Raw genomic sequence first — 71,899 nt, 5'->3', positions numbered from 1 at the left:
TCTTCACATGTCTCCTCGAGATGAATTCATTCCTCGAGTCGAGCTCCGAGTCCGCGAGTCGACCGATACTCCTCGCGCCGACTCTTCACGAAATTCCTCGTGCAGGCTCTACGTGAGTCCTCGAGTCTAGTTCGAGTCCATGAGTCGACTGATACTCCTCGTGCCAACTCTTCACATGTCTCATCGAGATGAATTCATTCCTCTAGTCGAGCTCCGAGTCCGCGAGTCGACCGATACTCCTCGCGCCGACTCTTCACGAAATTCCTCGTGCAGGCTCTATGTGAGTCCTTGAGTCGAGTTCGAGTCCACGAGTCGACTGATACTCTTCGTTCTGACTCTTCACATGTCTCCTTGAGATCAATTCATTCCTCGAGTCGAGCTCTGATTCCGCGAGTCGACCGATACTCCTCGCGCCGACTCTTCACGAAATTCCTCGTGCACGCTCTACGTGAGTCCTCGAGTCGAGTTCGAGTTCACGAGTCGACTGATACTCCTCGTGCCAACTCTTCACATGTCTCCTCGAGATGAATTCATTCCTCGAGTCGAGCTCCGAGTCCGCGAGTCGACCGATACTCCTCGCGCCGACTCTTCACAAAATTCCTCGTGCAGGCTCTACGTAAGTCCCCGAGTCGAGTTCGAGTCCACGAGTCAACTGATACTCCTCGTGCCGACTCTTCACATGTCTCCTCGAGATGAATTCATTCCTCGAGTCGAGCTCCGAGTCCGCGAGTCGACCGATACTCCTCGCGCCGACTCTTCACGAAATTCCTCGTGCAGGCTCTACGTGAGTCCTCGAGTCTAGTTCGAGTCCATGAGTCGACTGATACTCCTCGTGCCAACTCTTCACATGTCTCCTCGAGATGAATTCATTCCTCTAGTCGAGCTCCGAGTCCGCGAGTCGACCGATACTCCTCGCGCCGACTCTTCACGAAATTCCTCGTGCAGGCTCTATGTGAGTCCTTGAGTCGAGTTCGAGTCCACGAGTCGACTGATACTCTTCGTTCTGACTCTTCACATGTCTCCTTGAGATCAATTCATTCCTCGAGTCGAGCTCTGATTCCGCGAGTCGACCGATACTCCTCGCGCCGACTCTTCACGAAATTCCTCGTGCACGCTCTACGTGAGTCCTCGAGTCGAGTTCGAGTTCACGAGTCGACTGATACTCCTCGTGCCAACTCTTCACATGTCTCCTCGAGATGAATTCATTCCTCGAGTCGAGCTCCGAGTCCGCGAGTCGACCGATACTCCTCGCGCCGACTCTTCACAAAATTCCTCGTGCAGGCTCTACGTAAGTCCCCGAGTCGAGTTCGAGTCCAGGAGTCAACTGATACTCCTCGTGCCGACTCTTCACATGTCTCCTCGAGATGAATTCATTCCTCGAGTCGAGCTTCGAGTCCGCGAGTCGACCGATACTCCTCGCGCCGACTCTTCACGAAATTCCTCGTGCAGGCTCTACGTGAGTCCTCGAGTCGAGTTCGAGTCCACGAGTCGACTGATACTCCTCGTGCCGACTCTTCACATGTCTCCTCGAGATGAATTCATTCCTCGAGTTGAGCTCCGAGTCCGCGAGTCGACCGATACTCATCGCGCCGACTCTTCACGAAATTCCTCGTGCAGGCTCTACGTGAGTCCTCGAGTCGAGTTCGAGTCCACGAGTCGACTGATACTCCTCGTGCCGACTCTTCACATGTCTCCTCGAGATGAATTCATTCCTCGAGTTGAGCTCCGAGTCCGCGAATCGACCGAAACTCATCGCGCCGACTCTTCACGAAATTCCTCGTGCAGGCTCTACGTGAGTCCTCGAGTCGAGTTCGAGTCCAGGAGTCGACTGATACTCTACGTTCTGACTCTTCACATGTCTCCTCGAGATGAATTCATTCCTCGAGTCGAGCTCCGAGTCCGCGAGTCGACCGATACTCCTCGCGCCGACTCTTCACGAAATTCCTCGTGCAGGCTCTACGTGAGTTCTCGAGTCGAGTTCGAGTTCACGAGTCGACTGATACTCCTCGTGCCAACTCTTCACATGTCTCCTCGAGATGAATTCATTCCTCGAGTCGAGCTCCGAGTCCGCGAGTCGACCGATACTCCTCGCGCCGACTCTTCACGAAATTCCTCGTGCAGGCTCTACGTGAGTCCTCGAGTCTAGTTCGAGTCCATGAGTCGACTGATACTCCTCGTGCCAACTCTTCACATGTCTCATCGAGATGAATTCATTCCTCTAGTCGAGCTCCGAGTCCGCGAGTCGACCGATACTCCTCGCGCCGACTCTTCACGAAATTCCTCGTGCAGGCTCTATGTGAGTCCTTGAGTCGAGTTCGAGGCCACGAGTCGACTGATACTCTTCGTTCTGACTCTTCACATGTCTCCTTGAGATCAATTCATTCCTCGAGTCGAGTTCTGATTCCGCGAGTCGACCGATACTCCTCGCGCCGACTCTTCACGAAATTCCTCGTGCACGCTCTACGTGAGTCCTCGAGTCGAGTTCGAGTTCACGAGTCGACTGATACTCCTCGTGCCAACTCTTCACATGTCTCCTAGAGATGAATTCATTCCTCGAGTCGAGCTCCGAGTCCGCGAGTCGACCGATACTCCTCGCGCCGACTCTTCACAAAATTCCTCGTGCAGGCTCTACGTAAGTCCCCGAGTCGAGTTCGAGTCCACGAGTAAACTGATACTCCTCGTGCCGACTCTTCACATGTCTCCTCGAGATGAATTCATTCCTCGAGTCGAGCTCCGAGTCCGCGAGTCGACCGATACTCCTCGCGCCGACTCTTCACGAAATTCCTCGTGCAGGCTCTACGTGAGTCCTCGAGTCTAGTTCGACTCCATGAGTCGACTGATACTCCTCGTGCCAACTCTTCACATGTCTCATCGAGATGAATTCATTCCTCGAGTCGAGCTCCGAGTCCGCGAGTCGACCGATACTCCTCGCGCCGACTCTTCACGAAATTCCTCGTGCAGGCTCTACGTGAGTCCTTGAGTCGAGTTCGAGTCCACGAGTCGACTGATACTCTTCGTTCTGACTCTTCACATGTCTCCTCGAGATCAATTCATTCCTCGAGTCGAGCTCTGATTCCGCGAGTCGACCGATACTCCTCGCGCCGACTCTTCACGAAATTCCTCGTGCAGGCTCTACGTGAGTCCTCGAGTCGAGTTCGAGTTCACGAGTCGACTGATACTCCTCGTGCCAACTCTTCACATGTCTCCTCGAGATGAATTCATTCCTCGAGTCGAGCTCCGAGTCCGCGAGTCGACCGATACTCCTCGCGCCGACTCTTCACAAAATTCCTCGTGCAGGCTCTACGTGAGTCCTCGAGTCGAGTTCGAGTCCACGAGTCGACTGATACTCCTGGTGCCGACTCTTCACATGTCTCCTCGAGATGAATTCATTCCTCGAGTCGAGCTCCGAGTCCGCGAGTCGACCGATACTCCTCGCGCCGACTCTTCACGAAATTCCTCGTGCAGGCTCTACGTGAGTCCTCGAGTCGAGTTCGAGTCCACGAGTCGACTGATACTCCTCGTGCCGACTCTTCACATGTCTCCTCGAGATGAATTCATTCCTCGAGTTGAGCTCCGAGTCCGCGAGTCGACCGATACTCATCGCGCCGACTCTTCACGAAATTCCTCGTGCAGGCTCTACGTGAGTCCTCGAGTCGAGTTCGAGTCCACGAGTCGACTGATACTCCTCGTGCCGACTCTTCACATGTCTCCTCGAGATGAATTCATTCCTCGAGTTGAGCTCCGAGTCCGCGAGTCGACCGATACTCATCGCGCCGACTCTTCACGAAATTCCTCGTGCAGGCTCTACGTGAGTCCTCGAGTCGAGTTCGAGTCCAGGAGTCGACTGATACTCTACGTTCTGACTCTTCACATGTCTCCTCGAGATGAATTCATTCCTCGAGTCGAGCTCCGAGTCCGCGAGTCGACCGATACTCCTCGCGCCGACTCTTCACGAAATTCCTCGTGCAGGCTCTACGTGAGTCCTCGAGTCGAGTTCGAGTCCACGAGTCGACTGATACTCCTCGTGCCGACTCTTCACATGTCTCCTCGAGATGAATTCATTCCTCGAGTCGAGCTCCGAGTCCGCGAGTCGACCGATAGTCATCGGGCCGACTCTTCACGAAATTCCTCGTGCAGGCTCTACGTGAGTCCTCGAGTCGAGTTCGAGTCCACGAGTCGACTGATACTCCTCGTGCCGACTCTTCACATGTCTCCTCGAGATGAATTCATTCCTCGAGTTGAGCTCCGAGTCCGCGAGTCGACCGATACTCATCGCGCCGACTCTTCACGAAATTCCTCGTGCAGGCTCTACGTGAGTCCTCGAGTCGAGTTCGAGTCCACGAGTCGACTGATACTCCTCGTGCCGACTCTTCACATGTCTCCTCGAGATGAATTCATTCCTCGAGTTGAGCTCCGAGTCCGCGAGTCGACCGATACTCATCGCGCCGACTCTTCACGAAATTCCTCGTGCAGGCTCTACGTGAGTCCTCGAGTCGAGTTCGAGTCCACGAGTCGACTGATACTCCTCGTGCCGACTCTTCACATGTCTCCTCGAGATGAATTCATTCCTCGAGTCGAGCTCCGAGTCCGCGAGTCGACCGATAGTCATCGGGCCGACTCTTCACGAAATTCCTCGTGCAGGCTCTACGTGAGTCCTCGAGTCGAGTTCGAGTCCACGAGTCGACTGATACTCCTCGTGCCGACTCTTCACATGTCTCCTCGAGATGAATTCATTCCTCGAGTTGAGCTCCGAGTCCGCGAGTCGACCGATACTCATCGCGCCGACTCTTCACGAAATTCCTCGTGCAGGCTCTACGTGAGTCCTCGAGTCGAGTTCGAGTCCACGAGTCGACTGATACTCCTCGTGCCGACTCTTCACATGTCTCCTCGAGATGAATTCATTCCTCGAGTTGAGCTCCGAGTCCGCGAGTCGACCGATACTCCTCGCGCCGACTCTTCACGAAATTCCTCGTGCAGGCTCTACGTGAGTCCTCGAGTCGAGTTCGAGTCCAGGAGTCGACTGATACTCTACGTTCTGACTCTTCACATGTCTCCTCGAGATGAATTCATTCCTCGAGTCGAGCTCCGAGTCCGCGAGTCGACCGATACTCCTCGCGCCGACTCTTCACGAAATTCCTCGTGCAGGCTCTACGTGAGTCCTCGAGTCGAGTTCGAGTCCACGAGTCGACTGATACTCCTCGTGCCGACTCTTCACATGTCTCCTCGAGATGAATTCATTCCTCGAGTCGAGCTCCGAGTCCGCGAGTCGACCGATAGTCATCGGGCCGACTCTTCACGAAATTCCTCGTGCAGGCTCTACGTGAGTCCTCGAGTCGAGTTCGAGTCCACGAGTCGACTGATACTCCTCGTGCCAACTCTTTACATGTCTCCTCGAGATGAATTCATTCCTCGAGTCGAGCTCCGAGTCCGCGAGTCGACCGATACTCCTCGCGCCGACTCTTCACGAAATTCCTCGTGCAGGCTCTACGTGAGTCCTCGAGTCGAGTTCGAGTCCACGAGTCGACTGATACTCTTCGTTCTGACTCTTCACATGTCTCCTTAAGATCAATTCATTCCTCGAGTCGAGCTCTGAGTCCGCGAGTCGACCGATACTCCTCGCGCCGACTCTTCACGAAATTCCTCGTGTAGGCTCTACGTGAGTCCTCGAGTCGAGTTCGAGTTCACGAGTTGACTGATACGCCTCGTGCCAACTCTTCACATGTCTCCTCGAGATGAATTCATTCCTCGAGTCGAGCCCCGAGTCCGCGAGTCGACCGATACTCCTCGCGCCGACTCTTCACGAAATTCCTCGTGCAGGCTCTACGTGAGTCCTCGAGTCGAGTTCGAGTCCACGAGTCGACTGATACTCCTCGTGCCGACTCTTCACATGTTTCCTCGAGATGAATTCATTCCTCGAGTCGAGCTCCGAGTCCGCGAGTCGACCGATACTCCTCGCGCCGACTCTTCACGAAATTCCTCGTGCAGGCTCTACGTGAGTCCTCGAGTCGAGTTCGAGTCCATGAGTCGACTGATACTCCTCGTGCCAACTCTTCACATGTCTCCTCCAGATGAATTCATTCCTCGAGTCGAGCTCCGAGTCCGCGAGTCGACCGATACTCCTCGCGCCGACTCTTCACGAAATTCCTCGTGCAGGCTCTACGTGAGTCCTCGAGTCGAGTTCGAGTCCACGAGTCGACTGATACTCCTCGTGCCGACTCTTCACATGTCTCCTCGAGATGAATTCATTCCTCGAGTCGAGCTCCTAGTCCGCGAGTCGACCGATACTCCTCGCGCCGACTCTTCACGAAATTCCTCGTGCAGGCTCTACGTGAGTCCTCGAGTCGAGTTCGAGTCCACGAGTCGACTGATACTCCTCGTGCCGACTCTTCAAATGTCTCCTCGAGATGAATTCATTCCTCGAGTCGAGCTCCGAGTCCGCGAGTCGACCGATACTCCTCGCGCCGACTCTTCACGAAATTCCTCGTGCAGGCTCTACGTGAGTCCTCGAGTCGAGTTCGAGTCCACGAGTCGACTGATACTCCTCGTGCCGACTCTTCACATGTCTCCTCGAGATGAATTCATTCCTCAAGTTGAGCTCCGAGTCCGCGAGTCGACCGATACTCATCGCGCCGACTCTTCACGAAATTCCTCGTGCAGGCTCTACGTGAGTCCTCGAGTCGAGTTCGAGTCCACGAGTCGACTGATACTCCTCGTGCCAACTCTTCACATGTCTCCTCGACATGAATTCATTCCTCAAGTCGAGCTCCGAGTCCGCGAGTCGACCGATACTCCTTGCGCCGACTCTTCACGAAATTCCTCGTGCAGGCTCTACGTGAGTCCTCGAGTCGAGTTCGAGTCCATGAGTCGACTGATACTCCTCGTGCCAACTCTTCACATGTCTCCTCGAGATGAATTCATTCCTCGAGTCGAGCTCCGAGTCCGCGAGTCGACCGATACTCCTCGCGCCGACTCTTCACGAAATTCCTCATGCAGGCTCTACGTGAGTCCTCGAGTCGAGTTCGAGTCCACGAGTCGACTGATACTCCTCGTGCCGACTCTTCACATGTCTCCTCGAGATGAATTCATTCCTCGAGTCGAGCTCCGAGTCCGCGAGTTGACCGATACTCCTCGAGCCGAATCTTCACGAAATTCCTCGTGCAGGCTCTACGTGAGTCCTCGAGTCGAGTTCGAGTCCATGAGTCGACTGATACTCCTCGTGCCAACTCTTCACATGTCTCCTCGAGATGAATTCATTCCTCAAGTCGAGCTCCGAGTCCGCGAGTCGACCGATACTCCTCGCGCCGACTCTTCACGAAATTCCTCGTGCAGGCTCTACGTGAGTCCTCGAGTCTAGTTCGAGTCCATGAGTTGACTGATACTCCTCGTGCCAACTCTTCACATGTCTCATCGAGATGAATTCATTCCTCGAGTCGAGCTCCGAGTCAGCGAGTCGACCGATACTCCTCGCGCCGACTCTTCATGAAATTCCTCGTGCAGGCTCTACGTGAGTCCTCGAGTCGAGCTCCGAGTCCGCGAGTCGACCGATACTCCTCGTGCCAACTCTTCACATGTCTCCTCGAGAGGAATTCATTCCTCGAGTCGAGCTCCGAGTCCGCGAGTCGACCGATACTCCTCGCGCCGACTCTTCACGAAATTCCTCGTGCAGGCTCTACGTGAGTCCTCGAGTCGAGTTCGAGTCCATGAATCGACTGATACTCCTCGTGCCAACTCTTCACATGTCTCCTCGAGAGGAATTCATTCCTCGAGTCGAGCTCCGAGTCCGCGAGTCAACCGATACTCCTCGCGCCGACTCTTCACGAAATTCCTCGTGCAGGCTCTACGTGAGTCCTCGAGTCGAGTTCGAGTCCATGAGTCGACTGATACTCCTCGTGCCAACTCTTCACATGTCTCCTCGAGATGAATTCATTCCTCGAGACGAGCTCCGAGTCCGCGAGTCGACCGATACTCCTCGCACCGACTCTTCACGAAATTCCTTGTGCAAGCTCTACGTGAGTCCTCGAGTCGAGTTCGAGTCCACGAGTCGACTGATACTCCTCGTGCCGACTCTTCACATGTCTCCTCGAGATGAATTCATTCCTCGAGTCGAGCTCCGAGTCCGCGAGTCGACCGATACTCCTCGAGCCGACTCTTCACGAAATTCCTCGTGCAGGCTCTACGTGAGTCCTCGAGTCGAGTTCGAGTCCATGAGTCGACTGATACTCCTCGTGCCAACTCTTCACATGTCTCCTCGACATGAATTCATTCCTCAAGTCGAGCTCCGAGTCCGCGAGTCAACCGATACTCCTTGCGCCGACTCTTCACGAAATTCCTCGTGCAGGCTCTACGTGAGTCCTCGAGTCGAGTTCGAGTCCACGAGTCGACTGATACTCCTCGTGCCAATTCTTCACATGTCTCCTCGAGATCAATTCATTCCTCGAGTCGAACTCTGAGTCCGCGAGTCGACCGATACTCCTCGCGCCGACTCTTCATGAAATTCCTCGTGCAGGCTCTACGTGAGTCCTCGAGTCGAGTTCGAGTTCACGAGTCGACTGATACTCCTCGTGCCAATTCTTCACATGTCTCCTCGAGATGAATTCATTCCTCGAGTCGAGCTCCGAGTCCGCGAGTCGACCGATACTCCTCGCGCCGATTCTTCACGAAATTCCTCGTGCAGGCTCTACGTGAGTCCTCGAGTCGAGTTCGAGTACACGAGTCGACTGATACTCTTCGTTCTGACTCTTCACATGTCTCCTCGAGATGAATTCATTCCTCGAGTCGAGCTCCGATTCCGCGAGTCGACCGATACTCCTCGCGCCGACTCTTCACGAAATTCCTCGTGCAGGCTCTACGTGACTCCTCGAGTCTAGTTCGAGTCCATGAGTCGACTGATACTCCTCGTGCCAACTCTTCACATGTCTCATCGAGATGAATTCATTCCTCGAGTCGAGCTCCGAGTCCGCGAGTCGACCGATACTCCTCGCGCCGACTCTTCACCAAATTCCTCGTGCAGGCTCTACGTGAGTCCTCGAGTCGAGTTCGAGTCCACGAGTCGACTGATACTCTTCGTTCTGACACTTCACATGTCTCCTCGAGATCAATTCATTCCTTGAGTCGAGCTCTGATTCCGCGAGTCGACCGATACTCCTCGCGCCGACTCTTCACGAAATTCCTCGTGCAGGCTCTACGTGAGTCCTCGAGTCGAGTTCGAGTTCACGAGTCGACTGATACTCCTCTTGCCAACTCTTCACATGTCTCCTCGAGATGAATTCATTCCTCGAGTCGAGCTCCGAGTCCGCGAGTCGACCGATACTCCTCGCGCCGACTCTTCACGAAATTCCTCGTGCAGGCTCTACGTGAGTCCTCGAGTCGAGTTCGAGTCCACGAGTCGACTGATACTCCTCGTGCCGACTCTTCACATGTCTCCTCGAGATGAATTCATTCCTCGAGTCGAGCTCCGAGTCCGCGAGTCGACCGATACTCCTCGCGCCGACTCTTCACGAAATTCCTCGTGCAGGCTCTACGTGAGTCCTCGAGTCGAGTTCGAGTCCACGAGTCGACTGATACTCCTCGTGCCGACTCTTCACATGTCTCCTCGAGATGAATTCATTCCTCAAGTTGAGCTCCGAGTCCGCGAGTCGACCGATACTCATCGCGCCGACTCTCCACGAAATTCCTCGTGCAGGCTCTACGTGAGTCCTCGAGTCGAGTTCGAGTCCACGAGTCGACTGATACTCCTCGTGCCAACTCTTCACATGTCTCCTCGAGATGAATTCATTCCTCGAGTCGAGCTCCGAGTCCGCGAGTCGACCGATACTCCTCGCGCCGACTCTTCACGAAATTCCTCGTGCAGGCTCTACGTGAGTCCTCGAGTCTAGTTCGAGTCCATGAGTCGACTGATACTCCTCGTGCCAACTCTTCACATGTCTCATCGAGATGAATTCATTCCTCTAGTCGAGCTCCGAGTCCGCGAGTCGACCGATACTCCTCGCGCCGACTCTTCACGAAATTCCTCGTGCAGGCTCTACGTGAGTCCTCGAGTCGAGTTCGAGTCCACGAGTCGACTGATACTCTTCGTTCTGACTCTTCACATGTCTCCTCGAGATGAATTCATTCCTCGAGTCGAGCTCCGAGTCCGCGAGTCGACCGATACTCCTCGCGCCGACTCTTCACGAAATTCCTCGTGCAGGCTCTACGTGAGTCCTCGAGTCGAGTTCAAGTCCATGAGTCGACTGATACTCCTTGTGCCAACTCTTCACATGTCTCATCGAGATGAATTCATTCCTCGACTCGAGCTCCGAGTCCGCGAGTCGACCGATACTCCTCGCGCCGACTGTTCACGAAATTCCTCGTGCAGGCTCTACGTGAGTCCTTGAGTCGAGTTCGAGTCCACGAGTCGACGGATACTCTTCGTTCTGACTCTTCACATGTCTCCTCAAGATCAATTCATTCCTCGAGTCGAGCTCTGATTCCGCGAGTCGACCGATACTCCTCGCGCCGACTCTTCACGAAATTCGTCGTGCAGGCTCTACGTGAGTCCTCGAGTCGAGTTCGAGTCCACGAGTCGACTGATACTCTTCGTTCTGACTCTTCACATGTCTCCTCGAGATCAATTCATTCCTAGAGTCGAGCTCTGAGTCCGCGAGTCGACCGATACTCCTCACGCCGACTCTTCATGAAATTCCTCGTGCAGGCTCTACGTGAGTCCTCGAGTCGAGTTCGAGTTCACGAGTCGACTGATACTCCTCGTGCCAATTCTTCACATGTCTCATCGAGATGAATTCATTCCTCGAGTCGAGCTCCGAGTCCGCGAGTCGACCGATACTCCTCGCGCCGACTCTTCACGAAATTCCTCGTGCAGGCTCTACGTGAGTCCTCGAGTCGAGTTCGAGTCCACGAGTCGACTGATACTCTTCGTTCTGACTCTTCACATGTCTCCTCGAGATGAATTCATTCCTCGAGTCGAGCTCCGAGTCCGCGAGTCGACCGATACTCCTCGCGCCGACTCTTCACGAAATTCCTCGTGCAGGCTCTACGTGAGTCCTCGAGACGAGTTCGAGTCCATGAGTCGACTGATACTCCTCGTGCCAACTCTTCACATGTCTCATCGAGATGAATTCATTCCTCGACTCGAGCTCCGAGTCCGCGAGTCGACCGATACTCCTCGCGCCGACTGTTCACGAAATTCCTCGTGCAGGCTCTACGTGAGTCCTTGAGTCGAGTTCGAGTCCACGAGTCGACTGATACTCTTCGTTCTGACTCTTCACATGTCTCCTCGAGATCAATTCATTCCTCGAGTCGAGCTCTGATTCCGCGAGTCGACCGATACTCCTCGCGCCGACTCTTCACGAAATTCCTCGTGCAGGCTCTACGTGAGTCCTCGAGTCGAGTTCGAGTTCACGAGTCGACTGATACTCCTCGTGCCAACTCTTCACATGTCTCCTCGAGATGAATTCATTCCTCGAGTCGAGCTCCGAGTCCGCGAGTTGACCGATACTCCTCGAGCCGAATCTTCACGAAATTCCTCGTGCAGGCTCTACGTGAGTCCTCGAGTCGAGTTCGAGTCCATGAGTCGACTGATACTCCTCGTGCCAACTCTTCACATGTCTCCTCGAGATGAATTCATTCCTCGAGTCGAGCTCCGAGTCCGCGAGTCGACCGATACTCCTCGCGCCGACTCTTCACGAAATTCCTCGTGCAGGCTCTACGTGAGTCCTCGAGTCTAGTTCGAGTCCATGAGTCGACTGATACTCCTCGTGCCAACTCTTCACATGTCTCATCGAGATGAATTCATTCCTCTAGTCGAGCTCCGAGTCCGCGAGTCGACCGATACTCCTCGCGCCGACTCTTCACGAAATTCCTCGTGCAGGCTCTATGTGAGTCCTTGAGTCGAGTTCGAGTCCACGAGTCGACTGATACTCTTCGTTCTGACTCTTCACATGTCTCCTCGAGATCAATTCATTCCTCGAGTCGAGCTCTGATTCCGCGAGTCGACCGATACTCCTCGCGCCGACTCTTCACGAAATTCCTCGTGCAGGCACTACGTGAGTCCTCGAGTCGAGTTTGAGTTCACGAGTCGACTGATACTCCTCGTGCCAACTCTTCACATGTCTCCTCGAGATGAATTCATTCCTCGAGTCGAGCTCCGAGTCCGCGAGTCGACCGATACTCCTCGCGCCGACTCTTCACAAAATTCCTCGTGCAGGCTCTACGTAAGTCCCCGAGTCGAGTTCGAGTCCACGAGTCAACTGATACTCCTCGTGCCGACTCTTCACATGTCTCCTCGAGATGAATTCATTCCTCGAGTCGAGCTCCGAGTCCGCGAGTCGACCGATACTCCTCGCGCCGACTCTTCACGAAATTCCTCGTGCAGGCTCTACGTGAGAATTCGAGTCGAGTTCGAGTCCACGAGTCGACTGATACTCTTCGTTCTGACTCTTCACATGTCTCCTCGAGATGAATTCATTCCTCGAGTCGAGCTCCGAGTCCGCGAGTCGACCGATACTCCTCGCGCCGACTCTTCACGAAATTCCTCGTGCAGGCTCTACGTGAGTCCTCGAGTCTAGTTCGAGTCCATGAGTCGACTGATACTCCTCGTGCCAACTCTTCACATGTCTCATCGAGATGAATTCATTCCTCGAGTCGAGCTCCGAGTCCGCGAGTCGACCGATACTCCTCGCGCCGACTCTTCACGAAATTCCTCGTGCAGGCTCTACGTGAGTCCTCGAGTCGAGTTCGAGTCCACGAGTCGACTGATACTCTTCGTTCTGACACTTCACATGTCTCCTCGAGATCAATTCATTCCTTGAGTCGAGCTCTGATTCCGCGAGTCGACCGATACTCCTCGCGCCGACTCTTCACGAAATTCCTCGTGCAGGCTCTACGTGAGTCCTCGAGTCGAGTTCGAGTTCACGAGTCGACTGATACTCCTCTTGCCAACTCTTCACATGTCTCCTCGAGATGAATTCATTCCTCGAGTCGAGCTCCGAGTCCGCGAGTCGACCGATACTCCTCGCGCCGACTCTTCACGAAATTCCTCGTGCAGGCTCTACGTGAGTCCTCGAGTCGAGTTCGAGTCCACGAGTCGACTGATACTCCTCGTGCCGACTCTTCACATGTCTCCTCGAGATCAATTCATTCCTCGAGTCGAGCTCCGAGTCCGCGAGTCGACCGATACTCCTCGCGCCGACTCTTCACGAAATTCCTCGTGCAGGCTCTACGTGAGTCCTCGAGTCGAGTTCGAGTCCACGAGTCGACTGATACTCCTCGTGCCGACTCTTCACATGTCTCCTCGAGATGAATTCATTCCTCAAGTTGAGCTCCGAGTCCGCGAGTCGACCGATACTCATCGCGCCGACTCTTCACGAAATTCCTCGTGCAGGCTCTACGTGAGTCCTCGAGTCGAGTTCGAGTCCACGAGTCGACTGATACTCCTCGTGCCAACTCTTCACATGTCTCCTCGAGATGAATTCATTCCTCGAGTCGAGCTCCGAGTCCGCGAGTCGACCGATACTCCTCGCGCCGACTCTTCACGAAATTCCTCGTGCAGGCTCTACGTGAGTCCTCGAGTCGAGTTCGAGTCCACGAGTCGACTGATTCTCTTCGTTCTGACTCTTCACATGTCTCCTCGAGATCAATTCATTCCTCGAGTCGAGCTCTGAGTCCGCGAGTCGACCGATACTCCTCGCGCCGACTCTTCATGAAATTCCTCGTGCAGGCTCTACGTGAGTCCTCGAGTCGAGTTCGAGTTCACGAGTCGACTGATACTCCTCGTGCCAATTCTTCACATGTCTCCTCGAGATGAATTCATTCCTCGAGTCGAGCTCCGAGTCCGCGAGTCGACCGATACTCCTCGCGCCGACTCTTCACGAAATTCCTCGTCCAGGCTCTACGTGAGTCCTCGAGTCGAGTTCGAGTCCACGAGTCGACTGATACTCTTCGTTCTGACTCTTCACATGTCTCCTCGAGATGAATTCATTCCTCGAGTCGAGCTCCGAGTCCACGAGTCGACCGATACTCCTCGCGCCGACTCTTCACGAAATTCCTCGTGCAGGCTCTACGTGAGTCCTCGAGTCGAGTTCGAGTCCATGAGTCGACTGATACTCCTCGTGCCAACTCTTCACATGTCTCATCGAGATGAATTCATTCCTCGAGTCGAGCTCCGAGTCCGCGAGTCGACCGATACTCCTCGCGCCGACTGTTCACGAAATTCTTCGTGCAGGCTCTACGTGAGTCCTTGAGTCGAGTTCGAGTCCACGAGTCGACTGATACTCTTCGTTCTGACTCTTCACATGTCTCCTCGAGATCAATTCATTCCTCGAGTCGAGCTCTGATTCCGCGAGTCGACCGATACTCCTCGCGCCGACTCTTCACGAAATTCCTCGTGCAGGCTCTACGTGAGTCCTCGAGTCGAGTTCGAGTTCACGAGTCGACTGATACTCCTCGTGCCAACTCTTCACATGTCTCCTCGAGATGAATTCATTCCTCGAGTCGAGCTCCGAGTCCGCGAGTTGACCGATACTCCTCGAGCCGACTCTTCACGAAATTCCTCGTGCAGGCTCTACGTGAGTCCTCGAGTCGAGTTCGAGTCCATGAGTCGACTGATACTCCTCGTGCCAACTCTTCACATGTCTCCTCGAGATGAATTCATTCCTCGAGTCGAGCTCCGAGTCCGCGAGTCGACCGATACTCCTCGCGCCGACTCTTCACGAAATTCCTCGTGCAGGCTCTACGTGAGTCCTCGAGTCTAGTTCGAGTCCATGAGTCGACTGATACTCCTCGTGCCAACTCTTCACATGTCTCATCGAGATGAATTCATTCCTCTAGTCGAGCTCCGAGTCCGTGAGTCGACCGATACTCCTCGCGCCGACTCTTCACGAAATTCCTCGTGCAGGCTCTATGTGAGTCCTTGAGTCGAGTTCGAGTCCACGAGTCGACTGATACTCTTCGTTCTGACTCTTCACATGTCTCCTCGAGATCAATTCATTCCTCGAGTCGAGCTCTGATTCCGCGAGTCGACCGATACTCCTCGCGCCGACTCTTCACGAAATTCCTCGTGCAGGCTCTACGTGAGTCCTCGAGTCGAGTTCGAGTTCACGAGTCTACTGATACTCCTCGTGCGAACTCTTCACATGTCTCCTCGAGATGAATTCATTCCTCGAGTCGAGCTCCGAGTCCGCGAGTCGACCGATACTCCTCGCGCCGACTCTTCACAAAATTCCTCGTGCAGGCTCTACGTAAGTCCCCGAGTCGAGTTCGAGTCCACGAGTCAACTGATACTCCTCGTGCCGACTCTTCACATGTCTCCTCGAGATGAATTCATTCCTCGAGTCGAGCTCCGAGTCCGCGAGTCGACCGATACTCCTCGCGCCGACTCTTCACGAAATTCCTCGTGCAGGCTCTACGTGAGTCCTCGAGTCTAGTTCGAGTCCATGAGTCGACTGATACTCCTTGTGCCAACTCTTCACATGTCTCATCGAGATGAATTCATTCCTCGAGTCGAGCTCCGAGTCCGCGAGTCGACCGATACTCCTCGCGCCGACTCTTCACGAAATTCCTCGTGCAGGCTCTACGTGAGTCCTTGAGTCGAGTTCGAGTCCACGAGTCGACTGATACTCTTCGTTCTGACTCTTCACATGTCTCCTCGAGATCAATTCATTCCTCGAGTCGAGCTCTGATTCCGCGAGTCGACCGATACTCCTCGCGCCGACTCTTCACGAAATTCCTCGTGCAGGCTCTACCTGAGTCCTCGAGTCGAGTTCGAGTTCACGAGTCGACTGATACTCCTCGTGCCAACTCTTCACATGTCTCCTCGAGATGAATTCATTCCTCGAGTCGAGCTCTGACTCCGCGAGTCGACCGATACTCCTCGCGCCGACTCTTCACAAAATTCCTCGTGCAGGCTCTACGTGAGTCCTCGAGTCGAGTTCGAGTCCACGAGTCGACTGATACTCCTCGTGCCGACTCTTCACATGTCTCCTCGAGATGAATTCATTCCTCGAGTCGAGCTCCGAGTCCGCGAGTCGACCGATACTCCTCGCGCCGACTCTTCACGAAATTCCTCGTGCAGGCTCTACGTGAGTTTTCGAGTCGAGTTCGAGTCCACGAGTCGACTGATACTCCTCGTGCCGACTCTTCACATGTCTCCTCGAGATGAATTCATTCCTCGAGTTGCTCCGAGTCCGCGAGTCGACCGATACTCATCGCGCCGACTCTTCACGAAATTCCTCGTGCAGGCTCTACGTGAGTCCTCGAGTCGAGTTCGAGTCCACGAGTCGACTGATACTCCTCGTGCCGACTCTTCACATGTCTCCTCGAGATGAATTCATTCCTCGAGTTGAGCTCCGAGTCCGCGAGTCGACCGATACTCATCGCGCCGACTCTTCACGAAATTCCTCGTGCAGGCTCTACGTGAGTCGTCGAGTCGAGTTCGAGTCCAGGAGTCGACTGATACTCTACGTTCTAACTCTTCACATGTCTCCTCGAGATGAATTCATTCCTCGAGTCGAGCTCCGAGTCCGCGAGTCGACCGATACTCCTCGCGCCGAGTCTTCACGAAATTCCTCGTGCAGGCTCTACGTGAGTCCTCGAGTCGAGTTCGAGTCCACGAGTCGACTGATACTCCTCGTGCTGACTCTTCACATGTCTCCTCGAGATGAATTCATTCCTCGAGTCGAGCTCCGAGTCCGCGAGTCGACCGATACTCCTCGCGCCGACTCTTCACGAAATTCCTCGTGCAGGCTCTACGTGAGTCCTCGAGTCGAGTTCGAGTCCACGAGTCGACTGATACTCCTCGTGCCGACTCTTCACATGTCTCCTCAAGATGAATTCATTCCTCGAGTTGAGCTCCGAGTCCGCGAGTCGACCGATACTCATCGCGCCGACTCTTCACGAAATTCCTCGTGCAGGCTCTACGTGAGTCCTCGAGTCGAGTTCGAGTCCACGAGTCGACTGATACTCCTCGTGCCGACTCTTCACATGTCTCCTCGAGATGAATTCATTCCTCGAGTTGAGCTCCGAGTTCGCGAGTCGAGCGATACTCATCGCGCCGACTCTTCACGAAATTCCTCGTGCAGGCTCTACGTGAGTCCTCGAGTCGAGTTCGAGTCCAGGAGTCGACTGATACTCTACGTTCTGACTCTTCACATGTCTCCTCGAGATGAATTCATTCCTCGAGTCGAGCTCCGAGTCCGCGAGTCGACCGATACTCCTCGCGCCGATTCTTCACGAAATTCCTCGTGCAGGCTCTACGTGAGTCCTCGAGTCGAGTTCGAGTCCACGAGTCGACTGATACTCCTCGTGCCGACTCTTCACATGTCTCCTCGAGATGAATTCATTCCTCGAGTCGAGCTCCGAGTCCGCGAGTCGACCGATAGTCATCGGGCCGACTCTTCACGAAATTCCTCGTGCAGGCTCTACGTGAGTCCTCGAGTCGAGTTCGAGTCCACGAGTCGACTGATACTCCTCGTGCCAACTCTTCACATGTCTCCTCGAGATGAATTCATTCCTCGAGTCGAGCTCCGAGTCCGCGAGTCGACCGATACTCCTCACGCCGACTCTTCACGAAATTCCTCGTGCAGGCTCTACGTGAGTCCTCGAGTCGAGTTCGAGTCCACGAGTCGACTGATACTCTTCGTTCTGACTCTTCACATGTCTCCTCAAGATCAATTCATTCCTCGAGTCGAGCTCTGAGTCCGCGAGTCGACCGATACTCCTCGCGCCGACTCTTCACGAAATTCCTCGTGTAGGCTCTACGTGAGTCCTCGAGTCGAGTTCGAGTTCACGAGTTGACTGATACACCTCGTGCCAACTCTTCACATGTCTCCTCGAGATGAATTCATTCCTCGAGTCGAGCCCCGAGTCCGCGAGTCGACCGATACTCCTCGCGCCGACTCTTCACGAAATTCCTCGTGCAGGCTCTACGTGAGTCCTCGAGTCGAGTTCGAGTCCACGAGTCGACTGATACTCCTCGTGCCGACTCTTCACATGTTTCCTCGAGATGAATTCATTCCTCGAGTCGAGCTCCGAGTCCGCGAGTCGACCGATACTCCTCGCGCCGACTCTTCACGAAATTCCTCGTGCAGGCTCTACGTGAGTCCTCGAGTCGAGTTCGAGTCCATGAGTCGACTGATACTCCTCGTGCCAACTCTTCACATGTCTCCTCCAGATGAATTCATTCCTCGAGTCGAGCTCCGAGTCCGCGAGTCGACCGATACTCCTCGCGCCGACTCTTCACGAAATTCCTCGTGCAGGCTCTACGTGAGTCCTCGAGTCGAGTTCGAGTCCACGAGTCGACTGATACTCCTCGTGCCGACTCTTCACATGTCTCCTCGAGATGAATTCATTCCTCGAGTCGAGCTCCGAGTCCGCGAGTTGACCGATACTCCTCGAGCCGAATCTTCACGAAATTCCTCGTGCAGGCTCTACGTGAGTCCTCGAGTCGAGTTCGAGTCCATGAGTCGACTGATACTACTCGTGCCAACTCTTCACATGTCTCCTCGAGATGAATTCATTCCTCAAGTCGAGCTCCGAGTCCGCGAGTCGACCGATACTCCTCGCGCCGACTCTTCACGAAATTCCTCGTGCTGGCTCTACGTGAGTCCTCGAGTCTAGTTCGAGTCCATGAGTCGACTGATACTCCTCGTGCCAACTCTTCACATGTCTCATCGAGATGAATTCATTCCTCGAGTCGAGCTCCGAGTCCGCGAGTCGACCGATACTCCTCGCGCCGACTCTTCATGAAATTCCTCGTGCAGGCTCTACGTGAGTCCTCGAGTCGAGCTCCGAGTCCGCGAGTCGACCGATACTCCTCGTGCCAACTCTTCACATGTCTCCTCGAGAGGAATTCATTCCTCGAGTTGAGCTCCGAGTCCGCGAGTCGACCGATACTCCTCGCACCGACTCTTCACGAAATTCCTTGTGCAAGCTCTACGTGAGTCCTCGAGTCGAGTTCGAGTCCACGAGTCGACTGATACTCCTCGTGCCGACTCTTCACATGTCTCCTCGAGATGAATTCATTCCTCGAGTCGAGCTCCGAGTCCGCGAGTCGACCGATACTCCTCGAGCCGACTCTTCACGAAATTCCTCGTGCAGGCTCTATGTGAGTCCTTGAGTCGAGTTCGAGTCCACGAATCGACTGATACTCTTCGTTCTGACTCTTCACATGTCTCCTCGAGATCAATTCATTCCTCGAGTCGAGCTCTGATTCCGCGAGTCGACCGATACTCCTCGCGCCGACTCTTCACGAAATTCCTCGTGCAGGCTCTACGTGAGTCCTCGAGTCGAGTTCGAGTTCACGAGTCGACTGATACTCCTCGTGCCAACTCTTCACATGTCTCCTCGAGATGAATTCATTCCTCGAGTCGAGCTCCGAGTCCGCGAGTCGACCGATACTCCTCGCGCCGACTCTTCACGAAATTCCTCGTGCAGGCTCTACGTGAGTCGTCGAGTCGAGTTCGAGTCCAGGAGTCGACTGATACTCTACGTTCTAACTCTTCACATGTCTCCTCGAGATGAATTCATTCCTCGAGTCGAGCTCCGAGTCCGCGAGTCGACCGATACTCCTCGCGCCGACTCTTCACGAAATTCCTCGTGCAGGCTCTACGTGAGTCCTCGAGTCGAGTTCGAGTCCACGAGTCGACTGATACTCCTCGTGCTGACTCTTCACATGTCTCCTCGAGATGAATTCATTCCTCGAGTCGAGCTCCGAGTCCGCGAGTCGACCGATACTCCTCGCGCCGACTCTTCACGAAATTCCTCGTGCAGGCTCTACGTGAGTCCTCGAGTCGAGTTCGAGTCCACGAGTCGACTGATACTCCTCGTGCCGACTCTTCACATGTCTCCTCAAGATGAATTCATTCCTCGAGTTGAGCTCCGAGTCCGCGAGTCGACCGATACTCATCGCGCCGACTCTTCACGAAATTCCTCGTGCAGGCTCTACGTGAGTCCTCGAGTCGAGTTCGAGTCCACGAGTCGACTGATACTCCTCGTGCCGACTCTTCACATGTCTCCTCGAGATGAATTCATTCCTCGAGTTGAGCTCCGAGTTCGCGAGTCGAGCGATACTCATCGCGCCGACTCTTCACGAAATTCCTCGTGCAGGCTCTACGTGAGTCCTCGAGTCGAGTTCGAGTCCAGGAGTCGACTGATACTGTACGTTCTGACTCTTCACATGTCTCCTCGAGATGAATTCATTCCTCGAGTCGAGCTCCGAGTCCGCGAGTCGACCGATACTCCTCGCGCCGATTCTTCACGAAATTCCTCGTGCAGGCTCTACGTGAGTCCTCGAGTCGAGTTCGAGTCCACGAGTCGACTGATACTCCTCGTGCCGACTCTTCACATGTCTCCTCGAGATGAATTCATTCCTCGAGTCGAGCTCCGAGTCCGCGAGTCGACCGATAGTCATCGGGCCGACTCTTCACGAAATTCCTCGTGCAGGCTCTACGTGAGTCCTCGAGTCGAGTTCGAGTCCACGAGTCGACTGATACTCCTCGTGCCAACTCTTCACATGTCTCCTCGAGATGAATTCATTCCTCGAGTCGAGCTCCGAGTCCGCGAGTCGACCGATACTCCTCGCGCCGACTCTTCACGAAATTCCTCGTGCAGGCTCTACGTGAGTCCTCGAGTCGAGTTCGAGTCCACGAGTCGACTGATACTCTTCGTTCTGACTCTTCACATGTCTCCTCAAGATCAATTCATTCCTCGAGTCGAGCTCTGAGTCCGCGAGTCGACCGATACTCCTCGCGCCGACTCTTCACGAAATTCCTCGTGTAGGCTCTACGTGAGTCCTCGAGTCGAGTTCGAGTTCACGAGTTGACTGATACACCTCGTGCCAACTCTTCACATGTCTCCTCGAGATGAATTCATTCCTCGAGTCGAGCCCCGAGTCCGCGAGTCGACCGATACTCCTCGCGCCGACTCTTCACGAAATTCCTCGTGCAGGCTCTACGTGAGTCCTCGAGTCGAGTTCGAGTCCACGAGTCGACTGATACTCCTCGTGCCGACTCTTCACATGTTTCCTCGAGATGAATTCATTCCTCGAGTCGAGCTCCGAGTCCGCGAGTCGACCGATACTCCTCGCGCCGACTCTTCACGAAATTCCTCGTGCAGGCTCTACGTGAGTCCTCGAGTCGAGTTCGAGTCCATGAGTCGACTGATACTCCTCGTGCCAACTCTTCACATGTCTCCTCCAGATGAATTCATTCCTCGAGTCGAGCTCCGAGTCCGCGAGTCGACCGATACTCCTCGCGCCGACTCTTCACGAAATTCCTCGTGCAGGCTCTACGTGAGTCCTCGAGTCGAGTTCGAGTCCACGAGTCGACTGATACTCCTCGTGCCGACTCTTCACATGTCTCCTCGAGATGAATTCATTCCTCGAGTCGAGCTCCGAGTCCGCGAGTTGACCGATACTCCTCGAGCCGAATCTTCACGAAATTCCTCGTGCAGGCTCTACGTGAGTCCTCGAGTCGAGTTCGAGTCCATGAGTCGACTGATACTACTCGTGCCAACTCTTCACATGTCTCCTCGAGATGAATTCATTCCTCAAGTCGAGCTCCGAGTCCGCGAGTCGACCGATACTCCTCGCGCCGACTCTTCACGAAATTCCTCGTGCTGGCTCTACGTGAGTCCTCGAGTCTAGTTCGAGTCCATGAGTCGACTGATACTCCTCGTGCCAACTCTTCACATGTCTCATCGAGATGAATTCATTCCTCGAGTCGAGCTCCGAGTCCGCGAGTCGACCGATACTCCTCGCGCCGACTCTTCATGAAATTCCTCGTGCAGGCTCTACGTGAGTCCTCGAGTCGAGCTCCGAGTCCGCGAGTCGACCGATACTCCTCGTGCCAACTCTTCACATGTCTCCTCGAGAGGAATTCATTCCTCGAGTTGAGCTCCGAGTCCGCGAGTCGACCGATACTCCTCGCGCCGACTCTTCACGAAATTCCTCGTGCAGGCTCTACGTGAGTCCTCGAGTCGAGTTCGAGTCCATGAATCGACTGATACTCCTCGTGCCAACTCTTCACATGTCTCCTCGAGAGGAATTCATTCCTCGAGTCGAGCTCCGAGTCCGCGAGTCGACCGATACTCCTCGCGCCGACTCTTCACGAAATTCCTCGTGCAGGCTCTACGTGAGTCCTCGAGTCGAGTTCGAGTCCATGAGTCGACTGATACTCCTCGTGCCAACTCTTCAAATGTCTCCTCGAGATGAATTCATTCCTCGAGACGAGCTCCGAGTCCGCGAGTCGACCGATACTCCTCGCACCGACTCTTCACGAAATTCCTTGTGCAAGCTCTACGTGAGTCCTCGAGTCGAGTTCGAGTCCACGAGTCGACTGATACTCCTCGTGCCGACTCTTCACATGTCTCCTCGAGATGAATTCATTCCTCGAGTCGAGCTCCGAGTCCGCGAGTCGACCGATACTCCTCGAGCCGACTCTTCACGAAATTCCTCGTGCAGGCTCTATGTGAGTCCTTGAGTCGAGTTCGAGTCCACGAATCGACTGATACTCTTCGTTCTGACTCTTCACATGTCTCCTCGAGATCAATTCATTCCTCGAGTCGAGCTCTGATTCCGCGAGTCGACCGATACTCCTCGCGCCGACTCTTCACGAAATTCCTCGTGCAGGCTCTACGTGAGTCCTCGAGTCGAGTTCGAGTCCACGAGTCGACTGATACTCCTCGTGCCGACTCTTCACATGTCTCCTCAAGATGAATTCATTCCTCGAGTTGAGCTCCGAGTCCGCGAGTCGACCGATACTCATCGCGCCGACTCTTCACGAAATTCCTCGTGCAGGCTCTACGTGAGTCCTCGAGTCGAGTTCGAGTCCACGAGTCGACTGATACTCCTCGTGCCGACTCTTCACATGTCTCCTCGAGATGAATTCATTCCTCGAGTTGAGCTCCGAGTTCGCGAGTCGAGCGATACTCATCGCGCCGACTCTTCACGAAATTCCTCGTGCAGGCTCTACGTGAGTCCTCGAGTCGAGTTCGAGTCCAGGAGTCGACTGATACTCTACGTTCTGACTCTTCACATGTCTCCTCGAGATGAATTCATTCCTCGAGTCGAGCTCCGAGTCCGCGAGTCGACCGATACTCCTCGCGCCGATTCTTCACGAAATTCCTCGTGCAGGCTCTACGTGAGTCCTCGAGTCGAGTTCGAGTCCACGAGTCGACTGATACTCCTCGTGCCGACTCTTCACATGTCTCCTCGAGATGAATTCATTCCTCGAGTCGAGCTCCGAGTCCGCGAGTCGACCGATAGTCATCGGGCCGACTCTTCACGAAATTCCTCGTGCAGGCTCTACGTGAGTCCTCGAGTCGAGTTCGAGTCCACGAGTCGACTGATACTCCTCGTGCCAACTCTTCACATGTCTCCTCGAGATGAATTCATTCCTCGAGTCGAGCTCCGAGTCCGCGAGTCGACCGATACTCCTCGCGCCGACTCTTCACGAAATTCCTCGTGCAGGCTCTACGTGAGTCCTCGAGTCGAGTTCGAGTCCACGAGTCGACTGATACTCTTCGTTCTGACTCTTCACATGTCTCCTCAAGATCAATTCATTCCTCGAGTCGAGCTCTGAGTCCGCGAGTCGACCGATACTCCTCGCGCCGACTCTTCACGAAATTCCTCGTGTAGGCTCTACGTGAGTCCTCGAGTCGAGTTCGAGTTCACGAGTTGACTGATACACCTCGTGCCAACTCTTCACATGTCTCCTCGAGATGAATTCATTCCTCGAGTCGAGCCCCGAGTCCGCGAGTCGACCGATACTCCTCGCGCCGACTCTTCACGAAATTCCTCGTGCAGGCTCTACGTGAGTCCTCGAGTCGAGTTCGAGTCCACGAGTCGACTGATACTCCTCGTGCCGACTCTTCACATGTTTCCTCGAGATGAATTCATTCCTCGAGTCGAGCTCCGAGTCCGCGAGTCGACCGATACTCCTCGCGCCGACTCTTCACGAAATTCCTCGTGCAGGCTCTACGTGAGTCCTCGAGTCGAGTTCGAGTCCATGAGTCGACTGATACTCCTCGTGCCAACTCTTCACATGTCTCCTCCAGATGAATTCATTCCTCGAGTCGAGCTCCGAGTCCGCGAGTCGACCGATACTCCTCGCGCCGACTCTTCACGAAATTCCTCGTGCAGGCTCTACGTGAGTCCTCGAGTCGAGTTCGAGTCCACGAGTCGACTGATACTCCTCGTGCCGACTCTTCACATGTCTCCTCGAGATGAATTCATTCCTCGAGTCGAGCTCCGAGTCCGCGAGTTGACCGATACTCCTCGAGCCGAATCTTCACGAAATTCCTCGTGCAGGCTCTACGTGAGTCCTCGAGTCGAGTTCGAGTCCATGAGTCGACTGATACTACTCGTGCCAACTCTTCACATGTCTCCTCGAGATGAATTCATTCCTCAAGTCGAGCTCCGAGTCCGCGAGTCGACCGATACTCCTCGCGCCGACTCTTCACGAAATTCCTCGTGCTGGCTCTACGTGAGTCCTCGAGTCTAGTTCGAGTCCATGAGTCGACTGATACTCCTCGTGCCAACTCTTCACATGTCTCATCGAGATGAATTCATTCCTCGAGTCGAGCTCCGAGTCCGCGAGTCGACCGATACTCCTCGCGCCGACTCTTCATGAAATTCCTCGTGCAGGCTCTACGTGAGTCCTCGAGTCGAGCTCCGAGTCCGCGAGTCGACCGATACTCCTCGTGCCAACTCTTCACATGTCTCCTCGAGAGGAATTCATTCCTCGAGTTGAGCTCCGAGTCCGCGAGTCGACCGATACTCCTCGCGCCGACTCTTCACGAAATTCCTCGTGCAGGCTCTACGTGAGTCCTCGAGTCGAGTTCGAGTCCATGAATCGACTGATACTCCTCGTGCCAACTCTTCACATGTCTCCTCGAGAGGAATTCATTCCTCGAGTCGAGCTCCGAGTCCGCGAGTCGACCGATACTCCTCGCGCCGACTCTTCACGAAATTCCTCGTGCAGGCTCTACGTGAGTCCTCGAGTCGAGTTCGAGTCCATGAGTCGACTGATACTCCTCGTGCCAACTCTTCAAATGTCTCCTCGAGATGAATTCATTCCTCGAGACGAGCTCCGAGTCCGCGAGTCGACCGATACTCCTCGCACCGACTCTTCACGAAATTCCTTGTGCAAGCTCTACGTGAGTCCTCGAGTCGAGTTCGAGTCCACGAGTCGACTGATACTCCTCGTGCCGACTCTTCACATGTCTCCTCGAGATGAATTCATTCCTCGAGTCGAGCTCCGAGTCCGCGAGTCGACCGATACTCCTCGAGCCGACTCTTCACGAAATTCCTCGTGCAGGCTCTATGTGAGTCCTTGAGTCGAGTTCGAGTCCACGAATCGACTGATACTCTTCGTTCTGACTCTTCACATGTCTCCTCGAGATCAATTCATTCCTCGAGTCGAGCTCTGATTCCGCGAGTCGACCGATACTCCTCGCGCCGACTCTTCACGAAATTCCTCGTGCAGGCTCTACGTGAGTCCTCGAGTCGAGTTCGAGTTCACGAGTCGACTGATACTCCTCGTGCCAACTCTTCACATGTCTCCTCGAGATGAATTCATTCCTCGAGTCGAGCTCCGAGTCCGCGAGTCGACCGATACTCCTCGCGCCGACTCTTCACGAAATTCCTCGTGCAGGCTCTACGTGAGTCCTCGAGTCTAGTTCGAGTCCATGAGTCGACTGATACTCCGTGTGCCAACTCTTCACATGTCTCATCGAGATGAATTCATTCCTCGAGTAGAGCTCCGAGTCCGCGAGTCGACCGATACTCCTCGCGCCGATCTTCACGAAATTCCTCGTGCAGGCTCTACGTGAGTCCTTGAGTCGAGTTCGAGTCCACGAGTCGACTGATACTCTTCGTTCTGACTCTACACATGTCTCCTCGAGATCAATTCATTCCTCGAGTCGAGCTCTGATTCCGCGAGTCGACCGATACTCCTCGCGCCGACTCTTCACGAAATTCCTCGTGCAGGCTCTACGTGAGTCCTCGAGTCGAGTTCGAGTTCACGAGTCGACTGATACTCCTCGTGCCAACTCTTCACATGTCTCCTCGAGATGAATTCATTCCTCGAGTCGAGCTCCGAGTCCGCGAGTCGACCGATACTCCTCGCGCCGACTCTTCACGAAATTCCTCGTGCAGGCTCTACGTGAGTCCTCGAGTCGAGTTCGAGTCCACGAGTCGACTGATACTCCTCGTGCCGACTCTTCACATGTCTCCTCGAGATGAATTCATTCCTCGAGTTGAGCTCCGAGTTCGCGAGTCGAGCGATACTCATCGCGCCGACTCTTCACGAAATTCCTCGTGCAGGCTCTACGTGAGTCCTCGAGTCGAGTTCGAGTCCAGGAGTCGACTGATACTCTACGTTCTGACTCTTCACATGTCTCCTCGAGATGAATTCATTCCTCGAGTCGAGCTCCGAGTCCGCGAGTCGACCGATACTCCTCGCGCCGATTCTTCACGAAATTCCTCGTGCAGGCTCTACGTGAGTCCTCGAGTCGAGTTCGAGTCCACGAGTCGACTGATACTCCTCGTGCCGACTCTTCACATGTCTCCTCGAGATGAATTCATTCCTCGAGTCGAGCTCCGAGTCCGCGAGTCGACCGATAGTCATCGGGCCGACTCTTCACGAAATTCCTCGTGCAGGCTCTACGTGAGTCCTCGAGTCGAGTTCGAGTCCACGAGTCGACTGATACTCCTCGTGCCAACTCTTCACATGTCTCCTCGAGATGAATTCATTCCTCGAGTCGAGCTCCGAGTCCGCGAGTCGACCGATACTCCTCGCGCCGACTCTTCACGAAATTCCTCGTGCAGGCTCTACGTGAGTCCTCGAGTCGAGTTCGAGTCCACGAGTCGACTGATACTCTTCGTTCTGACTCTTCACATGTCTCCTCAAGATCAATTCATTCCTCGAGTCGAGCTCTGAGTCCGCGAGTCGACCGATACTCCTCGCGCCGACTCTTCACGAAATTCCTCGTGTAGGCTCTACGTGAGTCCTCGAGTCGAGTTCGAGTTCACGAGTTGACTGATACACCTCGTGCCAACTCTTCACATGTCTCCTCGAGATGAATTCATTCCTCGAGTCGAGCCCCGAGTCCGCGAGTCGACCGATACTCCTCGCGCCGACTCTTCACGAAATTCCTCGTGCAGGCTCTACGTGAGTCCTCGAGTCGAGTTCGAGTCCACGAGTCGACTGATACTCCTCGTGCCGACTCTTCACATGTTTCCTCGAGATGAATTCATTCCTCGAGTCGAGCTCCGAGTCCGCGAGTCGACCGATACTCCTCGCGCCGACTCTTCACGAAATTCCTCGTGCAGGCTCTACGTGAGTCCTCGAGTCGAGTTCGAGTCCATGAGTCGACTGATACTCCTCGTGCCAACTCTTCACATGTCTCCTCCAGATGAATTCATTCCTCGAGTCGAGCTCCGAGTCCGCGAGTCGACCGATACTCCTCGCGCCGACTCTTCACGAAATTCCTCGTGCAGGCTCTACGTGAGTCCTCGAGTCGAGTTCGAGTCCACGAGTCGACTGATACTCCTCGTGCCGACTCTTCACATGTCTCCTCGAGATGAATTCATTCCTCGAGTCGAGCTCCGAGTCCGCGAGTTGACCGATACTCCTCGAGCCGAATCTTCACGAAATTCCTCGTGCAGGCTCTACGTGAGTCCTCGAGTCGAGTTCGAGTCCATGAGTCGACTGATACTACTCGTGCCAACTCTTCACATGTCTCCTCGAGATGAATTCATTCCTCAAGTCGAGCTCCGAGTCCGCGAGTCGACCGATACTCCTCGCGCCGACTCTTCACGAAATTCCTCGTGCTGGCTCTACGTGAGTCCTCGAGTCTAGTTCGAGTCCATGAGTCGACTGATACTCCTCGTGCCAACTCTTCACATGTCTCATCGAGATGAATTCATTCCTCGAGTCGAGCTCCGAGTCCGCGAGTCGACCGATACTCCTCGCGCCGACTCTTCATGAAATTCCTCGTGCAGGCTCTACGTGAGTCCTCGAGTCGAGCTCCGAGTCCGCGAGTCGACCGATACTCCTCGTGCCAACTCTTCACATGTCTCCTCGAGAGGAATTCATTCCTCGAGTTGAGCTCCGAGTCCGCGAGTCGACCGATACTCCTCGCGCCGACTCTTCACGAAATTCCTCGTGCAGGCTCTACGTGAGTCCTCGAGTCGAGTTCGAGTCCATGAATCGACTGATACTCCTCGTGCCAACTCTTCACATGTCTCCTCGAGAGGAATTCATTCCTCGAGTCGAGCTCCGAGTCCGCGAGTCGACCGATACTCCTCGCGCCGACTCTTCACGAAATTCCTCGTGCAGGCTCTACGTGAGTCCTCGAGTCGAGTTCGAGTCCATGAGTCGACTGATACTCCTCGTGCCAACTCTTCAAATGTCTCCTCGAGATGAATTCATTCCTCGAGACGAGCTCCGAGTCCGCGAGTCGACCGATACTCCTCGCACCGACTCTTCACGAAATTCCTTGTGCAAGCTCTACGTGAGTCCTCGAGTCGAGTTCGAGTCCACGAGTCGACTGATACTCCTCGTGCCGACTCTTCACATGTCTCCTCGAGATGAATTCATTCCTCGAGTCGAGCTCCGAGTCCGCGAGTCGACCGATACTCCTCGAGCCGACTCTTCACGAAATTCCTCGTGCAGGCTCTATGTGAGTCCTTGAGTCGAGTTCGAGTCCACGAATCGACTGATACTCTTCGTTCTGACTCTTCACATGTCTCCTCGAGATCAATTCATTCCTCGAGTCGAGCTCTGATTCCGCGAGTCGACCGATACTCCTCGCGCCGACTCTTCACGAAATTCCTCGTGCAGGCTCTACGTGAGTCCTCGAGTCGAGTTCGAGTTCACGAGTCGACTGATACTCCTCGTGCCAACTCTTCACATGTCTCCTCGAGATGAATTCATTCCTCGAGTCGAGCTCCGAGTCCGCGAGTCGACCGATACTCCTCGCGCCGACTCTTCACGAAATTCCTCGTGCAGGCTCTACGTGAGTCCTCGAGTCTAGTTCGAGTCCATGAGTCGACTGATACTCCGTGTGCCAACTCTTCACATGTCTCATCGAGATGAATTCATTCCTCGAGTAGAGCTCCGAGTCCGCGAGTCGACCGATACTCCTCGCGCCGATCTTCACGAAATTCCTCGTGCAGGCTCTACGTGAGTCCTTGAGTCGAGTTCGAGTCCACGAGTCGACTGATACTCTTCGTTCTGACTCTACACATGTCTCCTCGAGATCAATTCATTCCTCGAGTCGAGCTCTGATTCCGCGAGTCGACCGATACTCCTCGCGCCGACTCTTCACGAAATTCCTCGTGCAGGCTCTACGTGAGTCCTCGAGTCGAGTTCGAGTTCACGAGTCGACTGATACTCCTCGTGCCAACTCTTCACATGTCTCCTCGAGATGAATTCATTCCTCGAGTCGAGCTCCGAGTCCGCGAGTCGACCGATACTCCTCGCGCCGACTCTTCACAAAATTCCTCGTGCAGGCTCTACGTGAGTCCTCGAGTCGAGTTCGAGTCCACGAGTCGACTGATACTCCTCGTGCCGACTCTTCACATGTCTCCTCGAGATGAATTCATTCCTCGAGTCGAGCTCCGAGTCCGCGAGTCGACCGATACTCCTCGCGCCGACTCTTCACGAAATTCCTCGTGCAGGCTCTACGTGAGTCCTCGAGTCGAGTTCGAGTCCACGAGTCGACTGATACTCCTCGTGCCGACTCTTCACATGTCTCCTCGAGATGAATTCATTCCTCGAGTTGAGCTCCGAGTCCGCGAGTCGACCGATACTCATCGCGCCGACTCTTCACGAAATTCCTCGTGCAGGCTCTACGTGAGTCCTCGAGTCGAGTTCGAGTCCACGAGTCGACTGATACTCCTCGTGCCGACTCTTCACATGTCTCCTCGAGATGAATTCATTCCTCGAGTCGAGCTCCGAGTCCGCGAGTCGACCGATACTCCTCGAGCCGACTCTTCACGAAATTCCTCGTGCAGGCTCTACGTGAGTCCTCGAGTCGAGTTCGAGTCCATGAGTCGACTGATACTCCTCGTGCCGACTCTTCACATGTCTCCTCGAGATGAATTCATTCCTCGAGTTGAGCTCCGAGTCCGCGAGTCGACCGATACTCATCGCGCCGACTCTTCACGAAATTCCTCGTGCAGGCTCTACGTGAGTCCTCGAGTCGAGTTCGAGTCCACGAGTCGACTGATACTCCTCGTGCCGACTCTTCACATGTCTCCTCGAGATGAATTCATTCCTCGAGTTGAGCTCCGAGTCCGCGAGTCGACCGATACTCATCGCGCCGACTCTTCACGAAATTCCTCGTGCAGGCTCTACGTGAGTCCTCGAGTCGAGTTCGAGTCCAGGAGTCGACTGATACTCTACGTTCTGACTCTTCACATGTCTCCTCGAGATGAATTCATTCCTCAAGTCGAGCTCCGAGTCCGCGAGTCGACCGATACTCCTCGCGCCGACTCTTCACGAAATTCCTCGTGCAGGCTCTACGTGAGTCCTCGTGTCGAGTTCGAGTCCACGAGTCGACTGATACTCCTCGTGCCGACTCTTCACATGTCTCCTCGAGATGAATTCATTCCTCGAGTCGAGCTCCGAGTCCGCGAGTCGACCGATAGTCATCGGGCCGACTCTTCACGAAATTCCTCGTGCAGGCTCTACGTGAGTCCTCGAGTCGAGTTCGAGTCCACGAGTCGACTGATACTCCTCGTGCCAACTCTTCACATGTCTCCTCGAGATGAATTCATTCCTCGAGTCGAGCTCCGAGTCCGCGAATCGACCGATACTCCTCGCGCCGACTCTTCACGAAATTCCTCGTGCAGGCTCTACGTGAGTCCTCGAGTCGAGTTCGAGTCCACGAGTCGACTGATACTCTTCGTTCTGACTCTTCACATGTCTCCTCAAGATCAATTCATTCCTCGAGTCGAGCTCTGAGTCCGCGAGTCGACCGATACTCCTCGCGCCGACTCTTCACGAAATTCCTCGTGTAGGCTCTACGTGAGTCCTCGAGTCGAGTTCGAGTTCACGAGTTGACTGATACGCCTCGTGCCAACTCTTCACATGTCTCCTCGAGATGAATTCATTCCTCGAGTCGAGCCCCGAGTCCGCGAGTCGACCGATACTCCTCGCGCCGACTCTTCACGAAATTCCTCGTGCAGGCTCTACGTGAGTCCTCGAGTCGAGTTCGAGTCCACGAGTCGACTGATACTCCTCGTGCTGACTCTTCACATGTTTCCTCGAGATGAATTCATTCCTCGAGTCGAGCTCCGAGTCCGCGAGTCGACCGATACTCCTCGCGCCGACTCTTCACGAAATTCCTCGTGCAGGCTCTACGTGAGTCCTCGAGTCGAGTTCGAGTCCATGAGTCGACTGATACTCCTCGTGCCAACTCTTCACATGTCTCCTCGAGATGAATTCATTCCTCGAGTCGAGCTCCGAGTCCGCGAGTCGACCGATACTCCTCGCGCCGACTCTTCACGAAATTCCTCGTGCAGGCTCTACGTGAGTCCTCGAGTCGAGTTCGAGTCCACGAGTCGACTGATACTCCTCGTGCCGACTCTTCACATGTCTCCTAGAGATGAATTCATTCCTCGAGTCGAGCTCCGAGTCCGCGAGTTGACCGATACTCCTCGAGCCGAATCTTCACGAAATTCCTCGTGCAGGCTCTACGCGAGTCCTCGAGTCGAGTTCGAGTCCATGAGTCGACTGATACTCCTCCTGCCAACTCTTCACATGTCTCCTCGAGATGAATTCATTCCTCAAGTCGAGCTCCGAGTCCGCGAGTCGACCGATACTCCTCGCGCCGACTCTTCACGAAATTCCTCGTGCAGGCTCTACGTGAGTCCTCGAGTCTAGTTCGAGTCCATGAGTCGACTCATACTCCTCGTGCCAACTCTTCACATGTCTCATCGAGATGAATTCATTCCTCGAGTCGAGCTCCGAGTCCGCGAGTCGACCGATACTCCTCGCGCCGACTCTTCATGAAATTCCTCGTGCAGGCTCTACGTGAGTCCTCGAGTCGAGCTCCGAGTCCGCGAGTCGACCGATACTCCTCGTGCCAACTCTTCACATGTCTCCTCGAGAGGAATTCATTCCTCGAGTCGAGCTCCGAGTCCGCGAGTCGACCGATACTCCTCGCGCCGACTCTTCACGAAATTCCTCGTGCAGGCTCTACGTGAGTCCTCGAGTCGAGTTCGAGTCCATGAGTCGACTGATACTCCTCGTGCCAACTCTTCACATGTCTCCTCGAGAGGAATTCATTCCTCGAGTCGAGCTCCGAGTCCGCGAGTCGACCGATACTCCTCGCGCCGACTCTTCACGAAATTCCTCGTGCAGGCTCTACGTGAGTCCTCGAGTCGAGTTCGAGTCCACGAGTCGACTGATACTCCTCGTGCCGACTCTTCACATGTCTCCTCGAGATGAATTCATTCCTCGAGTCGAGCTCCGAGTCCGCGAGTCGACCGATACTCCTCGAGCCGACTCTTCACGAAATTCCTCGTGCAGGCTCTACGTGAGTCCTCGAGTCGAGTTCGAGTCCATGAGTCGACTGATACTCCTCGTGCCAACTCTTCACATGTCTCCTCGACATGAATTCATTCCTCAAGTCGAGCTCCGAGTCCGCGAGTCGACCGATACTCCTTGCGCCGACTCTTCACGAAATTCCTCGTGCACGCTCTACGTGAGTCCTCGAGTCTAGTTCGAGTCCATGAGTCGACTGATACTCCTCGTGCCAACTCTTCACATGTCTCATCGAGATGAATTCATTCCTCGAGTCGAGCTCCGAGTCCGCGAGTCGACCGATACTCCTCGCGCCGACTCTTCACGAAATTCCTCGTGCAGGCTCTACGTGAGTCCTCGAGTCGAGTTCGAGTCCACGAGTCGACTGATACTCTTCGTTCTGACACTTCACATGTCTCCTCGAGATCAATTCATTCCTCGAGTCGAGCTCTGATTCCGCGAGTCGACCGATACTCCTCGCGCCGACTCTTCACGAAATTCCTCGTGCAGGCTCTACGTGAGTCCTCGAGTCGAGTTCGAGTTCACGAGTCGACTGATACTCCTCTTGCCAACTCTTCACATGTCTCCTCGAGATGAATTCATTCCTCGAGTCGAGCTCCGAGTCCGCGAGTCGACCGATACTCCTCGCGCCGACTCTTCACGAAATTCCTCGTGCAGGCTCTACGTGAGTCCTCGAGTCGAGTTCGAGTCCACGAGTCGACTGATACTCCTCGTGCCGACTCTTCACATGTCTCCTCGAGATGAATTCATTCCTCGAGTCGAGCTCCGAGTCCGCGAGTCGACCGATACTCCTCGCGCCGACTCTTCACGAAATTTCTCGTGCAGGCTCTACGTGAGTCCTCGAGTCGAGTTCGAGTCCACGAGTCGACTGATACTCCTCGTGCCGACTCTTCACATGTCTCCTCGAGATGAATTCATTCCTCAAGTTGAGCTCCGAGTCCGCGAGTCGACCGATACTCATCGCGCCGAGTCTTCACGAAATTCCTCGTGCAGGCTCTACGTGAGTCCTCGAGTCGAGTTCGAGTCCACGAGTCGACTGATACTCCTCGTGCCAACTCTTCACACGTCTCCTCGAGATGAATTCATTCCTGGAGTCGAGCTCCGAGTCCGCGAGTCGACCGATACTCCTCGCGCCGACTCTTCACGAAATTCCTTGTGCAGGCTCTACGTGAGTCCTCGAGTCGAGTTCGAGTCCACGAGTCGACTGATACTCTTCGTTCTGACTCTTCACATGTCTCCTCGAGATCAATTCATTCCTCGAGTCGAGCTCTGAGTCCGCGAGTCGACCGATACTCCTCGCGCCGACTCTTCATGAAATTCCTCGTGCAGGCTCTACGTGAGTCCTCGAGTCGAGTTCGAGTTCACGAGTCGACTGATACTCCTCGTGCCAATTCTTCACATGTCTCCTCGAGATGAATTCATTCCTCGAGTCGAGCTCCGAGTCCGCGAGTCGACCGATACTCCTCGCGCCGACTCTTCACGAAATTCCTCGTGCAGGCTCTACGTGAGTCCTCGAGTCGAGTTCGAGTCCACGAGTCGACTGATACTCCTCGTGCCGACTCTTCACATGTCTCCTCGAGATGAATTCATTCCTCGAGTTGAGCTCCGAGTCCGCGAGTCGACCGATACTCATCGCGCCGACTCTTCACGAAATTCCTCGTGCAGGCTCTACGTGAGTCCTCGAGTCGAGTTCGAGTCCAGGAGTCGACTGATACTCTACGTTCTGACTCTTCACATGTCTCCTCGAGATGAATTCATTCCTCGAGTCGAGCTCCGAGTCCGCGAGTCGACCGATACTCCTCGCGCCGACTCTTCACGAAATTCCTCGTGCAGGCTCTACGTGAGTCCTCGAGTCGAGTTCGAGTCCATGAGTCGACTGATACTCCTCGTGCCAACTCTTCACATGTCTCCTCGAGATGAATTCATTCCTCGAGACGAGCTCCGAGTCCGCGAGTCGACCGATACTCCTCGCACCGACTCTTCACGAAATTCCTTGTGCAAGCTCTACGTGAGTCCTAGAGTCGAGTTCGAGTCCACGAGTCGACTGATACTCCTCGTGCCGACTCTTCACATGTCTCCTCGAGATGAATTCATTCCTCGAGTCGAGCTCCGAGTCCGCGAGTCGACCGATACTCCTCGAGCCGACTCTTCACGAAATTCCTCGTGCAGGCTCTACGTGAGTCCTCGAGTCGAGTTCGAGTCCATGAGTCGACTGATACTCCTCGTGCCAACTCTTCACATGTCTCCTCGACATGAATTCATTCCTCAAGTCGAGCTCCGAGTCCGCGAGTCGACCGATACTCCTTGCGCCGACTCTTCACGAAATTCCTCGTGCACGCTCTACGTGAGTCCTCGAGTCTAGTTCGAGTCCATGAGTCGACTGATACTCCTCGTGCCAACTCTTCACATGTCTCATCGAGATGAATTCATTCCTCGAGTCGAGCTCCGAGTCCGCGAGTCGACCGATACTCCTCGCGCCGACTCTTCACGAAATTCCTCGTGCAGGCTCTACGTGAGTCCTCGAGTCGAGTTCGAGTCCACGAGTCGACTGATACTCTTCGTTCTGACACTTCACATGTCTCCTCGAGATCAATTCATTCCTCGAGTCGAGCTCTGATTCCGCGAGTCGACCGATACTCCTCGCGCCGACTCTTCACGAAATTCCTCGTGCAGGCTCTACGTGAGTCCTCGAGTCGAGTTCGAGTTCACGAGTCGACTGATACTCCTCTTGCCAACTCTTCACATGTCTCCTCGAGATGAATTCATTCCTCGAGTCGAGCTCCGAGTCCGCGAGTCGACCGATACTCCTCGCGCCGACTCTTCACGAAATTCCTCGTGCAGGCTCTACGTGAGTCCTCGAGTCGAGTTCGAGTCCACGAGTCGACTGATACTCCTCGTGCCGACTCTTCACATGTCTCCTCGAGATGAATTCATTCCTCGAGTCGAGCTCCGAGTCCGCGAGTCGACCGATACTCCTCGCGCCGACTCTTCACGAAATTCCTCGTGCAGGCTCTACGTGAGTCCTCGAGTCGAGTTCGAGTCCACGAGTCGACTGATACTCCTCGTGCCGACTCTTCACATGTCTCCTCGAGATGAATTCATTCCTCAAGTTGAGCTCCGAGTCCGCGAGTCGACCGATACTCATCGCGCCGAGTCTTCACGAAATTCCTCGTGCAGGCTCTACGTGAGTCCTCGAGTCGAGTTCGAGTCCACGAGTCGACTGATACTCCTCGTGCCAACTCTTCACATGTCTCCTCGAGATGAATTCATTCCTCGAGTCGAGCTCCGAGTCCGCGAGTCGACCGATACTCCTCGCGCCGACTCTTCACGAAATTCCTTGTGCAGGCTCTACGTGAGTCCTCGAGTCGAGTTCGAGTCCACGAGTCGACTGATACTCTTCGTTCTGACTCTTCACATGTCTCCTCCAGATCAATTCATTCCTCGAGTCGATCTCTGAGTCCGCGAGTCGACCGATACTCCTCGCGCCGACTCTTCATGAAATTCCTCGTGCAGGCTCTACGTGAGTCCTCGAGTCGAGTTCGAGTTCACGAGTCGACTGATACTCCTCGTGCCAATTCTTCACATGTCTCCTCGAGATGAATTCATTCCTCGAGTCGAGCTCCGAGTCCGCGAGTCGACCGATACTCCTCGCGCCGACTCTTCACGAAATTCCTCGTGCAGGCTCTACTTGAGTCCTCGAGTCGAGTTCGAGTCCACGAGTCGACTGATACTCCTCGTGCCGACTCTTCACATGTCTCCTCGAGATGAATTCATTCCTCGAGTTGAGCTCCGAGTCCGCGAGTCGACCGATACTCATCGCGCCGACTCTTCACGAAATTCCTCGTGCAGGCTCTACGTGAGTCCTCGAGTCGAGTTCGAGTCCAGGAGTCGACTGATACTCTACGTTCTGACTCTTCACATGTCTCCTCGAGATGAATTCATTCCTCGAGTCGAGCTCCGAGTCCGCGAGTCGACCGATACTCCTCGCGCCGACTCTTCACGAAATTCCTCGTGCAGGCTCTACGTGAGTCCTCGAGTCGAGTTCGAGTCCACGAGTCGACTGATACTCCTCGTGCCAACTCTTCACATGTCTCCTCGAGATGAATTCATTCCTCGAGTCGAGCTCCGAGTCCGCGAGTCGACCGATACTCCTCGCGCCGACTCTTCACGAAATTCCTTGTGCAGGCTCTACGTGAGTCCTCGAGTCGAGTTCGAGTCCACGAGTCGACTGATACTCTTCGTTCTGACTCTTCACATGTCTCCTCGAGATCAATTCATTCCTCGAGTCGAGCTCTGAGTCCGCGAGTCGACCGATACTCCTCGCGCCGACTCTTCATGAAATTCCTCGTGCAGGCTCTACGTGAGTCCTCGAGTCGAGTTCGAGTTCACGAGTCGACTGATACTCCTCGTGCCAATTCTTCACATGTCTCCTCGAGATGAATTCATTCCTCGAGTCGAGCTCCGAGTCCGCGAGTCGACCGATACTCCTCGCGCCGACTCTTCACGAAATTCCTCGTGCAGGCTCTACGTGAGTCCTCGAGTCGAGTTCGAGTCCACGAGTCGACTGATACTCCTCGTGCCGACTCTTCACATGTCTCCTCGCGATGAATTCATTCCTCGAGTTGAGCTCCGAGTCCGCGAGTCGACCGATACTCATCGCGCCGACTCTTCACGAAATTCCTCGTGCAGGCTCTACGTGAGTCCTCGAGTCGAGTTCGAGTCCAGGAGTCGACTGATACTCTACGTTCTGACTCTTCACATGTCTCCTCGAGATTAATTCATTCCTCGAGTCGAGCTCCGAGTCCGCGAGTCGACCGATACTCCTCGCGCCGACTCTTCACGAAATTCCTCGTGCAGGCTCTACGTGAGTCCTCGAGTCGAGTTCGAGTCCACGAGTCGACCGATACTCATCGCGCCGACTCTTCACGAAATTCCTCGTGCAGGCTCTACGTGAGTCCTCGAGTCGAGTTCGAGTCCAGGAGTCGACTGATACTCTACGTTCTGACTCTTCACATGTCTCCTCGAGATGAATTCATTCCTCGAGTCGAGCTCCGAGTCCGCGAGTCGACCGATACTCCTCGCGCCGACTCTTCACGAAATTCCTCGTGCAGGCTCTACGTGAGTCCTCGAGTCGAGTTCGAGTCCACGAGTCGACTGATACTCCTCGTGCCGACTCTTCACATGTCTCCTCGAGATGAATTCATTCCTCGAGTCGAGCTCCGAGTCCGCGAGTCGACCGATACTCCTCGCGCCGACTCTTCACGAAATTCCTCGTGCAGGCTCTACGTGAGTCCTCGAGTCGAGTTCGAGTCCACGAGTCGACTGATACTCTTCGTTCTGACACTTCACATGTCTCCTCGAGATCAATTCATTCCTCGAGTCGAGCTCTGATTCCGCGAGTCGACCGATACTCCTCGCGCCGACTCTTCACGAAATTCCTCGTGCAGGCTCTACGTGAGTCCTCGAGTCGAGTTCGAGTTCACGAGTCGACTGATACTCCTCTTGCCAACTCTTCACATGTCTCCTCGAGATGAATTCATTCCTCGAGTCGAGCTCCGAGTCCGCGAGTCGACCGATACTCCTCGCGCCGACTCTTCACGAAATTCCTCGTGCAGGCTCTACGTGAGTCCTCGAGTCGAGTTCGAGTCCACGAGTCGACTGATACTCCTCGTGCCGACTCTTCACATGTCTCCTCGAGATGAATTCATTCCTCGAGTCGAGCTCCGAGTCCGCGAGTCGACCGATACTCCTCGCGCCGACTCTTCACGAAATTCCTCGTGCAGGCTCTACGTGAGTCCTCGAGTCGAGTTCGAGTCCACGAGTCGACTGATACTCCTCGTGCCGACTCTTCACATGTCTCCTCGAGATGAATTCATTCCTCAAGTTGAGCTCCGAGTCCGCGAGTCGACCGATACTCATCGCGCCGAGTCTTCACGAAATTCCTCGTGCAGGCTCTACGTGAGTCCTCGAGTCGAGTTCGAGTCCACGAGTCGACTGATACTCCTCGTGCCAACTCTTCACATGTCTCCTCGAGATGAATTCATTCCTCGAGTCGAGCTCCGAGTCCGCGAGTCGACCGATACTCCTCGCGCCGACTCTTCACGAAATTCCTTGTGCAGGCTCTACGTGAGTCCTCGAGTCGAGTTCGAGTCCACGAGTCGACTGATACTCTTCGTTCTGACTCTTCACATGTCTCCTCCAGATCAATTCATTCCTCGAGTCGATCTCTGAGTCCGCGAGTCGACCGATACTCCTCGCGCCGACTCTTCATGGAATTCCTCGTGCAGGCTCTACGTGAGTCCTCGAGTCGAGTTCGAGTTCACGAGTCGACTGATACTCCTCGTGCCAATTCTTCACATGTCTCCTCGAGATGAATTCATTCCTCGAGTCGAGCTCCGAGTCCGCGAGTCGACCGATACTCCTCGCGCCGACTCTTCACGAAATTCCTCGTGCAGGCTCTACTTGAGTCCTCGAGTCGAGTTCGAGTCCACGAGTCGACTGATACTCCTCGTGCCGACTCTTCACATGTCTCCTCGAGATGAATTCATTCCTCGAGTTGAGCTCCGAGTCCGCGAGTCGACCGATACTCATCGCGCCGACTCTTCACGAAATTCCTCGTGCAGGCTCTACGTGAGTCCTCGAGTCGAGTTCGAGTCCAGGAGTCGACTGATACTCTACGTTCTGACTCTTCACATGTCTCCTCGAGATGAATTCATTCCTCGAGTCGAGCTCCGAGTCCGCGAGTCGACCGATACTCCTCGCGCCGACTCTTCACGAAATTCCTCGTGCAGGCTCTACGTGAGTCCTCGAGTCGAGTTCGAGTCCACGAGTCGACTGATACTCCTCGTGCCAACTCTTCACATGTCTCCTCGAGATGAATTCATTCCTCGAGTCGAGCTCCGAGTCCGCGAGTCGACCGATACTCCTCGCGCCGACTCTTCACGAAATTCCTTGTGCAGGCTCTACGTGAGTCCTCGAGTCGAGTTCGAGTCCACGAGTCGACTGATACTCTTCGTTCTGACTCTTCACATGTCTCCTCGAGATCAATTCATTCCTCGAGTCGAGCTCTGAGTCCGCGAGTCGACCGATACTCCTCGCGCCGACTCTTCATGAAATTCCTCGTGCAGGCTCTACGTGAGTCCTCGAGTCGAGTTCGAGTTCACGAGTCGACTGATACTCCTCGTGCCAATTCTTCACATGTCTCCTCGAGATGAATTCATTCCTCGAGTCGAGCTCCGAGTCCGCGAGTCGACCGATACTCCTCGCGCCGACTCTTCACGAAATTCCTCGTGCAGGCTCTACGTGAGTCCTCGAGTCGAGTTCGAGTCCACGAGTCGACTGATACTCCTCGTGCCGACTCTTCACATGTCTCCTCGCGATGAATTCATTCCTCGAGTTGAGCTCCGAGTCCGCGAGTCGACCGATACTCATCGCGCCGACTCTTCACGAAATTCCTCGTGCAGGCTCTACGTGAGTCCTCGAGTCGAGTTCGAGTCCAGGAGTCGACTGATACTCTACGTTCTGACTCTTCACATGTCTCCTCGAGATTAATTCATTCCTCGAGTCGAGCTCCGAGTCCGCGAGTCGACCGATACTCCTCGCGCCGACTCTTCACGAAATTCCTCGTGCAGGCTCTACGTGAGTCCTCGAGTCGAGTTCGAGTCCACGAGTCGACCGATACTCATCGCGCCGACTCTTCACGAAATTCCTCGTGCAGGCTCTACGTGAGTCCTCGAGTCGAGTTCGAGTCCAGGAGTCGACTGATACTCTACGTTCTGACTCTTCACATGTCTCCTCGAGATGAATTCATTCCTCGAGTCGAGCTCCGAGTCCGCGAGTCGACCGATACTCCTCGCGCCGACTCTTCACGAAATTCCTCGTGCAGGCTCTACGTGAGTCCTCGAGTCGAGTTCGAGTCCACGAGTCGACTGATACTCCTCGTGCCGACTCTTCACATGTCTCCTCGAGATGAATTCATTCCTCGAGTCGAGCTCCGAGTCCGCGAGTCGACCGATACTCCTCGCGCCGACTCTTCACGAAATTCCTCGTGCAGGCTCTACGTGAGTCCTCGAGTCGAGTTCGAGTCCACGAGTCGACTGATACTCCTCGTGCCGACTCTTCACATGTCTCCTCGAGATGAATTCATTCCTCAAGTTGAGCTCCGAGTCCGCGAGTCGACCGATACTCATCGCGCCGAGTCTTCACGAAATTCCTCGTGCAGGCTCTACGTGAGTCCTCGAGTCGAGTTCGAGTCCACGAGTCGACTGATACTCCTCGTGCCAACTCTTCACATGTCTCCTCGAGATGAATTCATTCCTCGAGTCGAGCTCCGAGTCCGCGAGTCGACCGATACTCCTCGCGCCGACTCTTCACGAAATTCCTTGTGCAGGCTCTACGTGAGTCCTCGAGTCGAGTTCGAGTCCACGAGTCGACTGATACTCTTCGTTCTGACTCTTCACATGTCTCCTCGAGATCAATTCATTCCTCGAGTCGAGCTCTGAGTCCGCGAGTCGACCGATACTCCTCGCGCCGACTCTTCATGAAATTCCTCGTGCAGGCTCTACGTGAGTCCTCGAGTCGAGTTCGAGTTCACGAGTCGACTGATACTCCTCGTGCTAATTCTTCACATGTCTCCTCGAGATGAATTCATTCCTCGAGTCGAGCTCCGAGTCCGCGAGTCGACCGATACTCCTCGCGCCGACTCTTCACAAAATTCCTCGTGCAGGCTCTACGTGAGTCCTCGAGTCGAGTTCGAGTCCACGAGTCGACTGATACTCCTCGTGCCGACTCTTCACATGTCTCCTCGCGATGAATTCATTCCTCGAGTTGAGCTCCGAGTCCGCGAGTCGACCGATACTCATCGCGCCGACTCTTCACGAAATTCCTGGTGCAGGCTCTAGGTGAGTCCTCGAGTCGAGTTCGAGTCCAGGAGTCGACTGATACTCTACGTTCTGACTCTTCACATGTCTCCTCGAGATTAATTCATTCCTCGAGTCGAGCTCCGAGTCCGCGAGTCGACCGATACTCCTCGCGCCGACTCTTCACGAAATTCCTCGTGCAGGCTCTACGTGAGTCCTCGAGTCGAGTTCGAGTCCACGAGTCGACTGATACTCCTCGTGCCGACTCTTCACATGTCTCCTCGAGATGAATTCATTCCTCGAGTCGAGCTCCGAGTCCGCGAGTCGACCGATAGTCATCGGGCCGACTCTTCACGAAATTCCTCGTGCAGGCTCTACGTGAGTCCTCGAGTCGAGTTCGAGTCCACGAGTCGACTGATACTCCTCGTGCCAACTCTTCACATGTCTCCTCGAGATGAATTCATTCCTCGAGTCGAGCTCCGAGTCCGCGAGTCGACCGATACTCCTCGCGCCGACTCTTCACGAAATTCCTCGTGCAGGCTCTACGTGAGTCCTCGAGTCGAGTTCGAGTCCACGAGTCGACTGATACTCTTCGTTCTGACTCTTCACATGTCTCCTCAAGATCAATTCATTCCTCGAGTCGAGCTCTGAGTCCGCGAGTCGACCGATACTCCTCGCGCCGACTCTTCACGAAATTGCTCGTGTAGGCTCTACGTGAGTCCTCGAGTCGAGTTCGAGTTCACGAGTTGACTGATACGCCTCGTGCCAACTCTTCACATGTCTCCTCGAGATGAATTCATTCCTCGAGTCGAGCCCCGAGTCCGCGAGTCGACCGATACTCCTCGCGCCGACTCTTCACGAAATTCCTCGTGCAGGCTCTACGTGAGTCCTCGAGTCGAGTTCGAGTCCACGAGTCGACTGATACTCCTCGTGCTGACTCTTCACATGTTTCCTCGAGATGAATTCATTCCTCGAGTCGAGCTCCGAGTCCGCGAGTCGACCGATACTCCTCGCGCCGACTCTTCACGAAATTCCTCGTGCAGGCTCTACGTGAGTCCTCGAGTCGAGTTCGAGTCCATGAGTCGACTGATACTCCTCGTGCCAACTCTTCACATGTCTCCTCGAAATGAATTCATTCCTCGAGTCGAGCTCCGAGTCCGCGAGTCGACCGATACTCCTCGCGCCGACTCTTCACGAAATTCCTCGTGCAGGCTCTACGTGAGTCCTCGAGTCGAGTTCGAGTCCACGAGTCGACTGATACTCCTCGTGCCGACTCTTCACATGTCTCCTCGAGATGAATTCATTCCTCGAGTCGAGCTCCGAGTCCGCGAGTTGACCGATACTCCTCGAGCCGAATCTTCACGAAATTCCTCGTGCAGGCTCTACGTGAGTCCTCGAGTCGAGTTCGAGTCCATGAGTCGACTGATACTCCTCGTGCCAACTCTTCACATGTCTCCTCGGGATGAATTCATTCCTCAAGTCGAGCTCCGAGTCCGCGAGTCGACCGATACTCCTCGCGCCGACTCTTCACGAAATTCCTCGTGCAGGCTCTACGTGAGTCCTCGAGTCTAGTTCGAGTCCATGAGTCGACTGATACTCCTCGTGCCAACTCTTCACATGTCTCATCGAGATGAATTCATTCCTCGAGTCGAGCTCCGAGTCCGCGAGTCGACCGATACTCCTCGCGCCGACTCTTCATGAAATTCCTCGTGCAGGCTCTACGTGAGTCCTCGAGTCGAGCTCCGAGTCCGCGAGTCGACCGATACTCCTCGTGCCAACTCTTCACATGTCTCCTCGAGAGGAATTCATTCCTCGAGTCGAGCTCCGAGTCCGCGAGTCGACCGATACTCCTCGCGCCGACTCTTCACGAAATTCCTCGTGCAGGCTCTACGTGAGTCCTCGAGTCGAGTTCGAGTCCATGAATCGACTGATACTCCTCGTGCCAACTCTTCACATGTCTCCTCGAGAGGAATTCATTCCTCGAGTCGAGCTCCGAGTCCGCGAGTCGACCGATACTCCTCGCGCCGACTCTTCACGAAATTCCTCGTGCAGGCTCTACGTGAGTCCTCGAGTCGAGTTCGAGTCCATGAGTCGACTGATACTCCTCGTGCCAACTCTTCACATGTCTCCTCGAGATGAATTCATTCCTCGAGACGAGCTCCAAGTCCGCGAGTCGACCGATATTCCTCGCACCGACTCTTCACGAAATTCCTTGTGCAAGCTCTACGTGAGTCCTCGAGTCGAGTTCGAGTCCACGAGTCGACTGATACTCCTCGTGCCGACTCTTCACATGTCTCCTCGAGATGAATTCATTCCTCGAGTCGAGCTCCGAGTCCGCGAGTCGACCGATACTCCTCGAGCCGACTCTTCACGAAATTCCTCGTGCAGGCTCTACGTGAGTCCTCGAGTCGAGTTCGAGTCCATGAGTCGACTGATACTCCTCGTGCCAACTCTTCACATGTCTCCTCGACATGAATTCATTCCTCAAGTCGAGCTCCGAGTCCGCGAGTCGACCGATACTCCTTGCGCCGACTCTTCACGAAATTCCTCGTGCAGGCTCTACGTGAGTCCTCGAGTCTAGTTCGAGTCCATGAGTCGACTGATACCCCTCGTGCCAACTCTTCACATGTCTCATCGAGATGAATTCATTCCTCGAGTCGAGCTCCGAGTCCGCGAGTCGATCGATACTCCTCGCGCCGACTCTTCACGAAATTCCTCGTGCAGGCTCTACGTGAGTCCTCGAGTCGAGTTCGAGTCCACGACTCGACTGATACTCTTCGTTCTGACACTTCACATGTCTCCTCGAGATCAATTCATTCCTCGAGTCGAGCTCTGATTCCGCGAGTCGACCGATACTCCTCGCGCCGACTCTTCACGAAATTCCTCGTGCAGGCTCTACGTGAGTCCTCGAGTCGAGTTCGAGTTCACGAGTCGACTGATACTCCTCTTGCCAACTCTTCACATGTCTCCTCCAGATGAATTCATTCCTCGAGTCGAGCTCCGAGTCCGCGAGTCGACCGATACTCCTCGCGCCGACTCTTCACGAAATTCCTCGTGCAGGCTCTACGTGAGTCCTCGAGTCGAGTTCGAGTCCACGAGTCGACTGATACTCCTCGTGCCGACTCTTCACATGTCTCCTCGAGATGAATCCATTCCTCGAGTCGAGCTCCGAGTCCGCGAGTCGACCGATACTCCTCGCGCCGACTCTTCACGAAATTCCTCGTGCAGGCTCTACGTGAGTCCTCGAGTCGAGTTCGAGTCCACGAGTCGACTGATACTCCTCGTGCCGACTCTTCACATGTCTCCTCGAGATGAATTCATTCCTCAAGTTGAGCTCCGAGCCCGCGAGTCGACCGATACTCATCGCGCCGAGTCTTCACGAAATTCCTCGTGCAGGCTCTACGTGAGTCCTCGAGTCGAGTTCGAGTCCACGAGTCGACTGATACTCCTCGTGCCAACTCTTCACATGTCTCCTCGAGATGAATTCATTCCTCGAGTCGAGCTCCGAGTCCGCGAGTCGACCGATACTCCTCGCGCCGACTCTTCACGAAATTCCTTGTGCAGGTTCTACGTGAGTCCTCGAGTCGAGTTCGAGTCCACGAGTCGACTGATACTCTTCGTTCTGACTCTTCACATGTCTCCTCGAGATCAATTCATTCCTCGAGTCGAGCTCTGAGTCCGCGAGTCGACCGATACTCCTCGCGCCGACTCTTCATGAAATTCCTCGTGCAGGCTCTACGTGAGTCCTCGAGTCGAGTTCGAGTTCACGAGTCGACTGATACTCCTCTTGCCAACTCTTCACATGTCTCCTCGAGATGAATTCATTCCTCGAGTCGAGCTCCGAGTCCGCGAGTCGACCGATACTCCTCGCGCCGACTCTTCACGAAATTCCTCGTGCAGGCTCTACGTGAGACCTCGAGTCGAGTTCGAGTCCATGAGTCGACTGATACTCCTCGTGCCGACTCTTCACATGTCTCCTCTAGATGAATTCATTCCTCGAGTCGAGCTCCGAGTCCGCGAGTCGACCGATACTCCTCGAGCCGACTCTTCACGAAATTCCTCGTGCAGGCTCTACGTGAGTCCTCGAGTCTAGTTCGAGTCCATGAGTCGACTGATACTCCTCGTGCCAACTCTTCACATGTCTCCTCGACATGAATTCATTCCTCAAGTCGAGCTCCGAGTCCGCGAGTCGACCGATACTCCTTGCGCCGACTCTTCACGAAATTCCTCGTGCAGGCTCTACGTGAGTCCTCGAGTCGAGTTCGAGTCCATGAGTCGACTGATACTCCTCGTGCCAACTCTTCACATGTCTCATCGAGATGAATTCATTCCTCGAGTCGAGCTCCGAGTCCGCGAGTCGACCGATACTCCTCGCGCCGACTCTTCACGAAATTCCTCGTGCAGGCTCTACGTAGGTCCTCGAGTCGAGTTCGAGTCCACGAGTCGACTGATACTCTTCGTTCTGACACTTCACATGTCTCCTCGAGATCAATTCATTCCTCGAGTCGAGCTCTGATTCCGCGAGTCGACCGATACTCCTCGCGCCGACTCTTCACGAAATTCCTCGTGCAGGCTCTACGTGAGTCCTCGAGTCGAGTTCGAGTTCACGAGTCGACTGATACTCCTCTTGCCAACTCTTCACATGTCTCCTCGAGATGAATTCATTCCTCGAGTCGAGCTCCGAGTCCGCGAGTCGACCGATACTCCTCGCGCCGACTCTTCACGAAATTCCTCGTGCAGGCTCTACGTGAGTCCTCGAGTCGAGTTCGAGTCCATGAGTCGACTGATACTCCTCGTGCCGACTCTTCACATGTCTCCTCGAGATGAATTCATTCCTCGAGTCGAGCTCCGAGTCCGCGAGTCGACCGATACTCCTCGCGCCGACTCTTCACGAAATTCCTCGTGCAGGCTCTACGTGAGTCCTCGAGTCGAGTTCGAGTCCACGAGTCGACTGATACTCCTCGTGCCGACTCTTCACATGTCTCCTCGAGATGAATTCATTCCTCAAGTTGGGCTCCGAGTCCGCGAGTCGACCGATACTCATCGCGCCGAGTCTTCACGAAATTCCTCGTGCAGGCTCTACGTGAGTCCTCGAGTCGAGTTCGAGTCCACGAGTCGACTGATACTCCTCGTGCCAACTCTTCACATGTCTCCTCGAGATGAATTCATTCCTCGAGTCGAGCTCCGAGTCCGCGAGTCGACCGATACTCCTCGCGCCGACTCTTCACGAAATTCCTTGTGCAGGCTCTACGTGAGTCCTCGAGTCGAGTTCGAGTCCACGAGTCGACTGATACTCTTTGTTCTGACTCTTCACATGTCTCCTCGAGATCAATTCATTCCTCGAGTCGAGCTCTGAGTCCGCGAGTCGACCGATACTCCTCGCGCCGACTCTTCATGAAATTCCTCGTGCAGGCTCTACGTGAGTCCTCGAGTCGAGTTCGAGTTCACGAGTCGACTGATACTCCTCTTGCCAACTCTTCACATGTCTCCTCGAGATGAATTCATTCCTCGAGTCGAGCTCCGAGTCCGCGAGTCGACCGATACTCCTCGCGCCGACTCTTCACGAAATTCCTCGTGCAGGCTCTACGTGAGTCCTCGAGTCGAGTTCGAGTCCATGAGTCGACTGATACTCCTCGTGCCGACTCTTCACATGTCTCCTCGAGATGAATTCATTCCTCGAGTCGAGCTCCGAGTCCGCGAGTCGACCGATACTCCTCGAGCCGACTCTTCACGAAATTCCTCGTGCAGGCTCTACGTGAGTCCTCGAGTCGAGTTCGAGTTCACGAGTCGACTGATACTCCTCGTGCCAACTCTTCACATGTCTCCTCGAGATGAATTCATTCCTCGAGTCGAGCTCCGAGTCCGCGAGTCGACCGATACTCCTCGCGCCGACTCTTCACGAAATTCCTCGTGCAGGCTCTACGTGAGTCCTCGAGTCGAGTTCGAGTCCATGAGTCGACTGATACTCCTCGTGCCGACTCTTCACATGTCTCCTCTAGATGAATTCATTCCTCGAGTCGAGCTCCAAGTCCGCGAGTCGACCGATACTCCTCGAGCCGACTCTTCACGAAATTCCTCGTGCAGGCTCTACGTGAGTCCTCGAGTCTAGTTCGAGTCCATGAGTCGACTGATACTCCTCGTGCCAACTCTTCACATGTCTCCTCGACATGAATTCATTCCTCAAGTCGAGCTCCGAGTCCGCGAGTCGACCGATACTCCTTGCGCCGACTCTTCACGAAATTCCTCGTGCAGGCTCTACGTGAGTCCTCGAGTCGAGTTCGAGTCCATGAGTCGACTGATACTCCTCGTGCCAACTCTTCACATGTCTCATCGAGATGAATTCATTCCTCGAGTCGAGCTCCGAGTCCGCGAGTCGACCGATACTCCTCGCGCCGACTCTTCACGAAATTCCTCGTGCAGGCTCTACGTAGGTCCTCGAGTCGAGTTCGAGTCCACGAGTCGACTGATACTCTTCGTTCTAACACTTCACATGTCTCCTCGAGATCAATTCATTCCTCGAGTCGAGCTCTGATTCCGCGAGTCGACCGATACTCCTCGCGCCGACTCTTCACGAAATTCCTCGTGCAGGCTCTACGTGAGTCCTCGAGTCGAGTTCGAGTTCACGAGTCGACTGATACTCCTCTTGCCAACTCTTCACATGTCTCCTCGAGATGAATTCATTCCTCGAGTCGAGCTCCGAGTCCGCGAGTCGACCGATACTCCTCGCGCCGACTCTTCACGAAATTCCTCGTGCAGGCTCTACGTGAGTCCTCGAGTCGAGTTCGAGTCCATGAGTCGACTGATACTCCTCGTGCCGACTCTTCACATGTCTCCTCGAGATGAATTCATTCCTCGAGTCGAGCTCCGAGTCCGCGAGTCGACCGATACTCCTCGCGCCGACTCTTCACGAAATTCCTCGTGCAGGCTCTACGTGAGTCCTCGAGTCGAGTTCGAGTCCACGAGTCGACTGATACTCCTCGTGCCGACTCTTCACATGTCTCCTCGAGATGAATTCATTCCTCAAGTTGGGCTCCGAGTCCGCGAGTCGACCGATACTCATCGCGCCGAGTCTTCACGAAATTCCTCGTGCAGGCTCTACGTGAGTCCTCGAGTCGAGTTCGAGTCCACGAGTCGACTGATACTCCTCGTGCCAACTCTTCACATGTCTCCTCGAGATGAATTCATTCCTCGAGTCGAGCTCCGAGTCCGCGAGTTGACCGATACTCCTCGCGCCGACTCTTCACGAAATTCCTTGTGCAGGCTCTACGTGAGTCCTCGAGTCGAGTTGGAGTCCACGAGTCGACTGATACTCTTTATTCTGACTCTTCACATGTCTCCTCGAGATCAATTCATTCCTCGAGTCGAGCTCTGAGTCCGCGAGTCGACCGATACTCCTCGCGCCGACTCTTCATGAAATTCCTCGTGCAGGCTCTACGTGAGTCCTCGAGTCGAGTTCGAGTTCACGAGTCGACTGATACTCCTCTTGCCAACTCTTCACATGTCTCCTCGAGATGAATTCATTCCTCGAGTCGAGCTCCGAGTCCGCGAGTCGACCGATACTCCTCGCGCCGACTCTTCACGAAATTCCTCGTGCAGGCTCTACGTGAGTCCTCGAGTCGAGTTCGAGTCCATGAGTCGACTGATACTCCTCGTGCCGACTCTTCACATGTCTCCTCGAGATGAATTCATTCCTCGAGTCGAGCTCCGAGTCCGCGAGTCGACCGATACTCCTCGAGCCGACTCTTCACGAAATTCCTCGTGCAGGCTCTACGTGAGTCCTCGAGTCTAGTTCGAGTCCATGAGTCGACTGATACTCCTCGTGCCAACTCTTCACATGTCTCCTCGACATGAATTCATTCCTCAAGTCGAGCTCCGAGTCCGCGAGTCGACCGATACTCCTTGCGCCGACTCTTCACGAAATTCCTCGTGCAGGCTCTACGTGAGTCCTCGAGTCGAGTTCGAGTCCATGAGTCGACTGATACTCCTCGTGCCAACTCTTCACATGTCTCATCGAGATGAATTCATTCCTCGAGTCGAGCTCCGAGTCCGCGAGTCGACCGATACTCCTCGCGCCGACTCTTCACGAAATTCCTCGTGCAGGCTCTACGTGAGTCCTCGAGTCGAGTTCGAGTCCACGAGTCGACTGATACTCTTCGTTCTGACACTTCACATGTCTCCTCGAGATCAATTCATTCCTCGAGTCGAGCTCTGATTCCGCGAGTCGACCGATACTCCTCGCGCCGACTCTTCACGAAATTCCTCGTGCAGGCTCTACGTGAGTCCTCGAGTCTAGTTCGAGTCCATGAGTCGACTGATACTCCTCGTGCCAACTCTTCACATGTCTCCTCGACATGAATTCATTCCTCAAGTCGAGCTCCGAGTCCGCGAGTCGACCGATACTCCTCGCGCCGACTCTTCACGAAATTCCTCGTGCAGGCTCTACGTGAGTCCTCGAGTCGAGTTCGAGTCCATGAGTCGACTGATACTCCTCGTGCCAACTCTTCACATGTCTCATCGAGATGAATTCATTCCTCGAGTCGAGCTCCGAGTCCGCGAGTCGACCGATACTCCTCGCGCCGACTCTTCACGAAATTCCTCGTGCAGGCTCTACGTGAGTCCTCGAGTCGAGTTCGAGTCCACGAGTCGACTGATACTCTTCGTTCTGACACTTCACATGTCTCCTCGAGATCAATTCATTCCTCGAGTCGAGCTCTGATTCCGCGAGTCGACCGATACTCCTCGCGCCGACTCTTCATGAAATTCCTCGTGCAGGCTCTACGTGAGTCCTCGAGTCGAGTTCGAGTTCACGAGTCGACTGATACTCCTCTTGCCAACTCTTCACATGTCTCCTCGAGATGAATTCATTCCTCGAGTCGAGCTCCGAGTCCGCGAGTCGACCGATACTCCTCGCGCCGACTCTTCACGAAATTCCTCGTGCAGGCTCTACGTGAGTCCTCGAGTCGAGTTCGAGTCCATGAGTCGACTGATACTCCTCGTGCCGACTCTTCACATGTCTCCTCGAGATGAATTCATTCCTCGAGTCGAGCTCCGAGTCCGCGAGTCGACCGATACTCCTCGAGCCGACTCTTCACGAAATTCCTCGTGCAGGCTCTACGTGAGTCCTCGAGTCTAGTTCGAGTCCATGAGTCGACTGATACTCCTCGTGCCAACTCTTCACATGTCTCCTCGACATGAATTCATTCCTCAAGTCGAGCTCCGAGTCCGCGAGTCGACCGATACTCCTTGCGCCGACTCTTCACGAAATTCCTCGTGCAGGCTCTACGTGAGTCCTCGAGTCGAGTTCGAGTCCATGAGTCGACTGATACTCCTCGTGCCAACTCTTCACATGTCTCATCGAGATGAATTCATTCCTCGAGTCGAGCTCCGAGTCCGCGAGTCGACCGATACTCCTCGCGCCGACTCTTCACGAAATTCCTCGTGCAGGCTCTACGTGAGTCCTCGAGTCGAGTTCGAGTCCACGAGTCGACTGATACTCTTCGTTCTGACACTTCACATGTCTCCTCGAGATCAATTCATTCCTCGAGTCGAGCTCTGATTCCGCGAGTCGACCGATACTCCTCGCGCCGACTCTTCACGAAATTCCTCGTGCAGGCTCTACGTGAGTCCTCGAGTCTAGTTCGAGTCCATGAGTCGACTGATACTCCTCGTGCCAACTCTTCACATGTCTCCTCGACATGAATTCATTCCTCAAGTCGAGCTCCGAGTCCGCGAGTCGACCGATACTCCTCGCGCCGACTCTTCACGAAATTCCTCGTGCAGGCTCTACGTGAGTCCTCGAGTCGAGTTCGAGTCCATGAGTCGACTGATACTCCTCGTGCCAACTCTTCACATGTCTCATCGAGATGAATTCATTCCTCGAGTCGAGCTCCGAGTCCGCGAGTCGACCGATACTCCTCGCGCCAACTCTTCACGAAATTCCTCGTGCAGGCTCTACGTGAGTCCTCGAGTCGAGTTCGAGTCCACGAGTCGACTGATACTCTTCGTTCTGACACTTCACATGTCTCCTCGAGATCAATTCATTCCTCGAGTCGAGCTCTGATTCCGCGAGTCGACCGATACTCCTCGCGCCGACTCTTCACGAAATTCCTCGTGCAGGCTCTACGTGAGTCCTCGAGTCGAGTTCGAGTTCACGAGTCGACTGATACTCCTCTTGCCAACTCTTCACATGTCTCCTCGAGATGAATTCATTCCTCGAGTCGAGCTCCGAGTCCGCGAGTCGACCGATACTCCTCGCGCCGACTCTTCACGAAATTCCTCGTGCAGGCTCTACGTGAGTCCTCGAGTCGAGTTCGAGTCCACGAGTCGACTGATACTCCTCGTGCCGACTCTTCACATGTCTCCTCGAGATGAATTCATTCCTCGAGTCGAGCTCCGAGTCCGCGAGTCGACCGATACTCCTCGCGCCGACTCTTCACGAAATTCCTCGTGCAGGCTCTACGTGAGTCCTCGCGTCGAGTTCGAGTCCACGAGTCGACTGATACTCCTCGTGCCGACTCTTCACATGTCTCCTCGAGATGAATTCATTCCTCAAGTTGAGCTCCGAGTCCGCGAGTCGACCGATACTCATCGCGCCGAGTCTTCACGAAATTCCTCGTGCAGGCTCTACGTGAGTCCTCGAGTCGAGTTCGAGTCCACGAGTCGACTGATACTCCTCGTGCCAACTCTTCACATGTCTCCTCGAGATGAATTCATTCCTCGAGTCGAGCTCCGAGTCCGCGAGTCGACCGATACTCCTCGCGCCGACTCTTCACGAAATTCCTTGTGCAGGCTCTACGTGAGTCCTCGAGTCGAGTTCGAGTCCACGAGTCGACTGATACTCTTCGTTCTGACTCTTCACATGTCTCCTCGAGATCAATTCATTCCTCGAGTCGAGCTCTGAGTCCGCGAGTCGACCGATACTCCTCGCGCCGACTCTTCATGAAATTCCTCGTGCAGGCTCTACGTGAGTCCTCGAGTCGAGTTCGAGTTCACGAGTCGACTGATACTCCTCGTGCCAATTCTTCACATGTCTCCTCGAGATGAATTCATTCCTCGAGTCGAGCTCCGAGTCCGCGAGTCGACCGATACTCCTCGCGCCGACTCTTCACGAAATTCCTCGTGCAGGCTCTACGTGAGTCCTCGAGTCGAGTTCGAGTCCACGAGTCGACTGATACTCCTCGTGCCAACTCTTCACATGTCTCCTCGAGATGAATTCATTCCTCGAGTCGAGCTCCGAGTCCGCGAGTCGACCGATACTCCTCGCGCCGACTCTTCACGAAATTCCTCGTGCAGGCTCTACGTGAGTCCTCGAGTCGAGTTCGAGTCCAAGAGTCGACTGATACTCCTCGTGCCAACTCTTCACATGTCTCCTCGAGATGAATTCATTCCTCGAGACGAGCTCCGAGTCCGCGAGTCGACCGATACTCCTCGCGCCGACTCTTCACGAAATTCCTTGTGCAAGCTCTACGTGAGTCCTCGAGTCGAGTTCGAGTCCACGAGTCAACTGATACTCCTCGTGCCGACTCTTCACATGTCTCCTCGAGATGAATTCATTCCTCGAGTCGAGCTCCGAGTCCGCGAGTCGACCGATACTCCTCGAGCCGACTCTTCACGAAATTCCTCGTGCAGGCTCTACGTGAGTCCTCGAGTCGAGTTCGAGTCCATGAATCGACTGATACTCCTCGTGCCAACTCTTCACATGTCTCCTCGAGAGGAATTCATTCCTCGAGTCGAGCTCCGAGTCCGCGAGTCGACCGATACTCCTCGTGCCAAGTCTTCACATGTCTCCTCGAGAGGAATTCATTCCTCGAGTCGAGCTCCGAGTCCGCGAGTCGACCGATACTCCTCGAGCCGACTCTTCACGAAATTCCACGTGCAGGCTCTACGTGAGTCCTCGAGTCGAGTTCGAGTCCATGAATCGACTAATACTCCTCGTGCCAACTCTTCACATGTCTCCTCGAGAGGAATTCATTCCTCGAGTCGAGCTCCGAGTCCGCGAGTCGACCGATACTCCTCGCGCCGACTCTTCACGAAATTCCTCGTGCAAGCTCTACGTGAGTCCTCGAGTCGAGTTCGAGTCCATGAGTCGACTGATACTCCTCGTGCCAACTCTTCACATGTCTCCTCGAGATGAATTCATTCCTCGAGACGAGCTCCGAGTCCGCGAGTCGACCGATACTCCTCGCACCGACTCTTCACGAAATTCCTTGTGCAAGCTCTACGTGAATCCTCGAGTCGAGTTCGAGTCCACGAGTCGACTGATACTCCTCGTGCCGACTCTTCACATGTCTCCTCGAGATGAATTCATTCCTCGAGTCGAGCTCCGAGTCCGCGAGTCGACCGATACTCCTCGAGCCGACTCTTCACGAAATTCCACGTGCAGGCTCTACGTGAGTCCTCGAGTCGAGTTCGAGTCCATGAGTCGACTGATACTCCTCGTGCCAACTCTTCACATGTCTCCTCGAGAGGAATTCATTCCTCGAGTCGAGCTCCGAGTCCGCGAGTCGACCGATACTCCTCGCGCCGACTCTTCACGAAATTCCTCGTGCAGGCTCTAAGTGAGTCCTCGAGTCGAGTTCGAGTCCAAGAGTCGACTGATACTCCTCGTGCCAACTCTTCACATGTCTCCTCGAGATGAATTCATTCCTCGAGACGAGCTCCGAGTCCGCGAGTCGACCGATACTCCTCGCGCCGACTCTTCACGAAATTCCTTGTGCAAGCTCTACATGAGTCCTCGAGTCGAGTTCGAGTCCACGAGTCAACTGATACTCGTCGTGCCGACTCTTCACATGTCTCCTCGAGATGAATTCATTCCTTGAGTCGAGCTCCGAGTCCGCGAGTCGACCGATACTCCTCGAGCCGACTCTTCACGAAATTCCTCGTGCAGGCTCTACGTGAGTCCTCGAGTCGAGTTTGAGTCCACGAGTCGACTGATACTCCTCGTGCCGACTCTTCACATGTCTCCTCGAGATGAATTCATTCCTCGAGTCGAGCTCCGAGTCCGCGAGTCGACCGATACTCCTCGCGCCGACTCTTCACGAAATTCCTCGTGCATGCTCTACGTGAGTCCTCGAGTCGAGTTCGAGTCCACGAGTCGACTGATACTCCTCGTGCCGACTCTTCACATGTCTCCTCGAGATGAATTCATTCCTCGAGTCGAGCTCCGAGTCCGCGAGTCGACCGATACTCCTCGAGCCGACTCTTCACGAAATTCCTCGTGCAGGCTCTACGTGAGTCCTCGAGTCGAGTTCGAGTCCATGAGTCGACTGATACTCCTCGTGCCAACTCTTCACATGTCTCCTCGAGAGGAATTCATTCCTCGAGTCGAGCTCCGAGTCCGCGAGTCGACCGATACTCCTCGCGCCGACTCTTCACGAAATTCCTCGTGCAGGCTCTACGTGAGTCCTCGAGTCGAGTTCGAGTCCATGAGTCGACTGATACTCCTCGTGCCAACTCTTCACATGTCTCATCGAGATGAATTCATTCCTCGAGTCGAGCTCCGAGTCCGCGAGTCGACCGATACTCCTCGCGCCGACTCTTCACGAAATTCCTCGTGCAGGCTCTACGTAAGTCCTCGAGTCGAGTTCGAGTCCACGAGTCGACTGATACTCCTCGTGCCAACTCTTCACATGTCTCCTCAAGATGAATTCATTCCTCGAGTCGAGCTCCGAGTCCGCGAGTCGACCGATACTCCTCGCGCCGACTCTTCACGAAATTCCTCGTGCAGGCTATACGTGAGTCCTCGAGTCGAGTTTGAGTCCACGAGTCGACTGATACTCCTCGTGCCGACTCTTCACATGTCTCCTCGAGATGAATTCATTCCTCGAGTCGAGCTCCGAGTCCGCGAGTCGACCGATACTCCTCGCGCCGACTCTTCACGAAATTCCTCGTGCAGGCTCTACGTGAGTCCTCGAGTCGAGTTCGAGTCCATGAGTCGACTGATACTCCTCGTGCCAACTCTTCACATGTCTCATCGAGATGAATTCATTCCTCGAGTCGAGCTCCGAGTCCGCGAGTCGACCGATACTCCTCGCGCCGACTCTTCACGAAATTCCTCGTGGAGGCTCTACGTGAGTCCTCGAGTCGAGTTCGAGTCCACGAGTCGACTGATACTCCTCGTTCCAACTCTTCACATGTCTCCTCGAGATGAATTCATTCCTCGAGTCGAGCTCCGAGTCCGCGAGTCGACCGATACTCCTCGCGCCGACTCTTCACGAAATTCCTCGTGCAGGCTCTACGTGAGTCCTCGAGTCGAGTTTGAGTCCACGAGTCGACTGATACTCCTCGTGCCGACTCTTCACATGTCTCCTCGAGATGAATTCATTCCTCGAGTCGAGCTCCGAGTCCGCGAGTCGACCGATACTCCTCGCGCCGACTCTTCACGAATTTCCTCGTGCAGGCTCTACGTGAGTCCTCGAGTCGAGTTCGAGTCCACGAGTCGACTGATACTCCTCGTGCCGACTCTTCACATGTCTCCTCGAGATGAATTCATTCCTCGAGTCGAGCTCCGAGTCCGCGAGTCGACCGATACTCCTCGCGCCGACTCTTCACGAAATTCCTCGTGCATGCTCTACGTGAGTCCTCGAGTCGAGTTCGAGTCCACGAGTCGACTGATACTCCTCGTGCCGACTCTTCACATGTCTCCTCGAGATGAATTCATTCCTCGAGTCGAGCTCCGAGTCCGCGAGTCGACCGATACTCCTCGCGCCGACTCTTCACGAAATTCCTCGTGGAGGCTCTACGTGAGTCCTCGAGTCGAGTTCGAGTCCACGAGTCGACTGATACTCCTCGTGCCAACTCTTCACATGTCTCCTCGAGATGAATTCATTCCTCGAGTCGAGCTCCGAGTCCGCGAGTCGACCGATACTCCTCGCGCCGACTCTTCACGAAATTCCTCGTGCAGGCTCTACGTGAGTCCTCGAGTCGAGTTTGAGTCCACGAGTCGACTGATACTCCTCGTGCCGACTCTTCACATGTCTCCTCGAGATGAATTCATTCCTCGAGTCGAGCTCCGAGTCCGCGAGTCGCCCGATACTCCTCGCGCCGACTCTTCACGAATTTCCTCGTGCAGGCTCTACGTGAGTCCTCGAGTCGAGTTCGAGTCCACGAGTCGACTGATACTCCTCGTGCCGACTCTTCACATGTCTCCTCGAGATGAATTCATTCCTCGAGTCGAGCTCCGAGTCCGCGAGTCGACCGATACTCCTCGCGCCGACTCTTCACGAAATTCCTCGTGCATGCTCTACGTGAGTCCTCGAGTCGAGTTCGAGTCCACGAGTCGACTGATACTCCTCGTGCCCACTCTTCACATGTCTCCTCGAGATGAATTCATTCCTCGAGTCGAGCTCCGAGTCCGCGAGTCGACCGATACTCCTCGCGCCGACTCTTCACGAAATTCCTCGTGGAGGCTCTACGTGAGTCCTCGAGTCGAGTTCGAGTCCACGAGTCGACTGATACTCCTCGTGTCGACTCTTCACATCTCTCCTCGAGATGAATTCATTCCTCGAGTCGAGCTCCGAGTCCGCGAGTCGACCGATACTCCTCGCGCCGACTCTTCACGAATTTCCTCGTGCAGGCTCTACGTGAGTCCTCGAGTCGAGTTCGAGTCCACGAGTCGACTGATACTCCTCGTGCCGACTCTTCACATGTCTCCTCGAGATGAATTCATTCCTCGAGTCGAGCTCCGAGTCCGCGAGTCGACCGATACTCCTCGCGCCGTCTCTTCACGAAATTCCTCGTGCAGGCTCTACGTGAGTCCTCGAGTCGAGTTCGAGTCCATGAGTCGACTGATACTCCTCGTGCCAACTCTTCACATGTCTCATCGAGATGAATTCATTCCTCGAGTCGGGCTCCGAGTCCGCGAGTCGACCGATACTCCTCGAGCCGACTCTTCACGAAATTCCTCGTGCAGGCTCTACGTGAGTCCTCGAGTCGAGTTTGAGTCCACGAGTCGACTGATACTCCTCGTGCCGACTCTTCACATGTCTCCTCGAGATGAATTCATTCCTCGAGTCGAGCTCCGAGTCCGCGAGTCGACCGATACTCCTCGCGCCGACTCTTCACGAAATTCCTCGTGCATGCTCTACGTGAGTCCTCGAGTCGAGTTCGAGTCCACGAGTCGACTGATACTCCTCGTGCCGACTCTTCACATGTCTCCTCGAGATGAATTCATTCCTCGAGTCGAGCTCCGAGTCCGCGAGTCGACCGATACTCCTCGAGCCGACTCTTCACGAAATTCCTCGTGCAGGCTCTACGTGAGTCCTCGAGTCGAGTTCGAGTCCATGAGTCGACTGATACTCCTCGTGCCAACTCTTCACATGTCTCCTCGAGAGGAATTCATTCCTCGAGTCGAGCTCCGAGTCCGCGAGTCGACCGATACTCCTCGCGCCGACTCTTCACGAAATTCCTCGTGCAGGCTCTACATGAGTCCTCGAGTCGAGTTCGAGTCCATGAGTCGACTGATACTCCTCGTGCCAACTCTTCACATGTCTCATCGAGATGAATTCATTCCTCGAGTCGAGCTCCGAGTCCGCGAGTCGACCGATACTCCTCGCGCCGACTCTTCACGAAATTCCTCGTGCAGGCTCTACGTAAGTCCTCGAGTCGAGTTCGAGTCCACGAGTCGACTGATACTCCTCGTGCCGACTCTTCACATGTCTCCTCGAGATGAATTCATTCCTCGAGTCGAGCTCCGAGTCCGCGAGTCGACCGATACTCCTCGAGCCGACTCTTCACGAAATTCCTCGTGCAGGCTCTACGTGAGTCCTCGAGTCGAGTTCGAGTCCATGAGTCGACTGATACTCCTCGTGCCAACTCTTCACATGTCTCCTCGAGAGGAATTCATTCCTCGAGTCGAGCTCCGAGTCCGCGAGTCGACCGATACTCCTCGCGCCGACTCTTCACGAAATTCCTCGTGCAGGCTCTACGTGAGTCCTCGAGTCGAGTTCGAGTCCATGAGTCGACTGATACTCCTCGTGCCAACTCTTCACATGTCTCATCGAGATGAATTCATTCCTCGAGTCGAGCTCCGAGTCCGCGAGTCGACCGATACTCCTCGCGCCGACTCTTCACGAAATTCCTCGTGCAGGCTCTACGTAAGTCCTCGAGTCGAGTTCGAGTCCACGAGTCGACTGATACTCCTCGTGCCAACTCTTCACATGTCTCCTCGAGATGAATTCATTCCTCGAGTCGAGCTCCGAGTCCGCGAGTCGACCGATACTCCTCGCGCCGACTCTTCACGAAATTCCTCGTGCAGGCTCTACGTAAGTCCTCGAGTCGAGTTCGAGTCCACGAGTCGACTGATACTCCTCGTGCCAACTCTTCACATGTCTCCTCGAGATGAATTCATTCCTCGAGTCGAGCTCCGAGTCCGCGAGTCGACCGATACTCCTCGCGCCGACTCTTCACGAAATTCCTCGTGCAGGCTATACGTGAGTCCTCGAGTCGAGTTTGAGTCCACGAGTCGACTGATACTCCTCGTGCCGACTCTTCACATGTCTCCTCGAGATGAATTCATTCCTCGAGTCGAGCTCCGAGTCCGCGAGTCGACCGATACTCCTCGAGCCGACTCTTCACGAAATTCCTCGTGCAGGCTCTACGTGAGTCCTCGAGTCGAGTTTGAGTCCACGAGTCGACTGATACTCCTCGTGCCGACTCTTCACATGTCTCCTCGAGATGAATTCATTCCTCGAGTCGAGCTCCGAGTCCGCGAGTCGACCGATACTCCTCGCGCCGACTCTTCACGAATTTCCTCGTGCAGGCTCTACGTGAGTCCTCGAGTCGAGTTCGAGTCCACGAGTCGACTGATACTCCTCGTGCCGACTCTTCACATGTCTCCTCGAGATGAATTCATTCCTCGAGTCGAGCTCCGAGTCCGCGAGTCGACCGATACTCCTCGCGCCGACTCTTCACGAAATTCCTCGTGCATGCTCTACGTGAGTCCTCGAGTCGAGTTCGAGTCCACGAGTCGACTGATACTCCTCGTGCCGACTCTTCACATGTCTCCTCGAGATGAATTCATTCCTCGAGTCGAGCTCCGAGTCCGCGAGTCGACCGATACTCCTCGCGCCGACTCTTCACGAAATTCCTCGTGGAGGCTCTACGTGAGTCCTCGAGTCGAGTTCGAGTCCACGAGTCGACTGATACTCCTCGTGTCGACTCTTCACATGTCTCCTCGAGATGAATTCATTCCTCGAGTCGAGCTCCGAGTCCGCGAGTCGACCGATACTCCTCGCGCCGACTCTTCACGAATTTCCTCGTGCAGGCTCTACGTGAGTCCTCGAGTCGAGTTCGAGTCCACGAGTCGACTGATACTCCTCGTGCCGACTCTTCACATGTCTCCTCGAGATGAATTCATTCCTCGAGTCGAGCTCCGAGTCCGCGAGTCGACCGATACTCCTCGCGCCGTCTCTTCACGAAATTCCTCGTGCAGGCTCTACGTGAGTCCTCGAGTCGAGTTCGAGTCCATGAGTCGACTGATACTCCTCGTGCCAACTCTTCACATGTCTCATCGAGATGAATTCATTCCTCGAGTCGAGCTCCGAGTCCGCGAGTCGACCGATACTCCTCGAGCCGACTCTTCACGAAATTCCTCGTGCAGGCTCTACGCGAGTCCTCGAGTCGAGTTTGAGTCCACGAGTCGACTGATACTCCTCGTGCCGACTCTTCACATGTCTCCTCGAGATGAATTCATTCCTCGAGTCGAGCTCCGAGTCCGCGAGTCGACCGATACTCCTCGCGCCGACTCTTCACGAAATTCCTCGTGCATGCTCTACGTGAGTCCTCGAGTCGAGTTCGAGTCCACGAGTCGACTGATACTCCTCGTGCCGACTCTTCACATGTCTCCTCGAGATGAATTCATTCCTCGAGTCGAGCTCCGAGTCCGCGAGTCGACCGATACTCCTCGAGCCGACTCTTCACGAAATTCCTCGTGCAGGCTCTACGTGAGTCCTCGAGTCGAGTTCGAGTCCATGAGTCGACTGATACTCCTCGTGCCAACTCTTCACATGTCTCCTCGAGAGGAATTCATTCCTCGAGTCGAGCTCCGAGTCCGCGAGTCGACCGATACTCCTCGCGCCGACTCTTCACGAAATTCCTCGTGCAGGCTCTACGTGAGTCCTCGAGTCGAGTTCGAGTCCATGAGTCGACTGATACTCCTCGTGCCAACTCTTCACATGTCTCATCGAGATGAATTCATTCCTCGAGTCGAGCTCCGAGTCCGCGAGTCGACCGATACTCCTCGCGCCGACTCTTCACGAAATTCCTCGTGCAGGCTCTACGTGAGTCGTCGAGTCGAGTTCGAGTCCACGAGTCGACTGATACTCCTCGTGCCAACTCTTCACATGTCTCCTCGAGATGAATTCATTCCTCGAGTCGAGCTCCGAGTCCGCGAGTCGACCGATACTCCTCGAGCCGACTCTTCACGAAATTCCTCGTGCAGGCTCTACGTGAGTCCTCGAGTCGAGTTCGAGTCCATGAGTCGACTGATACTCCTCGTGCCAACTCTTCACATGTCTCATCGAGATGAATTCATTCCTCGAGTCGAGCTCCGAGTCCGCGAGTCGACCGATACTCCTCGCGCCGACTCTTCACGAAATTCCTCGTGCAGGCTCTACGTGAGTCCTCGAGTCGAGTTCGAGTCCATGAGTCGACTGATACTCCTCGTGCCAACTCTTCACATGTCTCATCGAGATGAATTCATTCCTCGAGTCGAGCTCCGAGTCCGCGAGTCGACCGATACTCCTCGCGCCGACTCTTCACGAAATTCCTCGTGCAGGCTCTACGTGAGTCCTCGAGTCGAGTTCGAGTCCACGAGTCGACTGATACTCCTCGTGCCAACTCTTCACATGTCTCCTCGAGATGAATTCATTCCTCGAGTCGAGCTCCGAGTCCGCGAGTCGACCGATACTCCTCGCGCCGTCTCTTCACGAAATTCCTTGTGCAGGCTCTACGTGAGTCCTCGAGTCGAGTTTGAGTCCACGAGTCGACTGATACTCCTCGTGCCGACTCTTCACATGTCTCCTCGAGATGAATTCATTCCTCGAGTCGAGCTCCGAGTCCGCGAGTCGACCGATACTCCTCGCGCCGACTCTTCACGAAATTCCTCGTGCATGCTCTACGTGAGTCCTCAAGTCGAGTTCGAGTCCACGAGTCGACTGATACTCCTCGTGCCGACTCTTCACATGTCTCCTCGAGATGAATTCATTCCTCGAGTCGAGCTCCGAGTCCGCGAGTCGACCGATACTCCTCGAGCCGACTCTTCACGAAATTCCTCGTGCAGGCTCTACGTGAGTCCTCGAGTCGAGTTCGAGTCCATGAGTCGACTGATACTCCTCGTGCCAACTCTTCACATGTCTCCTCGAGAGGAATTCATTCCTCGAGTCGAGCTCCGAGTCCGCGAGTCGACCGATACTCCTCGCGCCGACTCTTCACGAAATTCCTCGTGCAGGCTCTACGTGAGTCCTCGAGTCGAGTTCGAGTCCATGAGTCGACTGATACTCCTCGTGCCAACTCTTCACATGTCTCATCGAGATGAATTCATTCCTCGAGTCGAGCTCCGAGTCCGCGAGTCGACCGATACTCCTCGCGCCGACTCTTCACGAAATTCCTCGTGCAGGCTCTACGTGAGTCGTCGAGTCGAGTTCGAGTCCACGAGTCGACTGATACTCCTCGTGCCAACTCTTCACATGTCTCCTCGAGATGAATTCATTCCTCGAGTCGAGCTCCGAGTCCGCGAGTCGACCGATACTCCTCGCGCCGACTCTTCACGAAATTCCTCGTGCAGGCTATACGTGAGTCCTCGAGTCGAGTTTGAGTCCACGAGTCGACTGATACTCCTCGTGCCGACTCTTCACATGTCTCCTCGAGATGAATTCATTCCTCGAGTCGAGCTCCGAGTCCGCGAGTCGACCGATACTCCTCGCGCCGACTCTTCACGAAATTCCTCGTGCAGGCTCTACGTGAGTCCTCGAGTCGAGTTCGAGTCCATGAGTCGACTGATACTCCTCGTGCCAACTCTTCACATGTCTCATCGAGATGAATTCATTCCTCGAGTCGAGCTCCGAGTCCGCGAGTCGACCGATACTCCTCGAGCCGACTCTTCGCGAAATTCCTCGTGCAGGCTCTACGTGAGTCCTCGAGTCGAGTTCGAGTCCATGAGTCGACTGATACTCCTCGTGCCAACTCTTCACATGTCTCCTCGAGAGGAATTCATTCCTCGAGTCGAGCTCCGAGTCCGCTAGTCGACAGATACTCCTCGCGCCGACTCTTCACGAAATTCCTCGTGCAGGCTCTACGTGAGTCCTCGAGTCGAGTTCGAGTCCATGAGTCGACTGATACTCCTCGTGCCAACTCTTCACATGTCTCCTCGAGAGGAATTCATTCCTCGAGTCGAGCTCCGAGTCCGCAAGTCGACCGATACTCCTCGCGCCGACTCTTCACGAAATTCCTCGTGCAGGCTCTACGTGAGTCCTCGAGTCGAGTTCGAGTCCATGAGTCGACTGATACTCCTCGTGCCAACTCTTCACATGTCTCATCGAGATGAATTCATTCCTCGAGTCGAGCTCCGAGTCCGCGAGTCGACCGATACTCCTCGCGCCGACTCTTCACGAAATTCCTCGTGCAGGCTCTACGTGAGTCGTCGAGTCGAGTTCGAGTCCACGAGTCGACTGATACTCCTCGTGCCAACTCTTCACATGTCTCCTCGAGATGAATTCATTCCTCGAGTCGAGCTCCGAGTCCGCGAGTCGACCGATACTCCTCGCGCCGACTCTTCACGAAATTCCTCGTGCAGGCTATACGTGAGTCCTCGAGTCGAGTTTGAGTCCACGAGTCGACTGATACTCCTCGTGCCGACTCTTCACATGTCTCCTCGAGATGAATTCATTCCTCGAGTCGAGCTCCGAGTCCGCGAGTCGACCGATACTCCTCGCGCCGACTCTTCACGAAATTCCTCGTGCAGGCTCTACGTGAGTCCTCGAGTCGAGTTCGAGTCCATGAGTCGACTGATACTCCTCGTGCCAACTCTTCACATGTCTCATCGAGATGAATTCATTCCTCGAGTCGAGCTCCGAGTCCGCGAGTCGACCGATACTCCTCGAGCCGACTCTTCGCGAAATTCCTCGTGCAGGCTCTACGTGAGTCCTCGAGTCGAGTTCGAGTCCATGAGTCGACTGATACTCCTCGTGCCAACTCTTCACATGTCTCCTCGAGAGGAATTCATTCCTCGAGTCGAGCTCCGAGTCCGCTAGTCGACAGATACTCCTCGCGCCGACTCTTCACGAAATTCCTCGTGCAGGCTCTACGTGAGTCCTCGAGTCGAGTTCGAGTCCACGAGTCGACTGATACTCCTCGTGCTAACTCTTCACATGTCTCCTCGAGATGAATTCATTCCTCGAGTCGAGCTCCGAGTCCGTGAGTCGACCGATACTCATCGCGCCGACTCTTCACGAAATTCCTCGTGCAGGCTCTATGTGAGTCCTCGAGTCGAGTTTGAGTCCACGAGTCGACTGATACTCCTCGTGCCGACTCTTCACATGTCTCCTCGAGATGAATTCATTCCTCGAGTCGAGCTCCGAGTCCGCGAGTCGACCGATACTCCTCGAGCCGACTCTTCACGAAATTCCTCGTGCAGGCTCTACGTGAGTCCTCGAGTCGAGTTCGAGTCCATGAGTCGACTGATACTCCTCGTGCCAACTCTTCACATGTCTCCTCGAGAGGAATTCATTCCTCGAGTCGAGCTCCGAGTCCGCGAGTCGACCGATACTCCTCGCGCCGACTCTTCACGAAATTCCTCGTGCAGGCTCTACGTGAGTCCTCGAGTCGAGTTCGAGTCCATGAGTCGACTGATACTCCTCGTGCCAACTCTTCACATGTCTCATCGAGATGAATTCATTCCTCGAGTCGAGCTCCGAGTCCGCGAGTCGACCGATACTCCTCGCGCCGACTCTTCACGAAATTCCTCGTGCAGGCTCTACGTGAGTCCTCGAGTCGAGTTCGAGTCCACGAGTCGACTGATACTCCTCGTGCCAACTATTCACATGTCTCCTCGAGATGAATTCATTCCTCGAGTCGAGCTACGAGTCCACGAGTCGACCGATACTCCTCGCGCCGACTCTTCACGAAATTCCTCGTGCAGGCTATACGTGAGTCCTCGAGTCGAGTTTGAGTCCACGAGTCGACTGATACTCCTCGTGCCGACTCTTCACATGTCTCCTCGAGATGAATTCATTCCTCGAGTCGAGCTCCGAGTCCGCGAGTCGACCGATACTCCTCGCGCCGACTCTTCACGAAATTCCTCGTGCAGGCACTACGTGAGTCCTCGAGTCGAGTTCGAGTCCATGAGTCGACTGATACTCCTCGTGCCAACTCTTCACATGTCTCCTCGAGAGGAATTCATTCCTCGAGTCGAGCTCCGAGTCCGCGAGTCGACAGATACTCCTCGCGCCGACTCTTCACGAAATTCCTCGTGCAGGCTCTACGTGAGTCCTCGAGTCGAGTTCGAGTCCACGAGTCGACTAATACTCCTCGTGCTAACTCTTCACATGTCTCCTCGAGATGAATTCATTCCTCGAGTCGAGCTCCGAGTCCGTGAGTCGACCGATACTCATCGCGCCGACTCTTCACGAAATTCCTCGTGCAGGCTCTATGTGAGTCCTCGAGTCGAGTTCGAGTCCACGAGTCGACTGATACTCCTCGTGCCAACTCTTCACATGTCTCCTCGAGATGAATTCATTCCTCGAGTCGAGCTCCGAGTCCGCGAGTCGACCGATACTCCTCGCGCCGACTCTTCACGAAATTCCTCGTGCAGGCTCTACGTGAGTCCTCGAGTCGAGTTCGAGTCCATGAGTCGACTGATACTCCTCGTGCCAACTCTTCACATGTCTCATCGAGATGAATTCATTCCTCGAGTCGAGCTCCGAGTCCGCGAGTCGACCGATACTCCTCGCGCCGACTCTTCACGAAATTCCTCGTGCAGGCTCTACGTGAGTCCTCGAGTCGAGTTCGAGTCCACGAGTCGACTGATACTCCTCGTGCCAACTATTCACATGTCTCCTCGAGATGAATTCATTCCTCGAGTCGAGCTACGAGTCCACGAGTCGACCGATACTCCTCGCGCCGACTCTTCACGAAATTCCTCGTGCAGGCTATACGTGAGTCCTCGAGTCGAGTTTGAGTCCACGAGTCGACTGATACTCCTCGTGCCGACTCTTCACATGTCTCCTCGAGATGAATTCATTCCTCGAGTCGAGCTCCGAGTCCGCGAGTCGACCGATACTCCTCGCGCCGACTCTTCACGAAATTCCTCGTGCAGGCACTACGTGAGTCCTCGAGTCGAGTTCGAGTCCATGAGTCGACTGATACTCCTCGTGCCAACTCTTCACATGTCTCCTCGAGAGGAATTCATTCCTCGAGTCGAGCTCCGAGTCCGCGAGTCGACAGATACTCCTCGCGCCGACTCTTCACGAAATTCCTCGTGCAGGCTCTACGTGAGTCCTCGAGTCGAGTTCGAGTCCACGAGTCGACTAATACTCCTCGTGCTAACTCTTCACATGTCTCCTCGAGATGAATTCATTCCTCGAGTCGAGCTCCGAGTCCGTGAGTCGACCGATACTCATCGCGCCGACTCTTCACGAAATTCCTCGTGCAGGCTCTATGTGAGTCCTCGAGTCGAGTTCGAGTCCACGAGTCGACTGATACTCCTCGTGCCAACTCTTCACATGTCTCCTCGAGATGAATTCATTCCTCGAGTCGAGCTCCGAGTCCGCGAGTCGACCGATACTCCTCGAGCCGACTCTTCACGAAATTCCTCGTGCAGGCTCTACGTGAGTCCTCGAGTCGAGTTCGAGTCCATGAGTCGACTGATACTCCTCGTGCCAACTCTTCACATGTCTCCTCGAGAGGAATTCATTCCTCGAGTCGAGCTCCGAGTCCGCGAGTCGACCGATACTCCTCGCGCCGACTCTTCACGAAATTCCTCGTGCAGGCTCTACGTGAGTCCTCGAGTCGAGTTCGAGTCCATGAGTCGACTGATACTCCTCGTGCCAACTCTTCACATGTCTCATCGAGATGAATTCATTCCTCGAGTCGAGCTCCGAGTCCGCGAGTCGACCGATACTCCTCGCGCCGACTCTTCACGAAATTCCTCGTGCAGGCTCTACGTGAGTCCTCGAGTCGAGTTCGAGTCCATGAGTCGACTGATACTCCTCGTGCCAACTCTTCACATGTCTCATCGAGATGAATTCATTCCTCGAGTCGAGCTCCGAGTCCGCGAGTCGACCGATACTCCTCGCGCCGACTCTTCACGAAATTCCTCGTGCAGGCTCTACGTGAGTCCTCGAGTCGAGTTCGAGTCTACGAGTCGACTGATACTCCTCGTGCCAACTATTCACATGTCTCCTCGAGATGAATTCATTCCTCGAGTCGAGCTACGAGTCCACGAGTCGACCGATACTCCTCGCGCCGACTCTTCACGAAATTCCTCGTGCAGGCTATACGTGAGTCCTCGAGTCGAGTTTGAGTCCACGAGTCGACTGATACTCCTCGTGCCGACTCTTCACATGTCTCCTCGAGATGAATTCATTCCTCGAGTCGAGCTCCGAGTCCGCGAGTCGACCGATACTCCTCGCGCCGACTCTTCACGAAATTCCTCGTGCAGGCACTACGTGAGTCCTCGAGTCGAGTTCGAGTCCATGAGTCGACTGATACTCCTCGTGCCAACTCTTCACATGTCTCCTCGAGAGGAATTCATTCCTCGAGTCGAGCTCCGAGTCCGCGAGTCGACAGATACTCCTCGCGCCGACTCTTCACGAAATTCCTCGTGCAGGCTCTACGTGAGTCCTCGAGTCGAGTTCGAGTCCACGAGTCGACTAATACTCCTCGTGCTAACTCTTCACATGTCTCCTCGAGATGAATTCATTCCTCGAGTCGAGCTCCGAGTCCGTGAGTCGACCGATACTCATCGCGCCGACTCTTCACGAAATTCCTCGTGCAGGCTCTATGTGAGTCCTCGAGTCGAGTTCGAGTCCACGAGTCGACTGATACTCCTCGTGCCAACTCTTCACATGTCTCCTCGAGATGAATTCATTCCTCGAGTCGAGCTCCGAGTCCGCGAGTCGACCGATACTCCTCGAGCCGACTCTTCACGAAATTCCTCGTGCAGGCTCTACGTGAGTCCTCGAGTCGAGTTCGAGTCCATGAGTCGACTGATACTCCTCGTGCCAACTCTTCACATGTCTCCTCGAGAGGAATTCATTCCTCGAGTCGAGCTCCGAGTCCGCGAGTCGACAGATACTCCTCGCGCCGACTCTTCACGAAATTCCTCGTGCAGGCTCTACGTGAGTCCTCGAGTCGAGTTCGAGTCCACGAGTCGACTAATACTCCTCGTGCTAACTCTTCACATGTCTCCTCGAGATGAATTCATTCCTCGAGTCGAGCTCCGAGTCCGTGAGTCGACCGATACTCATCGCGCCGACTCTTCACGAAATTCCTCGTGCAGGCTCTATGTGAGTCCTCGAGTCGAGTTCGAGTCCACGAGTCGACTGATACTCCTCGTGCCAACTCTTCACATGTCTCCTCGAGATGAATTCATTCCTCGAGTCGAGCTCCGAGTCCGCGAGTCGACCGATACTCCTCGCGCCGACTCTTCACGAAATTCCTCGTGCAGGCTCTACGTGAGTCCTCGAGTCGAGTTCGAGTCCATGAGTCGACTGATACTCCTCGTGCCAACTCTTCACATGTCTCATCGAGATGAATTCATTCCTCGAGTCGAGCTCCGAGTCCGCGAGTCGACCGATACTCCTCGCGCCGACTCTTCACGAAATTCCTCGTGCAGGCTCTACGTGAGTCCTCGAGTCGAGTTCGAGTCCACGAGTCGACTGATACTCCTCGTGCCAACTATTCACATGTCTCCTCGAGATGAATTCATTCCTCGAGTCGAGCTACGAGTCCACGAGTCGACCGATACTCCTCGCGCCGACTCTTCACGAAATTCCTCGTGCAGGCTATACGTGAGTCCTCGAGTCGAGTTTGAGTCCACGAGTCGACTGATACTCCTCGTGCCGACTCTTCACATGTCTCCTCGAGATGAATTCATTCCTCGAGTCGAGCTCCGAGTCCGCGAGTCGACCGATACTCCTCGCGCCGACTCTTCACGAAATTCCTCGTGCAGGCACTACGTGAGTCCTCGAGTCGAGTTCGAGTCCATGAGTCGACTGATACTCCTCGTGCCAACTCTTCACATGTCTCCTCGAGAGGAATTCATTCCTCGAGTCGAGCTCCGAGTCCGCGAGTCGACAGATACTCCTCGCGCCGACTCTTCACGAAATTCCTCGTGCAGGCTCTACGTGAGTCCTCGAGTCGAGTTCGAGTCCACGAGTCGACTAATACTCCTCGTGCTAACTCTTCACATGTCTCCTCGAGATGAATTCATTCCTCGAGTCGAGCTCCGAGTCCGTGAGTCGACCGATACTCATCGCGCCGACTCTTCACGAAATTCCTCGTGCAGGCTCTATGTGAGTCCTCGAGTCGAGTTCGAGTCCACGAGTCGACTGATACTCCTCGTGCCAACTCTTCACATGTCTCCTCGAGATGAATTCATTCCTCGAGTCGAGCTCCGAGTCCGCGAGTCGACCGATACTCCTCGAGCCGACTCTTCACGAAATTCCTCGTGCAGGCTCTACGTGAGTCCTCGAGTCGAGTTCGAGTCCATGAGTCGACTGATACTCCTCGTGCCAACTCTTCACATGTCTCCTCGAGAGGAATTCATTCCTCGAGTCGAGCTCCGAGTCCGCGAGTCGACCGATACTCCTCGCGCCGACTCTTCACGAAATTCCTCGTGCAGGCTCTACGTGAGTCCTCGAGTCGAGTTCGAGTCCATGAGTCGACTGATACTCCTCGTGCCAACTCTTCACATGTCTCATCGAGATGAATTCATTCCTCGAGTCGAGCTCCGAGTCCGCGAGTCGACCGATACTCCTCGCGCCGACTCTTCACGAAATTCCTCGTGCAGGCTCTACGTGAGTCCTCGAGTCGAGTTCGAGTCCATGAGTCGACTGATACTCCTCGTGCCAACTCTTCACATGTCTCATCGAGATGAATTCATTCCTCGAGTCGAGCTCCGAGTCCGCGAGTCGACCGATACTCCTCGCGCCGACTCTTCACGAAATTCCTCGTGCAGGCTCTACGTGAGTCCTCGAGTCGAGTTCGAGTCCACGAGTCGACTGATACTCCTCGTGCCAACTATTCACATGTCTCCTCGAGATGAATTCATTCCTCGAGTCGAGCTACGAGTCCACGAGTCGACCGATACTCCTCGCGCCGACTCTTCACGAAATTCCTCGTGCAGGCTATACGTGAGTCCTCGAGTCGAGTTTGAGTCCACGAGTCGACTGATACTCCTCGTGCCGACTCTTCACATGTCTCCTCGAGATGAATTCATTCCTCGAGTCGAGCTCCGAGTCCGCGAGTCGACCGATACTCCTCGCGCCGACTCTTCACGAAATTCCTCGTGCAGGCACTACGTGAGTCCTCGAGTCGAGTTCGAGTCCATGAGTCGACTGATACTCCTCGTGCCAACTCTTCACATGTCTCCTCGAGAGGAATTCATTCCTCGAGTCGAGCTCCGAGTCCGCGAGTCGACAGATACTCCTCGCGCCGACTCTTCACGAAATTCCTCGTGCAGGCTCTACGTGAGTCCTCGAGTCGAGTTCGAGTCCACGAGTCGACTAATACTCCTCGTGCTAACTCTTCACATGTCTCCTCGAGATGAATTCATTCCTCGAGTCGAGCTCCGAGTCCGTGAGTCGACCGATACTCATCGCGCCGACTCTTCACGAAATTCCTCGTGCAGGCTCTATGTGAGTCCTCGAGTCGAGTTCGAGTCCACGAGTCGACTGATACTCCTCGTGCCAACTCTTCACATGTCTCCTCGAGATGAATTCATTCCTCGAGTCGAGCTCCGAGTCCGCGAGTCGACCGATACTCCTCGAGCCGACTCTTCACGAAATTCCTCGTGCAGGCTCTACGTGAGTCCTCGAGTCGAGTTCGAGTCCATGAGTCGACTGATACTCCTCGTGCCAACTCTTCACATGTCTCCTCGAGAGGAATTCATTCCTCGAGTCGAGCTCCGAGTCCGCGAGTCGACCGATACTCCTCGCGCCGACTCTTCACGAAATTCCTCGTGCAGGCTCTACGTGAGTCCTCGAGTCGAGTTCGAGTACATGAGTCGACTGATACTCCTCGTGCCAACTCTTCACATGTCTCATCGAGATGAATTCATTCCTCGAGTCGAGCTCCGAGTCCGCGAGTCGACCGATACTCCTCGCGCCGACTCTTCACGAAATTCCTCGTGCAGGCTCTACGTGAGTCCTCGAGTCGAGTTCGAGTCCATGAGTCGACTGATACTCCTCGTGCCAACTCTTCACATGTCTCATCGAGATGAATTCATTCCTCGAGTCGAGCTCCGAGTCCGCGAGTCGACCGATACTCCTCGCGCCGACTCTTCACGAAATTCCTCGTGCAGGCTCTACGTGAGTCCTCGAGTCGAGTTCGAGTCCACGAGTCGACTGATACTCCTCGTGCCAACTATTCACATGTCTCCTCGAGATGAATTCATTCCTCGAGTCGAGCTACGAGTCCACGAATCGACCGATACTCCTCGCGCCGACTCTTCACGAAATTCCTCGTGCAGGCTATACGTGAGTCCTCGAGTCGAGTTTGAGTCCACGAGTCGACTGATACTCCTCGTGCCGACTCTTCACATGTCTCCTCGAGATGAATTCATTCCTCGAGTCGAGCTCCGAGTCGCGAGTCGACCGATACTCCTCGCGCCGACTCTTCACGAAATTCCTCGTGCAGGCACTACGTGAGTCCTCGAGTCGAGTTCGAGTCCATGAGTCGACTGATACTCCTCGTGCCAACTCTTCACATGTCTCCTCGAGAGGAATTCATTCCTCGAGTTGAGCTCCGAGTCCGCGAGTCGACAGATACTCCTCGCGCCGACTCTTCACGAAATTCCTCGTGCAGGCTCTACGTGAGTCCTCGAGTCGAGTTCGAGTCCACGAGTCGACTGATACTCCTCGTGCTAACTCTTCACATGTCTCCTCGAGATGAATTCATTCCTCGAGTCGAGCTCCGAGTCCGTGAGTCGACCGATACTCATCGCGCCGACTCTTCACGAAATTCCTCGTGCAGGCTCTATGTGAGTCCTCGAGTCGAGTTCGAGTCCACGAGTCGACTGATACTCCTCGTGCCGACTCTTCACATGTCTCCTCGAGATGAATTCATTCCTCGAGTCGAGCTCCGAGTCCGCGAGTCGACCGATACTCCTCGAGCCGACTCTTCACGAAATTCCTCGTGCAGGCTCTACGTGAGTCCTCGAGTCGAGTTCGAGTCCACGAGTCGAATGATACTCCTCGTGCTAACTCTTCACATGTCTAATCGAGATGAATTCATTCCTCGAGTCGAGCTCCGAGTCCGCGAGTCGACCGATACTCCTCG

The sequence above is a fragment of the Urtica dioica genome, chromosome 1, assembly GCF_054948205.1.
Source record: "Urtica dioica subsp. dioica isolate 48M chromosome 1, U.dioica_male_clone48M_v1_H2, whole genome shotgun sequence".
Taxonomy (NCBI): Eukaryota; Viridiplantae; Streptophyta; class Magnoliopsida; order Rosales; family Urticaceae; genus Urtica; species Urtica dioica.
The sequence above is the reverse complement of the archived record's forward strand: the minus strand, read 5'-3'. Positions refer to the sequence as shown.